The sequence below is a fragment of the Nicotiana sylvestris genome, chromosome 6 (genome assembly GCF_000393655.2).
Source record: "Nicotiana sylvestris chromosome 6, ASM39365v2, whole genome shotgun sequence".
NCBI classification, from domain to species: domain Eukaryota; kingdom Viridiplantae; phylum Streptophyta; class Magnoliopsida; order Solanales; family Solanaceae; genus Nicotiana; species Nicotiana sylvestris.
The window spans coordinates 50,542,478-50,614,566 of record NC_091062.1 but is presented as its reverse complement, the minus strand read 5'-3'; the positions used below and the strand labels follow the sequence as shown (position 1 = coordinate 50,614,566).

General features: G+C 38.3%; 2 protein-coding genes and 1 long non-coding RNA gene across 3 annotated transcripts; 2 read left to right on the top strand and 1 right to left on the bottom strand.

Moving 5' to 3' along the window:
• Positions 1 to 15,733: 15,733 nt before the first annotated feature.
• On the top strand, positions 15,734 to 17,523 carry LOC138870591 (uncharacterized). The gene is made up of 4 exons (XM_070148412.1): positions 15,734 to 15,975; positions 16,447 to 16,944; positions 17,028 to 17,088; positions 17,275 to 17,523. Exons 1-4 carry the CDS (start codon positions 15,734 to 15,736, stop codon positions 17,521 to 17,523), a joined length of 1,050 nt encoding a protein of 349 aa, XP_070004513.1.
• A 9,030-nt stretch (positions 17,524 to 26,553) lies between these two features.
• On the top strand, positions 26,554 to 30,012 carry LOC104225301 (uncharacterized). Its single transcript, XR_710559.2, has 2 exons — positions 26,554 to 27,042; positions 29,696 to 30,012. It is a non-coding gene; the product is annotated as an uncharacterized lncRNA (long non-coding RNA).
• A 1,657-nt stretch (positions 30,013 to 31,669) lies between these two features.
• Positions 31,670 to 33,281, bottom strand: LOC138870590 (uncharacterized). The gene is made up of 2 exons (XM_070148411.1): positions 32,659 to 33,281; positions 31,670 to 32,573 (listed from the first exon to the last, which is right to left on the bottom strand). The coding sequence occupies exons 1-2, from the start codon at positions 33,279 to 33,281 to the stop codon at positions 31,670 to 31,672; spliced, it is 1,527 nt and encodes a 508-aa protein (XP_070004512.1).
• Positions 33,282 to 72,089: the final 38,808 nt, after the last annotated feature.

Sequence of the window (72,089 nt, the reverse complement as noted above, 5' to 3'; positions counted from 1 at the left end):
ATTGCGCTTGGGTCCGGAGTCTGTACACACCCCTAGTGAGCGCCGTCGACGATAAATAAATATGGATAGCTCGGGTTGCACGCCACAGTGGGTACCAGAGGGTACCGTCATATGCATTGTATTGCACTCATGCATTTATTCCTCGTCTGCATTATCTGCCATAATAATTATGTGCTCTTATTTTATTGACTGGTTGCTTCATACTGTTCTAAGCCTAAGGGGCTGATACTGTTCTGAGATACTGAGCCCGAGGGGCTGATACTTTTCTGAGATACTGAGCCCGAGGGGCTGATACTGTTCTGAGATACTGAGCCCGAGGGGCTAATACTGTTCTGAGATACTGAGCCCGAGGGGCAGATTTCTACTTATTATTTTTATACTGAGCCCGAGGGGCAGATTTCTACTCGTTGTTTTGATATTGAGCCCGAGAGGTAGATTTCTACTCGTCATTTTACTGCCAAATTACCTGTTTTTACTGGTTTTAAAGAAATTTCACATGATGTTTCACTGAATTGTTATTTTAAATGATTTCACTACTTCTGTATAGAGTGTTGTGTGCCTTAACGTGTTTTCTTACCCTCAGTTATTATTTATATTTATTACTCACTGGTTCGGAGTACTCACATTACTCCCTGCACCATGTGTGCAGGTACAGGTATTCCTGAGGCATAGAGTGAGTTTTCTGCTGTTCAGTTTTCATCGGAGTTATCGAGGTAGCTGCATGGCGTTCGCAGACCCATTTTCTCCCTTATCTTTTGTATTTATGATATCTTCAGATGTCGTTCCTAATTCCATACCTTGTAGAATTTTAGTAAACTTTGTAGTAGCTCATGACTTGTGACACCTCCGGTTAGGGTTGAGTTGGGTTGGATTTCCGTATTTTATCTATACCTTCCGCTATTGGATATTATTAAACCATGTTTATACTATAATTGTGTTAATTAACTATCTTAAAAGGATGAATTGGGTTGAATGGTTGGCCTTGTCTTCATGAGAGGCGCCATCACAACCAGGTTCGGGAATTGGGTCGTGACAAGTTGGTATCAGAGTCTAGGTTACATAGGTCTCACGAGTCATGAGCAGGTTTAGTAGAGTCTCGCGAATCGGTACAGAGACGTCTCTATTTATCCTCGAGAGGCTGCAGAACCTTTAGGAAAACTTCACATTCTTGAATTCTTATCGTGCATTCTTGATTCAGCTTGAAAAGTAACTCTTGAAATTCCTTCCACGCATTCGCATGCGCGCATGAGCGCTCAGTATCAGATGTGCCTTGATGGCTTCTGATTCCCTGATTGAGGGGCGAGACGTGATCTCTATGAGTTGATATTGGGCCAGTCTAAAGGACTTGAGGCCGGATCTTTTCCTACGGCTTAAGCACCAAGGTGCTGATTGTGTGAGCAATTGTTTTGAACTTATATGTTCGGTATTGCCCCTATTAGCGGGAATGACGGCTGGGTAGCAATGTGATGGGTATGTTAGTACTGCGAGATGTTTCTATATGACTTGGAAGTGTCGAGGAAGATTTGCTGGATGATAGGTGAACTATTAAGTGTATGATTTCCATTGTGATTAGAGGTGTAGCTCCAAGTTATGGGCGTGAAGAATCTTTTCAAGTCTCCTGTTTGGAGTGAAGTGAATTTCATGTTATAGTATGAGTTTAGACCCAGGAAGACTAAGTGATTGTGTAATGTGTATGACGGTGGGCGGTATACAAAAATGTCAATTGGAGGCAAAGTAGGTGGGTTATCTCATGCGGAATAATCTACGTAGGTGTGTTCCTTATAATGTTGAGTAGAGAGTTTCTTTTCTACTAACAGGGTGTATGTGTTGAGATTTGAATTTGACTCTAATTGAGAAATTTGAGTTGATTGTCACGAGAATGAAGGTGATCTTAGTAGTGGAATTGAGGTATTTTACGGTCTGTGTTACCTAAGCTTGTGAAGAATTTTTGTTGAACTAGCTGTAGTAATATGGCAATATTTCTGAGTTTGATGACCTGCGTGGCCTGGTTGAATTAGAGGAATTTAGTTCTGATAGCTTGATTAGGAGAAAATGGATTTCCAAGTGTTCTTGATGGTTTCTACCATGGTTTAAAATAGATACTTTCTACAGGTATGGGGAACGTGTTGTGTATTGTGAGTTCCTGTATATTTCTTCATTATTGATGGGGTACGAAGGTTTTGGAGCGAGGTTCTGTTTAATGTGGGGTTTCCTATTGGTACTTGGTTGGTTTGAGTGGTTATGGTGATCGAGAATGGTGTTGCGAGTATACGAGTTGTGTAGTATGTTATGCGATTATATCTAGGGTTATTGTTATGGCTTGACACAGTTTGTTCGGACTGATACAGTGTGTGTATGTGAGATTCAGGTCTTGAAAAGAAGTCTGGATGTTAGAAATTGGGCTCCAAGGATTTGGGTAAGGTTAAAGTGATGTTTATTATTCACTACAATAGGTTTAATGTGTTTCGGAATAATTGGTTCCAACTTTTTTTATGAATTATATGCCCTACCGGTATGAGGGTTCGTTATGTGCTATGAAAAAAAAATGTTTACGAAATTTATTGAGAAGAAGAAAGAAAGGAAATTGAAAACTGCAGTTGGCACAATATGAAATATTTAAACCGGGCTGCAAGCCGCGGTGGAGGTTATGTAAGGACAAGGTCCTTGTGGTAAATAATTATGAGTTTAAAGTTTTCCTTTGTAAAGTTTAATTCGTACGATAATATTAAAGGGAGTCATGCCAGTTAGGTTGATTTGATAATTTTTGTATATTTTATGTTCATATTCAGCCATTTTCGTACTGTAAACATTGAGTTTTAGCTTATGAGATGAGTTCCCAGGTGGCGTTAAATGTGACTCATTAATCCAAGTAAGTAATAATGAGGTCTTCATGCCTCACATTCTGTTGTCAGTATTGTGAAAATTTGAAATGAGGTGGTGGTTAATATAAGATTTATTGATAATGATGGAATTATTTGTGAACATTAAGACCAGAAATGTGGTTATGATCATACAAATGATGCGTTTCATGTCAAAATATCATTGTGATAATGTCGGTCTTGTAATGCGGAGATTAGTGTTATTGATATAATTGTGGTACTTGTTGGGTTGTGGACATGCTGTTAGGAGTTATTTTGGTGTTGCTCTGATAGGTGGATAGGCCCAATTACAAGGGAGACTCTGCCGAAATATTTGAAAAATCTGGGAGTTAGTCAAATTTTGGGGACTTAAGAAAGTTGAAATGTTGGAAGAATATCTAAGATCTATATGAAGTCGTTCGGTTCATTTGGTTGTGGATTGTGGGGTGTTGTCCCGGCTATGGTGGTAGTTCTTTCATGTTATGAGAAGAAATGACTTATTACGGTCCAGGAAAGGCTATCAGCCTAGTTCAGTGCGAGCAGAATCGACCTGAAGTGGGTGAATGGATTTAAATTGGGCTTCATGTGAGTCAGATGTGTTCATTTTAGTATAGCGCTCCTCAAGGAGGGGTGTTGGAATATCATATGTTGTTCCGTGTTCGTCAACTCATGTAATATTATGATTGTGCCATGTGTGCTGTGAAACAGCTTGATAAATTCCTATTCTCTGGGGAAAAGTCCATATTAGTTGTGTGAGTTGAGCAGTCCATTCCTGAATCATTTCCTTATGTATCTTGTTCGCATTATGGCCTATTGGCACATTTTTGCATCATATGAGACCGTTGGTCATTGTCTGTGGTGATTGGTTGTTTGAGCAGCTCGTACTAGGTGAGGCGAGACTATTGGTATCGGGGACCATTGCAGTGGGATTATGTGAGGTATATTACAGGGCAGTTACCAGTATTTGGGTAGTAATGAGGTGATGATTTTAGTCAAAAAGGAGAGAATTAATGTTTGGTTAACTCTGCAATTGATTAGAAATTTCTGCACATCTCCTCCGTTGTGGTTGTATCGTCATCATTATAATAAAATGTATAGGTATATCATTATATGCATTGGGAGCATCAGAGTCGTAAAATTTTGGCTATTAAGGTTCATGGAGTGTCATTGTGGTTAGATGGTGAATTATGCGATGCATGGTGCTAATTCAACAAAGGTACGTAGTCGTGTTCTGGTACCTCATGTGGTAGTTGATACAGTGTTTATATACAGGGAACAGGTCTGGCAGAGAATTTCAAGTGTTGGAATTGGGTTCTGAGCTTATTGTATGGATAAAAGAGGATATCTGCAGATTTGATCAAACTAATGTGTCCATATGAGTTGTGGTAGCACCGGCAGGTGCACGAGGTGTTAAACAGTGATTTCAGATAACTTAAGAGCAGTTCTTGGAACGTTCGAGGACGAACGTCTATTTAAGTGGGGGAGAATGTAACAACCCGACCGGTCGTTTTGAGCTCTAGCGCGTCGTTCAACAGTTGGAAGTCATGAACAGCTTCATTTCAGGTATATTGACTTGTACGTATGGTCAGAGTTGAATTTCGGGAAATTCGGAGTCAAATTGGAAAGAAACATTTCATTGCGGCAACCTTAAGTTGAAGAAAATGGCTAAGATTGGAATTTTGAGTAAACGACCTCGGAATTGGGATCTGAAAGTTCCAGCATGTTCGTATGATGATTTCGGACTTGGGAGTATGTCCGGATTTGGTTTTGGATAACCCGTGAGCATTTCAGCGTATATTGTGGAAGTTAGTATTTTAGAAGAATTTCATAAATTTGGGTTGGAAGGCATTTCAGAGTTATAAATGTCCGTTTGGGATTCCGAGTCTGGGAATAGCTCCGTATGGTGATTCTAGAGTTGAGAGCGCGATCGGAAGTGAATTTGGATGTCCGGAGGTCATTTTGAAGTCATTTGGCTAAATATAGAAATTTGAAGGTTTTTGAGAAAATTCGACCGGAAGTGAAAATTTTGATATCGGGGTCGGAATGTGATTCCGAAAGTTGGTGCAAGTCTGTAATGTCAAATGTGACTTGTGTGCAAAATTTGTAGTCATTCGGACTAGTTTTGGTAAGGTTTGAGACACTTAGTCTCTTTTAAGGAAGCTTAAGTTGGAAAAGTCAACCATATGTTGACTTATGTGTTAGAGGGATCGAAATGCGAATTTTATGGCTCGGATAGTTTCGTTAGGTGATTTGGGACTTAGGAGTGTGTCAGGAATATTTTTGTGATGACCGATGCAGAATTAAGCTTGAATTGGCAAACTTAGTATTTTGGCGAATTCCGGTTGATAGGTGAGATTTTGCTCCGAGGGTCGGAATGGAATTCCGAGAGTTGCTGTAGCTTCATTATGTCATTTTGGGCTTGTATGCAAAATTTGAGGTCATTCGGACGTGGTTTGGTTGGGTTTTTGAACAAAAATGGAATTTGGAAGTTCTTGAGATTCATAGGCTTGAATCCGATGATGATTTGATGTTTTGAAGTTATTTTGGGTGTTCCGAAGGTTGGGACAAGTTTTAATGATATTGTGGGACATGTTGATATAATTGGTTAAGGTCCCGAGGGCCTCGGGTGGATTTTGGAAGGTTAACGGAATGGAATTCGGACCCAAAAAGAAAAGAAAAAGCTGCTGCAATTTCTGTTGCAAAGCTGTCTTTGGACAGCAAATGTGTAGTAGTGGAGCGTACTTCGGAGGCCTATATCTTTTGATCTACAAGGAATTTTGAGATGATTCAAAAACAAAAGTTGTAGTCCTTCATGTCTAGCTTCCATAAAGCTAAGGAAATCGTAATTTGGACATCTGTATAGAAAGTTATGATCGATTGAAGATGACTGGTGGAGCAGTTTCTTCAGAATTTTCGGATTTCATGGAGCCGACTTTAGAAGCTCATATCTCGGGATATATAAAGAGTTATATGGTGTACAACCTATCAAATTAAAGATCTTCGAGTCTAGTTTCTAAATATTCAAACCGTTTGTAATTTGGATATTTATACAAGACGTTATGGGTGTTTAAATAGAAGATGTCCGATAAGGGAAAATTTTAATAGGATGTACAATTTGTATAGCACAAGTGCAAGTTACAACTCGACGAAGCACGGGCAGATTCTTTAAACACGGATTTGGCTTATTTCTTTCATTTCTTTCATTTGGCTTGGATGATTTTGGAGAGAATTTCAAGGGGGATTTTATCAAGCATCAAAGGTGAGTTGTTTCTATTTATTTCTAAATTAAATACAAAATTATATGTGAATTAGAACATGAAAATCAGTAGAAAAGTGGGGTTTTAGGGCTTGTGCTTTTGAGATTTTCTAGGGTCGATTTGAAGGGACAAACGAGCTCTGTTTTTTGTGTTCTTTATATGTACGAACTCGTGAGAGGACGAAGAACATCTTGTTATAAAAATTTCTGAGTTTTGAGACGTGGGCTCAGGACTCGGGTTTTGTCAAATTCGTGAATTTTGATATTTTTCGATTGCTTTCGATTGAGTATTGTCCCTTTAGTATAATGCGATGTATTCGTTGTGATTTTGGGCAGATTCGACACACGTGGAGGCCAATTTGAGGGGCAAAGGCGTCGCGAGATAAAGAAGTAGCCGGTTTGAGGTGAGTAATTGATGTAAATGATGTCCTGAGGGTTTGAAACCCCGGAATTTCACATCGTAACGCTATATTGAGGTGACTTGCATGCCGAATAACGGGCGTGAGGTAGAGCACCATTGAGGATTGTGACTTAGTCCGTCCCGAGAGATGTTTTTACCGTGTTTTCTACTTGGATTTAATTGTTACATTTGGGCTTCTTGCCAATTATTTGAATCCTTCAGGGATTGACATCACTATTTTCGCATACATGCATATCATTTGATCTCAGTCCAAGGTTTTAAATACTGTTTTGCAAACTCAGCCATCTTTCTTAGATTTGAAAACTTAAATGATATTTCTAAATAATATTTCGGGCTGAGAACTACTATTTTACAAATGCCCAAGGGGCTTATTATGATTTCTGGACTGAGCATGGATCGGGCTGCACGCCGCATCAGTGATTTGAAATAATAATAACAATGACACTGCATGATGTGACTTGAAACAGTGGTAACAATGGCACTGTGTGATATAAATTGGTCAGGTAACAATGAATGACCAGGACTTGATTGATGCCACGAGATGGCTTGTTATTGCGCTTGGGCTGTAGGAGCCTCCGGAGTCTGTACACACCCCCAGTGAGCGCCGTCGACGATAAATAAATATGGATGGCTCGGGCTGCAAGCCGCAGTGGGTACCAGAGGGTACCGTCATATGCATTGCATTGCACTCATGCATTTATTCATCATCATCTGCATTATCCGCCATAATAATTATGTGCTCTTATTTCATTGACTGGTTGCTTCATACTGTTCTGAGCCTGAGGGGCTGATACTATTCTGAGATACTGAGCTTGAGGGGCTGATACTTTTCTGAGATATTGAGCCCGAGGGGCTGATACTCTTCTGAGATATTGAGCCCGAGGGGCTGATACTGTTCTGAGATACTGAGCCCGAGGGGCAGATTTATACTTATTATTTTGATACTGAGCTCGAGGGGCAGATTTCTACTTATTATTTTGATACTGATCCCAAGGGGCAGATTTCTACTCGTTGTTTTGATATTGAGCCCGAGAGGTAGATTTCTACTCGTCATTTTACTGCCAAATTACCTATTTTTACTGATTTTAAAGAAATTTCACATGATGTTTCATTGAATTGTTATTTTAAATGATTTCACTGCTTCTGTATAGAGTTTTGTGTGCCTTAACGTATTTTCTTACCCTCAGTTATTATTTATATTTATTACTCACTGGGTCGGAGTACTCACATTACTCCCTGCACCATGTGTGCAGGTACAGGTATTCCTGAGGCATATAGCGAGTTTTCTGCTGTTCAGTTCTCATCAGAGTTATCGAGGTAGCTGCATGGTGTTCGCAGACCCGTTTTCTCCCTTATCTTTTGTATTTATGATATCTTCAGATGTCGTTCCTAATTCCATACCTTGTAGAATTTTAGTAAACTTTGTAGTAGCTCATGACTTGTGACACTCCCGGTTAGGGCTGAGTTGGGTTGGATTTCCGTATTTTATCTATACCTTCCGCTATTAGATATTATTAAACCATATTTATACTATAATTGTGTTAATTAACTATCTTAAAAGGATGAATTGGGTTGAATGGCTGGCCTTGTCTTCATGAGAGGCGCCATCACGACCAAGTTCGGGAATTGGGTCGTGACATTATTATATGACATGTGGATTTGTGGATCCTACATTTCAAAAAATTAATCTTTAAAATTTAGTTTTTTTTTTACTCTTTTTCTCTACCAACAACACCAAGCCTCAGCCATTTTTAACCACTATAATCTTATTCCTCCCATAATCAGCTACAACCGAATCACCCCCCCTTCACCCACCCTTTTCAAGTAAAAATATATTGTTGTTACACCAACCAAAATCAATCAAAAAGCTTAACAAACATTTATTTTAAAAGTATTTTCACTAAATGCCATCAGCGAATATCATTGAAGACAAAAAGTTACACTTCATTTTTTTGTTCTTATATATATCAAAGCAACCTAATTTTTCCTCAATTCACACTTGCAATCTATCAATTACAATCTACTAACTAGTGTGGAATAAAGAAGAGAAATGAAAAAAGAAGAAGAAGAGGGGGGGGGGGGCCTAATGGGAACGAATAATGGGTGAAGATACTGGTTATAGCGGAATTGAGGGAGGTTGGGACGAGAAAGGCAGGTGGAGTTCAATTAACAAATAAAAGAAAAGATTATTGAAGGGGGAAGAGGAAAGGAAAAAGAACAGGGAAAGGGGAGAGGGAAGGAAAGTAGGATAGAAAATGAATTGATTTTTCACAGAAAAGGGGTGGGAGCGGAGGGGAAAAGAGAAGAGAGAGGGAAATGTCTTTTTTTTCTTTTTTTCTTTCTCATTTATGTTTTATTCTGATGCTAATATTTTTTTTAATAAAACAAAACTATTCAAGTGCCTTGGCAGCGTGATTTGCACACAATTTAGCCATGTCAATTGTGTCACTTTCACATAGACATGGTCAACGGTCAAATATATCTATTAGTATTCATTCCGTCAAGTTGGAGTGTTCAAATAGGAACAATATAAGTTTATGTCGGGTTTAAAAACTGATACAAGTTTAAGTATCCACGAGGCCGATTGACCTTCTATTTAAGTAGTTGTATCTCCAGCACTCTTGGCTATAACCGATACAATTGAAAATGGGTACTACTTCTTTTTTTTGAGAAACTGGAGATTTTATTAAAAATATACTAAAGTTGCTCCATACTATTACATGCCACACTGATGCCTTCTAAGGCATTACAATTGCCATGTTTGGCTAACATCCTACAAGCATCGTCTACAAGAAATTTTAAAGAAGAGTCTCCGTCTTTTTCTGCCAACACCTTAGTCTCAACAAGAGAAGGAGGAGGAACTGCCAAATAAACTAGATGATTCATGTTAGACTGATTGATTGCCTTATTAGTCAGTAGGTGGGATACTTTATTTCCTTCCTTGTAGTTATGCATAATCTTTGGCTTCCCCATTCCGGATAGTAATAATTTACAGTCATAAATTAAGGCATCGTAAGTAGGACATCCATTCTTCAAGTATTTTATTACCTCAGTTGAGTCAATTTTCACTTCCAGTAGTGGGAGATTCATTTGCATAGCCACTTGGAGACCTTGTCTGAGTGCCAGAAATTCTGTATGCAAAGGAGAAATAACTTTGGAATAATCTTGGTAGCCAACTACCCAGTCACCTTTACAATTCCTTACTACACCTCCCATTCCACAACACAATTTATTGACATTAAAGGAAGCATCGGTATTTAACTTGTACCACCCAGCAGGTGATTTATGCCATCGAATATGTATGGGAATTTTCTTAGTTGAATTATTTCTCTGTCAGTCATGAGCTTATATTCTACAACATGATTAATAGCAGTCATAGAGCTCATGACACTGTTTATGTTATTTTGATTGTTACGGCTTCTGTTTATCCAAAGATACCAGATAACAAATGGAAAGAGATCTCTCCAAGTCAAAAGTTTATTAACATTAGTCGTGGGGGTCATGTCTCTAAGTGTAATAAGCCGATGCTTAGATATTTGGTGATTTACTGCAATTCCTAACTTGTTCCAGACATTACCTGCCGTATAACAATGTAGAAATATATGAGTAATGGTTTCTTCAGCTTCTCTACATACTAGACATACTACATCTATGTTCATTCTGAGGTAGTTTAGATAAGAACGACAAGGGAGCCTATCGTGGTAATATAGCCATAAAAGGAGCTTAACTTTGTTCGGGGAATGATGTTTCCAAATCCATGTAAAATATTTTTCTGTATTACTAAAGTCATCGATAAGTTTGTAGCAGGAGTTGGTAGTAAACACACCACTACTGGTAATATCCCAAACTGGAATGTCATAGGCTTTGGGATAGAGTGGATGAATAACTCGGTTGTGTTGTCAATAATATTGGGGGGTAAAACAAATGAAATATTCGAGAGGTCCCAGTCATTGTTCGTGCACAAGCCTTTAATATTCAAATTGAGGTCCGAGATGTTTAGAGGCCCCTCTATAGTGCTTCTAAGGCTATGAATATTTGGGATCCATCTGGCATTCCACATATTGCTTGTAGAATTTTTATGAGTGATCCAAAATATTTCCAAATTACAGTAGTATCACCCTTTTATTACGCCTCGCCATATAAATGAAGGACTAGACTTAGGTTTACCAGATTCATAGCTACTAATAAGAAGTTGAGACCAAGCTATGTGCACAAATAGCCATTAACAACACCTATCTTTATTTTAAAGTCAGTGTTTTAAATGTCTTTAGTCTTTAGCCACTGCTTTAATAAACTTATACCTGACTGGACGAAAATACTCTTCTACTATAACTTATACCTACGCTTTTATTAACGATTAGCAGCAGCAACAACAACACTAAATTACTTCACTGTGATCGTCGAAATTGCAGAAGATTCTCTTCCGATTTCAAACTATAGAATTCAACATTCTCATCTAAAAATCGACATAGATTTACAGTAAGTTATACTTTTATGTGTTTCTATTGATTTTTATTTCGACATAGTTATACTTTTTCCGATTTCTATTGATTTTTATACAGTAAGTAGAAATTTGATTTTTTTTTTGAATTTCTGGATTGATAAAGTTAAGGACATCGTGTCCTGTAATAATTCTATAAAAATTGAGCACATATTTTTAAGGACATAGTGTCCTGATTTTGCAAATTGAATTGAAAAAGTTAAAGACACAATGTCCTTAACTTTGTTGCTGTTCTTCTGTATATTAAGCACATACTGTCATAGTTTTGCAAATTATTTTGAAAAAGTTAAGGACACTTGGTCATGAACTTTGAGTTTCAAGTTGAAAAGCTCAGGACACTTGGTCCTGAACTTTGACTTACATGTTCAATATTTAACGACAGTTGATCCTTAACTTACAATTATTAATTAAAAAGTTAAGGACATGTAGTCCTTAACTTCAAGTTTCAAGTTCAAAAGTTAAGGATAGGAGTCCTTAAGTTTGACTTACATGTTCAAAAGTTAAGGACAGACAGTCCTTAAGTTTGAATTATAGGTTCAAAAGTTAAGGACATGCAGTCCTTAAGTTTGAATTCCAAGTTCAAATGTTAAGGACACTTGGTCCTTAACTTGGTCTTGAACTTACAGTACATGTTCTTAATTATACAAGTATTGCATTATAAAATATGTCATGAGTTTCCCATTCTCTTGACTTGCAGGATGGAAACAATATGCATTATAGTTGCTTTTAATGGTAGATGGACTGAAGACTATAAATGTGACGACCCGACCCGTCGTCTCATGAGTTACTGTCTCGTTCGTCCCATTATCTGCTTCCTCATGTTTCGTTATCGGTATTGGGTGCATTAGAATTTATTTGGAGCGATTTTGATAAGAAATGAGACATTTAGTCTCTTTTAAGAAGGTTTAAGTTGGAAAAGTCAAACGGACGTTGACTTATGAGTTAGAGGGCTCAGATGTGAATTTCGACGGTTCGGTTAGTTCCGGGAGGTGATTTGTGACTTAGGAGCAGGACCGGAAGTAATTTTGGAGGTCCGGTGTTGAATTAGGCTTGAATTGGCGAAGTTAGTATTTTGGCGAATTCCGGTTGATAGGTGAGATTTTGATCCGGGTGTCGGAATGAAATTCCGAGAGTTGCTGTAGCTTCATTGTGTCATTTGGGATATGTGTGCAAAATTTCAGGTCATTCGGACATCGTTTGGTCGGGTTTTTGATCGAATGTGTGTTTTAAAAGTTTTAAAAGAACTTAGGCTTGAATTCGATATAATTTGATGATTTTGGCGTTAGTTGAGGTGTTTTGATGATTGGAGCATGTTTGGATAATGTTTTAAGACATGTTGGTGCTTTTAGTTGAGGTCTCGGGTGCCTCGGGCCCCGTAACAGTATCCGTGAACAGTACCCCGTAACAGTATCCGTGAACAGTGTCGTGAATAGTACCCCGTAACAATATCCGTGAATAGTGCCATGAACAGTACCCGTAACAGTATCCGTGAATAGTGCCATGAACAGTACCCGTAACAGTATCCGTGAACAGTAACACGGGTGAACAGTACACGGGGTGAACAGTAATTCCGAAAAATTCGGGGAGAATGTTTACATTTCATTCGCGAAAAACACCCCATTTCTCCACCATTTTTAGTCATTTTGAGAGCTTTTGGATGGGGATTGAAGGGAGTTTCAACTAAGATCGATTGGAGGTAAGTTTTATGAGTTAAATACATGATTTTATTGAAGAATCATCCTAGAAATCCATGAAAACATAGCCAAATTAAAAGAAATTAAGGCTTGAGATTGAAATTCTAAATTTGGGATTTGAGGGGTCAAATAGACTCTGATTCTTGTGAATTTGGTATGTATAGACTCGTGGTGAGATAAGGAACATTTTGATGTAAAAATTTCTGGATTTCAAGATGTGGGCCCGGGGCTCGGGTTTTGCAAATTTCGTGATTTTTGATATTTTTCGAGTCTTTTCGATTGGGTTATATTCCCTTAGCCTATTGTGATGTATTCGTTGTGGTTTTGGTCAGATTCGACGCGCGAGGAGGTCGATACGAAAGGAAAGGGAATCGCGGAGTAGTATTTAGCCGGCTAGAGGTGAGTAATAGATGTAAATGATGTCCTGAGGGTTTGAAACCCCGGAATTTCACATCGTAACGCTATATTGAGGTGACTTGCACGCCGGATAACGGTCGTGGGGTAGAGCACCGTTGGGGATTGTGACTTGGTCCGTCCCGAGAGATATTTTACTACATTTTTGGTTGAGACGTATACTTTATTATTGTGAATTGGGCTTGTTGCCATGCTTGGGGCCTTGTGCCGACCTGTAGAACCCTTAGGGGATTTTTGACTGGTTTTCCTCACTTATTTTGTTAAAGAATTTATATCCTCAGTCATGTTTCCAATTGTAGGCTTCTTGCCAATTATTTGAATCCTTCAGGGATTGATATCACTGCTTTCGCATATTTTGCATATCATTTGACCTCAGTCCAAGGTTTTAAATACTGTTTTGCAAACTCAGCCATCTTTCTAAGATTTGAAAACTTAAATGATATTTCTAAATGATATTTCGGGCTGAGAATTACTGTTTTACAAATGCCCAAGGGGCTTATGATGATTTCTGGACTGAGCATAGATCGGGCTGCGCGCCGCAGCAGTGTTATATTGATATTGAGGCCGAGAGCCTGGTTGATTACATTGATATTGAGGCCGAGATCCTGGTTGATTACATTGATATTGAGGTTGAGAGCTTGGGTGATTATACTGAGATTGATATGAGGCCGAGGGCCTAGATTTGATGCCACGAGATGACTTGATATTGCGCTTGGGCTGTAGGAGCCCCTCCGGAGTCTGTACACACCCCCAGTGAGCGCCGTCAAAGATAAATAAATATGGATGGCTCGGGCTGCACGCTGCAGTGGGTACCAGAGGGTACCGTCATATGCATTGCATTGCACTCATGCATTTATTCTTTATCTGCATTATCTGCCATAATAATTATGTGCTCTTATTTCATTGACTGGTTGCTTTATACTGTTCTGAGCCTGAGGGGCTGATACTGTTCTGAGATACTGAGCCCGAGGGGCAGATTTCTACTTATTATTTTGATACTGAGCCCGAGGGGCAGATTTCTACTTATTATTTTGATACTGAGCCCGAGGGGCAGATTTCTACTTATTATTTTGATACTGAGCTCGAGGGGCAGATTTCTAGTTATTATTTTGATACTGAGCCCGAGGGGCAGATTTCTACTTGTTGTTTTGATATTGAGCCCGAGGGGCAGATTTCTACTCGTCATTTTACTGCCAAATTACCTGTTTTACTGGTTTAAAAGAAATTTCACATGATGTTTCACTGAATTGTTATTTTAAATGATTTCACTGCTTCTGTATAGAATGTTGTGTGCCTTAACGTGTTTTCTTACCTTCAGTCATTATTTATATTTATTACTCACTGGGTCGGAGTACTCACATTACTCCCTGCACCATGTGTGCAGGTACAGGTATTCTTGAGGCATAGAGCGAGTTTTCTGCTGTTCAGTTTTCATCGGAGTTATCAAGGTAGCTGCATGGCGTTCGCAGACCCGTTTTCTCCCTTATCTTCTGTTATTTATGATATCTTCAGACTTTGTTCCTAATTCCATACTTTGTAGAATTTTAGTAAACTCTGTAGTAGCTCATGACTTGTGACACCCCAGTTAGGGCTGAGTTGGGTTGGATTTCCGTATTTTATCTATACTTTCCGCTATTGGATATTATTAAACCATATTTATACTATAATTGTGTTAATTAATTGTCTTAAAAGGATGAATTGAGTTGAATGGCTAGCCTTGTCTTCATGAGAGGTGCCATAATGACCAGGTTCGGGAATTGGGTCGTGACAATAAATATCTTGATCATCAAACAAAGCTTGTTCTTGTACCTGGGGCAATTCGGTTTGAAGATTTCATTAAACAGATCTTTGAAGTTATTGAATTGGATAGACACAAGTTTGAAGCAGTGATATGGGTTGATATCAACCTTGGAATAAGCAAGGGAATGCTTGTATCCAAAGATTTAGATCTTCACACATGTATAGAGTTACTAAAAACTCATTCACTCTTCAAGGGTTGTCGTTTCATTGTTGATATTTCAGAAAGAGTTTTTGGATCAACAAGCAACGAACATGTCAACACAGAAACTCAACATGACAATCTAAACAAATGCCAACAAATAATGGAAATAGATATGGTTGAAGCTCAAGCAATAACTGAAGAGGTGCTTCAAACACATGTCAACAGAGAAACTCAACATTACAATCAAAACAAATGCCAACAGATAATGGAAATAGATATGGTTGAAGCTCAACCAATAACTGAAGAGGTTCTTCAAACATTTGATTCTATTCAAGTAGAAGGACAAAGCATTATAGAGACTGACAACGAACAAGCTTTGGGTATTCAAGTCTTAGAGAGTGCGCCGGTAATCGAAGAGGTTGCTGAAAAAACCTCTACTCAACTAACTAGATGAAGATCAAATTTGAAACAAAAAGAATCCCCAACTACGATATTAAGAGAAAATGCTTCGTTGGATGAAATAAAAGTGGGATCAGTATTTGACAAAAAGAAGAGTTTAATTAACTGTTTTTCAAATGTAGCAATTAAAGGACATTTTGAATTCAAGGTTGTTAGATCAAGCTCAACAAGATATTCGTTGAAATACAATGATGATAGGTGTGGGTTGGTGTGTGCGTGCTTTCAGAATTAAAGATTCAACACTTTTTAAGATAGTAAAGATTGAGAAAAAGCATGACTACTCTGTTGACACTATGAAAGCTGATCAAAGGCATGCAACTTCAAAGTTGATTAGCGGTTACATTATCGACAATCTTCGAGACCCAAGATTTGAAGTTACACAAGCTTTTGTCATGGCAGAGATGCAAAAATTGCATGGATTAGATATTGGGTATCACAAGGCGTGACGTGCTATTCAACTTGCTTCCGCCTTAATAAGAGGAACTCTCGAAGAGAATTATGAATTATTATCTTCATACTTGTATATGATGACAAGTAAAAACCCGGGAACTTATACTAACATAAAGATAGACGACAACAACAGGTGAATAATCAAAAAAAAGTTTATTAGTACGTTTTATAAAATTTGGGACATGCTGTCTTTAACCAGTTAAATTTTGAGTTGTAATCAGAAGTTTAGGAATGGTTGTCCTTAACTTTTAAACTTATAATTCAAACTTAAGGACTGTTTGTCCTTAAGTTTTGAACTTTGAACTCAAAGTTAAGGACTGCATGTCCTTAACTTTATAACTTGAAACTCTAAGTTAAGGACTGACTGTCCTTGACTTTTAACCTTGTAATCTGAAGTTCAGGACTACCTGTCCTTAACTTCTATTAACCTTGTTTTATATTGTATTTTCAGGTTTCTTTATATGTTTTATGCATATGGATCATCAATATCTAGTTGGAATCATTGTAGACCAGTGATTGTTGTTGATGCAACTTTTTTGAAGTCAAAATTTCGTGGTGTTTTAATAATTTTAGTTTCAGAGGATGCAAATAACCAAATTTTCCCACTAGCCTTTGGAAGAGTAGAATCTGAAAATAACAGTTCCTATGAGTGGTACTTTAGTAAGCTTCGCAATGCAATTGGGAGCCGTGAGAATTTAATATTTTTATCAGACAAGCATCAAGCTATTGCATATGGCATTGCAAAGGTATATCCTGAAAGCCATCATGGGATTTGTATCTATCATTTGGAGCAGAACCTAAAGCGAAGGAAGGTGAAAAGTGAGGTCATAAAACTTTTTCAAAGTGCTGCAAGAGTATACAGGCGCAAAGAATTTGATCTATACATGTCAGATATAGCAAAAGTAGATAAGAAGACTTATGACTACTTGATGGAAGAACCACCGGAAAGGTAGGCACGTTCTTGTAGTCCACGACGAAGATATGACATGCTCACAACAAACATAGTTGAGTCAATGAATTCTATCCTATTAGAAGCAAGGTAGCCGCCTATATTAAGAATGATGGATTTCATTCAAGTGAAGCTACAACGTTGGTTTTATGATTGAAGAAATGAAGCAGAAGGAACTTTTTATGATGTTTCTTGTTGGGTAGAGGAGGAATTGAAGAAAAAAATAGATTTAGCATTTACTTTGAATGCAAGTATTATGTTCTATGTTTAGCTTATGATTTTAACATAATTTAACATAATGTACTAACTTATAATTTTTCAACATTGAAGGTCTTCCCTGTTGGTTCATGGCGTTCTAGAGTTGAAGAAGAAGGAATAACTTTCTTGGTGGACTTAAACAAAAGAACATGTGATTGTTTTCAGTTTCAATTTGATGAATTACCATGCATACATGCAATTGCAGCTATCGAGAAGAGAAACATCAAGAAGTCCAACTTTTGTTCGCACTGGTACTTAAAGGAATCTTTGCGGAAAACATATGAAAGACAAATACATCCTGTAGGACATACTGATTCTTAGATTGTACCAGAGAGTGTTAAGTCACAAATTGTTAAACCTCCAGATTTCAAAGTGCCACCAGGTAGAAGGCAGAAGAAAAGGCATATTCCAACTACCGATTCATCAAAAATAACATTCAAATGTGGTCGTTGCAGAAGAATTGATCATAATAGAACAGTTTGTATATATATTCTCCGGCAGTCCATCCATTTTCAAGAAAGCATAGAGAATAGTAGATATATCCACTTATGTTTATCGACTCTTTTAAGTTTTTGCTATAAATTGGATTCATTTAGATTATTCTTATTTGAGCAGATGTCTGAATTTTCAAATTTCTTTCTGCTTACCTTCTTTTTGTTTCTTTTGAGTTCAAAGATTAAAAGTTAAGGACATGAGTCCTTAACTTTGAGTTTCAAGTTCAAAAGTTAAGGATAGTCAGTCCTTAACTTTGAGTTACAAGTTCAAAAGTTAAAGACAAGCAGTCCTTAACTTATAGTTCAAAGTTCAAAACTTAAGGACTGTATGTCCTTAACTTTGAGTTTCAAGTTCACAGTCCTTAAGTTTGAATTACACGTTCAAAAGTTAAGGACATGCAATCCTTAACTTTGAGTTCAAAGTTCAAAGGTTAAGGACTATCTGTCCTTAACTTTACAAAAGTTAAGGACAGGGGTCCTTAAGTTTGACATACAAGTTCAAAAGTTAAGGACAGACTATCCTTAAGTTTGAATTACATGTTCAAAAGTTAAGGACATGCAGTCCTTAACTTTGTGTTCAAAGTTCAAAAGTTAAGGACAAGTAGTCCTTAACTTATAGTTCAAAGTTCAAAACTTAAGGACTGTCTGTCCTTAACTTTGAGTTTCAAGTTCAAAAGTTAAGGACATGCAGTCCTTAACTTATAGTTCAAAGTTCAAAACTTAAGGATTGTCTGTCCTTAACTTTGTGTTTCAAGTTCAAAAGTTAAGGACAAGAGTCCTTAAGTTTGACTTGCAGGTTAAAAAGTTATGGACAGACAGTCCTTAAGTTTGAATTACACGTTCAAAAGTTAAGGACAGACCGTCCTTAACTTTGAGTTCAAAGTTCAAAGGTTAAGGACTGTTTATCCTTAACTTTACAAAAGTTAAGGACAGGAGTCCTTAAGTTTGACATGCAGGTTCAAAAGTTAAGGACAGGCAGTCCTTAAGTTTGAATTACACGTTCAAAAGTTCAGGACAGGCAGTCCTTAACTTTGTGTTCCAAGTTCAAAAGTTAAGGACACTTGGTCCTTAACTTTGAATTTGAAGTTCAATTACACTTAGTCATGAACTAATACTAACAAACTCAATGGACAAATCAACACTTGAGAGAAACAAAGAATTTAATAACATAATGCCTTGATATTACTTCTGAAATTATAATTTTGCGTAGTTGTGACAAAAAATTATGCTACGCAAACAAAATATAAGTGCCTTTTGAGGAATTTATAGAATATTTCAGAAGTTTTCTGAACATGCAGAATTCATATGGATTCTTTATAGAAATTTTATACAAAAGATCAACCACAACTAACTTTCTTTACAACTAAACTATAACTCCTTTGGACAGCAAGTTTCATTTTCACTCTCATAATCATCGCCAACATTTTCTGGTGGTGTATCATAACCAGAATTTATTTTTCACTCACCATGTGTCCAAAGATTTGCGGCAAGTTCTTTTCTAAAGTCTTTTATGTCTTCAGGTTGGAATTTCTCCACATCATTTCCAATCATCAACAACTCCACATATTTGATCAGGAATGCACCATAATCAGTCCTAAGAAAAATGTAAGATATACAGTGAATTAAACAATAAATCTAAAATATATATAAATAATATAACAAATAACAACACGTACGGTCCAGTTTGTTGTGGTGTTCTTTGCCACTGAATATCAAATTTGTTGAAGGCATTTCCAAAAGACTTGTGATGTTTGTCAAACTGAGAGAACTTTAGCAAGTGGGGGATCATGCGTGCATACATTTCCATGTGATTCATTCCTGCCTCATATGGCTCACTATATATGGAATCGTATACATCAATCTTTTTCTAATTCAAGTCCAATATCCCAAAAAGAAAGTGTGTCATAACATTATTATCTTCTGAAGGAAGCCCACATGGAAAAAAGATTTTGTCAACCTCTGTCCAAACAATTCCACATCTACCACTGTCCCCCCACACATATGGTGTCAGAAATAACTGATTTTCACCAGCACACCAAAAGTCATCAGTAACATCTTCACTAATTTTTTTATACACAAGCACCATATAGTTATCAAAAAGAATATCAGTAGTTATGCAACGAAAAGGATGGTCGCGAGGGTGGTAGCACTCCTTCTTTCTCAGATAATATAGGGCAATGTCAATATGCTTCATAAAAAGGCAAAAAATAAAACAAATCCATCAGTCATAAAATAATTAAAAAATAATAAATTAAGAATAAAGAAAATAAATGTCTTGCGAATTATCTAACCTTATTATCAAGTACAAAGCTACTATCTGAAAGCTCATGGAAGAACATTTTGCTACTGAATTTTTGATGATACAATTTGTATGGATTCTTTCTCACACCATTATCATCAGCATATATATCAGTTTGTCCCCTGAAAATGTTGAAAATATCAAAGTTAGAAGTTAGTCCTGAACTTAGACTTTCAAGTTGAAAAATTAAAGACATGCAGTCCTTAAATTTGAATTACAGGTTCAAAATCTAAGGACACTCGGTCCTGAAGTTTGAGTTTCAAGTTCAAAAGTTAAGAACACATGGTCCTGAACTTAGACTTATAAGTTTAAAAGTTCAGGACACTTTGTCCTTAACTTTGAGTTAAAAGTTCAAAAGTTAAGGACTGTCTGTCCTTAACTTTGAGTATCAAGTTCAAAAGTTAAGGACACGCAATCCTTAACTTGAATTACAGGTTCGAAAGTTAAGTACACATGGTCCTGAACTTTGACTTACAAGTTCAAAAGATCAGGACATTTAGTCTTAAACATTGATTTCCAAGTTGAAAAGTTAAGGACATTTGCTCCTTAACTTTGATTTTCAAATTCAAAAGTTAAGGACACTTGGTCCTAAATTTAGGCTTACAATCACAGAAGTTAAGGACACTTAACTTTAGCAATTTCAATATCAATATTGAAATACATTAAGGGACTTACTCTTTTTTGCGACCTCTCCTTTTCTCCTTGCCCAACCACACAATGAATTTGTCCAATAATTTTGCATCATCTGTGGCATAATGAAAAATACACCTACGCGTATATGTTGATTTTATCCAGCCTGAACTCTTGGGAGTATTTTGATTGTCTGCCATTGATGTTCCTGTTTTTCTTTCCTGATCAAAAGGAGATTTCAACTGCCAACTAAGCTTCTTGTTCCTTTTACCTCGATCAAGCTCTTCTTCAACATTTCCTTCAACATCTATAGACAAACCCCCATCAATGCTCATTTGTGTACTTGGAGGAGTATGAGTAAGAATAGAAAATGACGGACCATCATAACCAATACTATCTCTCTTTCTTTCCCTCGTATATTGGTTAAGAGCTTCATCATTGTTTTCCTCTGCAAGTAACACTATATATATATATATATATATATATATATATATATATATATATATATATATAAATTTCCTGCAAGTCGTCAAATAAAGAGACAACATTTCAATTATGAGTATAATATTTAGGACACAATCAATACCTATCTTCTTCACACTGCCTTCTTGTATTTTTTCAACAGACAATTCAGCTAACATATTGCTTGCATCATTTTCTTTATCTTCCAAGTGCACATTTTCTTTATCTTGCAATTGTTCTCCATGTTCTTCAGTTGCAAGTTCACAATTTCTACAAAATATTTACAAGAGCTAACACAATTAGTACTTGTTACTAATCTTTGATTAAAACAAACATGTATAAAATTAAAAAAAACACTATCTAACTGTTTGCAATAGTCAAGATCATCCCAATTAAATCATTATATTCACTAGCATTTTCTTGGGTTCCAATATTGTCGGTAAGAGAGGGAGGTGTAGAGAGATCACATGTTCCATCTATGCATTTGGAAACAATCTCACTTCTGCTTGTTCCTTCGGTATTTTCTACGTCTTGAGATTGTACTCCACTTTTCTCTTGATACTCCACTCTAGCTTCTTCCCTTGCAGCTTCAAAAGATTCTGTAACATTTGCAATTAATACCCATTCTAATAATTCACTAAAACTAACATTCAATATATAATGAAAATTTCATCTAACCTTGATTGGCACAAGTTTGAACTCCAAATTTCTCTTTATATGACAGAGGTGTAGACAGATCATATGTTCCTTCTAAGCATTTACATACAATCTCACTGACACTTGTTCCCAATGGACTTTCTAAATCCTCCTGAGATTGCAATCCACATTTACAAATTTTTCCTGTTACTCCTGTCTTTTTTGGATTTTCCTGGTCTTGACATTCTACTACATCTTCAACTTCCACTCCATCAATAGATTCTATAAATATTTGTAATTACAAAAAAGTTTATATGTATTGCGCTATTGAATATAAATTTTAATGAAAAAAATTCAAAATCTATATCTAACCTTTACCAATATCAGTGACGTTCTCAGTTTCATCATCTAGATGTGCATCTCTAAAATCGCTTTCATACTGAACTTCTGCATGCACATCCATATCATCACGTTCATCACCACCTGCATCTTTGTTGATTGTAACAGTAGGCTCTGTACCACGACAATGATCATCAACTCCATCTTTAGTAATTGGAACACTAGATTCTCTCTCTATGTTCCTTTCATCAGGTTTCACATAAATCTTCAACAAAGTATAAAGCTTTGATCCTAGACTTTTCTTTAAATTCTGAGAAAGAAACTAAGTTAGAAAGTTAGGAACAGGTAGTCCTAAACTTCAAGTTACAAGTAAAGAAGTTAAGGACAAGCAATCCTTAACTTAGAGTAACAAGTTCAAAAATTAAGGACACTTGGTCCTAAACTTCAAGTTGTAAGTTCAAAAGTTAAGGACACTTGGTCCTAAACTTCAAGTTTTAAGTTCAAAAGTTAAGGAAACTTGGTCCTAAACTTCAAGTATTAAGTTCAAAAGTTAAGGACAGACAGTCCTTAACTTATAGTTTTAAGTTAAAATGTTAAGGACACAAAGTCTTGAACTTAGACTAACTGAAATTAATGATATTACCAAGATTTCATTCTCAATCTTTTTTTCTGATACAACTATTTTCTGATTTATTCTAGTAACTTTAGCTTGCAGATCCTTCTTAAAACTCTCTGATAATCTCTGAATCAAAAAACATAAAAACAAAAAAGTCTCGTAAGCAAAAATAATCAAATAAAAAACTAATGCTATTCAAAGGCAGAAAACCTACTTTAACAATTTCCTTAAGCATGACTTCATCAAATTGTGTGGAAGAAGGCATTGAGCTTTGATCTTGAGAAATTGGCTCTTCCACACTAATATGATCTATATCTTCTTCAACAGGAATAAATGGTGACACCTCGATCAACTTATACAACTATAATATAACAAAAAATAAACATAAGTTTTCAGAACTAAAACAAATAAACAAAAAAAAAAGCTAGTAATTAGATTAACTTACATTTTTATTATGGAAGTATTTTTACACAGAGAATCATATTATGGAGATTTCATTTCCGAATAACATAACATTCGAGGATAACCAGATTCTTGGAAGTTCACAAATTGTTTTTCCTGGAAAGTAGGAATTACTTCCATAATCCAAACACAAAAGGCAAAAGGAAAGCCAAGTATAGTGTAGCTATCCTTGTCTTTATCTTTGTTTTTATTTTTGTCTTTCTCTTTTTCATTCTCATTCTCATTCGGCTTCAAACAACTCTTCAATGATTTTAATAAAGTTTCATAAGAAAGAGAGCCCTAGTTGAAAGAAGAGCAGAGTTCATCATCGTCTACAATTTTCATTATCTGCTCGAACACATTCCTATTCTTCCGCTTGCCCATCAAAACAGATTCAACAAAATAAATTATTGCCAACTTCATAACATCATCATCGCTGCCTACAAATGATGCAGCTGTACAATGTGGGTGACTAGTAGTAAAATTAAACAAATCACCCAACTCAACTCTATCCTTTCCGGGAAAATAAACTTTCGAAAGCCTATTCTCTTTTTCATGTAAACCTTTGATGTCTGGTGAGGAATAACACTTCAAACCAGTAATTATATGAAATGCATCATGTGTAAATTTAATTTCACGGTCAAAAATCTTGAATGTCATTGAATCAGGGTCATTATTTCCAATTTCTGAAAGCAATACACAGTGAATAAGTTTACCACAGAACTTCACACTTTGTAATCGAAAAAAGTTTCCGAAAATACCATCCATCAACTTCTTCCACTGCCTGTTTGACAAAAAACTTTTGATTGTTTCCTTATACTGTAAATCTCCTTTCCAATAGATCATAAAATTACGCCAAACATCAAAATCGAACACACGATCTCCTTCCATTATCACACTACAAAGAAGGAAAAAGAAAATAAAGATTAGGACTTACAGTAAATTGGAGGGACTTGGTCCTTAACTTCAAGTTTCAAGTAAAAAAGTTAAGGACAAGCAGTCCTTAACTTAGTTTCAAGTTGAAAAGTTAAGGACAATAGGTCCTGAACTTCAAATTTGGAGTTCAAAAGTTAAGGACACTTGGTCCTTAACTTCAAGTTTCATGTTGAAAAGTTAAGGACAAGCAGTCCTTAACTTATAGTTTCATGTTGAAAAGTTAAGGACACTTGGTCCTGAACTTCAAGTTTCAAGTTCAAAACTAAAAGACATATGGTCCTTAACTTTGAATTACAAGTTCAAAAGTTAAGGACACTTGGTCCTTGACTTAGAGTTACAAGTTAAAGAGATAAGAATATGCAGTCCTTAACTTATAGTTTCAAGTTTAAAAGCTAAGGATACTTGGTCCTTAACTTAGAGTTACAAGTTAAAAAGGTAAGAAGAGGTAGTCCTTAACTTATAGTTTCAAGTTGAAAAGTTGAGGACACTTGGTCCTGAACTTCAACTTCCAAGTTCCAAAGTTAAGGACACTTGGTCCTTAACTTCAAGTTTCAAGTTAATGTCGTTTGGTCCTTATCTTTTATGAACACAGTTAACTAAAAATTCATAAACACAGTTAGCTTATGAATTCCTACGACTAGTTTTATGAAATGTCCTTACATAATCAAATATATTGATTGAATCACAAACACATTTCACATTTCAATACCAAAAAGTTCTGAATAACAACATCACAAAAATACACTACTTCTCCGACACTGAATCAACTTATAATGATCGTTTTTGAAATTTCACACATACTTGACACAACATTGATCGTGATTACACATATACAAAAACAAAAATACATAAAAGAAAAAAAATTACCAGTTCGATCGTTCGATGCAGAGAAGATGACAGAGAAAATGAAGAAGGAGAAAGATTAACTGCAGCTCGTTTGCATGCGAGGATGATACTGATGCTGAGAACACAAGAAACTTGCCTTGAAATATTTGCTCTCAAATTTTCCCTTCTGAATGAATAAAACAAGGGTTTGGGAATATAAGAATTGAAGAAAGGGTAAAACTATCTTTTTCCTATTAGTAGTGGCTATTTTTGCTGAGCATTATAATCAGTGGATAAAAATTAAAGACCCTCTTAATTAGTGGCTATTACACGCCATTTTTACGATATTTGGAGAATTAAGTAGTCTCCAAGAAAGCCCAGTCAAAAGTGATAGATTTTTTGATTTAGCTTTCTTTATTCCTAATCCACCGTTGGTTTTATTAGTAGTAATAGTACTCCAATTTAGAAGATGGAGCTTTTTCTTTTGGTCTACTGTACCCCAAATAAAATTTCTTTAAATTTTATCAATTTATTTCAATATTTTTTCGGGTAGTAAAGTAAATTGCATCACATGATTAAGGATAGAGGCTAGGGTATAGGATGTTAATGTAGTCCTACTGTAGACATGTAATTTTTGACCTTCCCCAAAATTTTACACATTTTAGCGTAAATATTTAATTTAGGTTTAGTATCGCTATTCTAAATAGTGTTGACTCTTTTACTTTACTTTTATCACGAAAAAATAAAAATTACAAAAAATATTTTTCATCTTTAGGTTAAAGTCAATTAGTATATTTTGTTATAAATATATTATATTATGAATGTTCATTTAGTATTCCGTTGTAAATAAGCTTCCTGAAGAAGCTTATCCATATGGGACTCCACCGTAAATATGTTTATCTATTTAAGTACTCTATTGGAAATAAGCTTATCACTTCGATACCCGGTTATGGATAAGCATTACCCCCGGTAGAAGATTATCCATACCGGGTATAATAAGCTTTTCCTTTCAGTACCCAGTTATGGATAAATACTATCCCGGTAGAAGATTATCCATACCGGGTATAATAAGCTTATCCTTTCAGTACCCAGTTATGGATAAACATTACCCCCGATAGAAGATTATCCATATGAGGTATAATAAGCTTATCCTTTCAGTACTCCGTTATGGATAAATATTGCTCTCAGTAGAAGATTATCCATATCTGGTATAGTTGCAGCTTACACATCAGCTTCCTTTCTTCTATAAATAGAAGAGATTTCAGTTCATTATGTACATCAGTTTGAATTCGAATAATATATCAGTTTCTCTCTATACTTGTGTTTACTTTATAGTCTTTATTTTATAATATATTTATATTTATAGTATTATAATATTTGAAAATACAAAAAAAATTAGTTTCACTCGTAATATTTAGTTTTATATTAATTTATTTTAATTTAAAGTGATTTTTACATTTTTATAGATACATTGTATTATTTGATCTTTTTAGCTTGAGTTCAAACCCAAAAGATATGGTCCAACCCAATTACCCTTAGCTCATTCTTTCCAACCCATTAATCCACTTAACTACAAGATTTAATCCTAACCATCTATTTGCTTCTAATCCAATGATTATCGTCCCTTTGACGCCTAGGCATCAAAGATCCGCCGCAGGGACTAAACCCCCCCCGCCCCAAAATCAGATTTGGTCTTCTTCTCCGTTCAAACAAGAGACCTAAGGGATACAGCAAAAAATCAAAAAGAAAAAAGAGACCCCTGTTCTTCAGCGCAAAAAGATCGAAAGGGACCCCCTTCTACACTGAAAAAATTGCATCAGCTGCTCCTTCTTCTTCACCTCACACCAACCAACCAACCAACTCCCTCACCACCGAACCCGCCGGAAACCAGATCCAAAAGACACATAGATATGGAAGCGGAGATTAAGGTTGCTTCTCCTTCGAAGCATCTTCTATTCTTTTTTTTTTTTTTCAATATAATAGCTGCGGATGGACTGCCACAGTTTCCTCTTGTCCTTCTGAACTTTCCAAAGAGTCCAGCTGCTGAAGGTTTCATTCATTCCATGTTGTGACCAACTGCAAGCCAAAAGGGTTCAGGAACATATTCCAAGTTTCTTTTGTTACGTTGCAAAAAGCTCTCGCACTTACACATTCTGACGGAGGTAACATCTATTGCTTAGTTTGAATCCTCCATTCATTAGATTGTCCTTGGTAAAAAACGCTTGACGCATCCGAATCCATGTGATGCAATTTGCCTTTATGGGGGCCTTTGTTCTCAGGAGGATTTTCCAAGGCCAATTATATTTTTAGTAGCATATATATTTGCTGAAATATTACCACTGCTGGCCCATATATTTCCATGGGCCTATTCCAAGTGGCAGAGTAAATATTCTTGTCCTCCATCGAGATTGCATTCCATGCTTGGCACAATTACTTTTCTCCACTAGATCTCTTATTGACAAATATATCAATTTATCGACTTTTAAATTATGTCTCAATTCCAACTTTTAAATCTCTTAAGCGCTTAAAGTGTTATTGTAATATCAAATCTGTTGGAGTATTATCGTGAATGAATCACGTTGAGATTGCTTTCTTTTCTTTTGAACTATCTAGTTAAAATCTAGTATTTGATATGTTGATTTGGCAAAATGTTTAAAGTCTTTTCTTGCTGGTTTTCGTTTGTTTCAACGTGAATTTCCCTTTAAGTCTTCGCACCCCAGCTCCTACTAGCCGGGAATGAGACCTGTTTCATTTCTTTATAAAGTTCCTTTTGATTAAGGTTAGATAACGTGAGTTTCTATAACCAATGGTCTTGTTCACAATGCAAGGTTATAAAATTGTAGATTTGGTGATGTACTAAATTATTTTTAATCATTTGTAGCATGTCTTTCCAGTTAGCTTTTCTTGAGAACCTTTTCATGTGATCAAGCTTTTGGATAATCGTAGTTTGCTTTAGGCGCGATTAGTAAATAAATCATCGTGACTATGGGTACGGCTCCCCTGACATGGTCACGATACGTAATCCCCAATTCGGGTGTGCATTTCATGCGACTCGACCATAACAACTTTGAACTTTAATAAAATAAACATGTCGCGAATCGCGGGTCCATTTCATGTAGCGTGATTTGCGGTGTGTTCCAAAACGACAAGTGTACGACAATCGTAACTTGTTCAAGAAATAATTCCATAAATCCTAAAAAGCGGTTAAATAAATAAAAGCGGTTATAAAACTAAAAATGCACAATAGGTTTGAAACATGTAGTAAATCATATAATTAGGCCAATTTTAATAGTTTAAGCGATCGTGCTCGAACCACGGAACCCCTTACCCAAAACCCTAATGCCGCCCTGAAATCCCACCGCCTCAGGCCGGCGGCGCCGGTCCCAATCAACACCAGATCAACACCCCAGACTCCCCTTCACCTCCCCTTTCCGAATCCTCACTTCTTTTCTTTCAAATCTATTCGAAACCCCTCGAATTTCAAATCAAAGGAGAAACCCTAGCGCCGCCTTGTTCTCTCCGGTGGCGGCGCCACCTCTGTTCAACCCCAAATCTACACTACAAAACCTCCTTCACCTCCTCTGCCCCAATCCCTAATCCTTTTCCCTCAAATCACCCAGAACTCTTCGAATTTTAGATCAAAGTCGAACCCTAGAACCCCAATCGAGATTCTGCAGATGATTCGTGTTTAATATGATTTTATTCGTCTGTTCTCTACGAGAACATGCGATTAATATCATATTTGACTGGAAACTCGAAGATTTGAAGATTCACGCTTATCGCTTCTTGGTCCGAACTGTAATAGGTATCTTTCATTTTGTTTTTTGGTTTAATCTTTCCTTCAGTGTTCTTTTCCCATGCTCTGTTCTCTTCATCTCTTCTTTTCATTTTGTCCCAGAATTTCTTTGAGACATGCATGAGCAAATGATGTCGTTTTCTTAATAAGCAGTAAGCTATGTAACCTAAAATGGTTAGTTTGGGTTAATGATAGATTAGTAAGTCATTTAGGCTAACTTCTCGCAAATTGTCAGTATGTGCTCTTGTGGGTTGTAATTCGATAGTAGGGCAAATGCCAATTGAGGCTGTTTGGGCTCTTGATCTTGTGAGGTTGGGCTTGGGTCAGAGTCCGACTCACTTTGGTTTAAAAATTGGGTCAAATTAGACCCATGACCCATTTGAGTCCAAAGGTAATTTTCAGAGGTTTAGAGGGTAATTTGGGGAAATTGGGGTAGAGAATCTAGGTGTAACTGACCAGGGAAGCTTCTAGAAAGTTGGGGTTGGAGTTATTCTGAATTTCTAGATTGTACATTGAGGACTCCTAAGCACAAATGAAAATTTCAGAAGGTTTTAAGTGCAATTTTGAACTCTTTAAGGCTGCCCTAGTAGCTTGCCTATAAAGGTATTGTTACTTAGAGCTCAAGTCAGATCTTTAAGAGCTAAGAGACCCAAGAGCTAGCCAAGAGCTGAAAATCCAAAAATATAGAAAACGACACAAATTTACTGTTTCATAGAGGAGTGAATAGAAAAAATCAGAAAAATACAAAAAAAGTGACTGAAAACTTTAGCGAGACACTGTTCCATTGAATTTTATTTGGTGATTTTGAAGTTTTCCAAGTTCTGAATCAAATCTCTGGCTTATTTGAGTTGAAAATGGTTTTAGCATTCCTGCGATTAGCGTATGAGGTTTTTTTAAGCTCCTGGGGTTGTTTTGAGTTTTAAACTTGGGCATTCAAGCTTGGTTTGAGCTGATTTCTACTGCTTGACACTGTTTTACTGTTGTTGATTCCCTGCTTTCCTCTTATTTTGTTTTCCCAGGTATTTCCTCATACCATTTGCTAACAAATGAGGTGCTACAAGTTAGAACCAGATTGAACCTGTACATAAAGTTGGAGATCTAAGCTGGAATTTGAATAGAAATCCTGTTTAAATGTTAAAATTCTATTAGCTTTTGCGTTTTACACCTTTAATTTCCCTGTTATGAAGTAGATCATCATCTTTTCTTTCGAATATGTTAAGTCGTTCATCCATGCTCAATGACTTAAGTTTGTTTTTTGGCCATTTAGAAAAAACATTTGGATTTTGGCTATGTAAATGGATTGTTAAACATTTTACAAGGACTGACTGCTTGAATATCTTAGTTTGTTTGTTTTTCTGTAGTTTGGAATTAGGATCTGGGTATGAAGAAGTTTTGGTACTGAATATGGTATAGCATGTTTTGAATCTGGATTTTCGAAATTGTGATGTTAGAGGGTTTAATTAATTCATGCATGTTTATATTTGTTTCAGTCAAACTTGAAGTTAGTTTGTGCTTTGGTATTCATTACTGTTAAGCTTACTGAAATAACAAGTATAGAGTGAGGTACCATCTTTCAATTGGAATTCGTGTTAGAGATTGTTTCGTTTATGCCTGAAATCCAAACCATGCAATAATGTTTGTTTAAAAGTTAAGGGAGAGTATTAATTTTTGGGTAACAAGGTGATAATGAATAAGTCATCATAGGATAATACCCTCATTACAAATTTGTTTTGACATCAAAATGCATTTTGATCATGCTTAAGGATAATCAATTCTAGTTTAGTATTTTTGGAATATTTTGAAGCATTGTGGTTATGATTGTGATGGGAATAATTTGGATCACGAAATTGGACTATAGCGTGTGGCTCAATAACTCTAAGGGGTACAGTGATGCGTCTGTTCTTTTGGGCTTCAGGCAAGCCTATTTTTCCTTTCGCGTGTATGGGCGTTTGGTTCTATGATTTGGGCCTCTTTGTGGATTTTGGACCATAAGTCCACTTGAGTTGAAATTGCTAGCTTCATCAGTTGGGCCAGTGTAAGTGGCCTCAAGAATTTAAGCCGGGATAGCCCTATCACGCTGTTGGGCTCGCACTGGGCCCAAACGAGGCAACTTTTGTTCTTTAAAACATTAGTTCGCTTAAGAGCTGAATTTAACCCCACTTGCTTTAAAATTAACATAAGCCATGTAGGGAATTTCTAATTAGTTTAGAGACCTTCCAAGTAGAATAATTTGGGGCGCGCCAAGCCAAACAAATCTCAAATGCCTGGCCCTCGTTTGGTTTCTTCTTTTAAATTTTAGAAATTCAAGGTGTGCCATTTAGTAAATTTGCATGGCCCTCGCAAAGTTAAAAACATGTAATTGCTTTAGGCGCGTTAGTTTAGTAATATTACCTTCTTAAATTCGGGTGCGCATTTATGTGACCCAAATTCAAATCTCAACAATGTTAAAATATGTCGAAAGCCACGGGTGCATTTATGTGACGTGGTTCGAGGCGTGTTTTAATAACGTTGCAATTTTCTTTTAAAAATGAATAAAAGCGGTTAACAAGTTAAAATTGAACCATAGGCTAAAACATGTATTAAAAGCATATAATTAAGCGAATATAACAGTTGAGCGACCGTGCTAGAACCACGGAACTCGGGAATGCCTAACACCTTCTCCCGGGTTAACAGAATTCCTTACTCAGATTTCTGGTTCGCGGACTGTAATACAAAGTCAACCTTTTCCTTGACTCGGGATTTGAACCGGTGACTTGGGACACCCTAAATTATCCCAAGTGGCGACTCTAAATCTTTTAACAATAAATCCCGTTTCGATTGTCCTTTAATTGGAAAAACTCCCTTATATACTACCCTTTACCGGGGTGTAGGTAAAAAGGAGGTGTGACAGTACTATGACTTCGTTTGGGCTTGAAAATTCTACCCTCAACTCCCTGATTGGTGGTGATATCCCTTCTCCTCTCTCTACTACTTTTTCTCTTTGTTCTGGAGCATTATGATAGGGATTGACATTCGTTGGTGCATGATTCTTTTAGGCTTGGTTTCTTTGTTGCCTCAGAATTTGTATGAGCTAGTGTCTCATCCGTAGGAAAATTAGTATTATCAGTATTGCACAGAGTATTGAAATTTATAATGTAAGGATCACTTGAGGAAGTGGGCATTGTAGAAGGGGAAAGAGGCAAATCAATTATTATAGAGCCTAATGGCACACGCTTCTCCACTTGTACAACTTCATTAGCTAGTTGGCTATTTAGAAACTCTGCTGAGAACAAGTGATCTTGATTATTAGTGTCGATAGCGGTCTTGGCAGAATTATTGGAAGGATTGAAGCTTTGAGAAATTAAGGATTGATTAGAAGTGGTAGTAATAGTAAGAGTAGTGTAAGAGTTCGTTGTATTTGTGCAACTAGGATTATTATCCATATCATTTCCTATTTCTATATTTCTCTCTAATGGATGTATGCCAGTGATATTACAATCTTGTGGAGGCTCCACGTTTAGCTCCATAGGGTCTAACGTGTCCTGTTGCATGCATTGGGTAGTTAAATTATTTTTACAATTCTTTTTATTCATTTTAGAAGTGGTATTTTCTAAAACCATAGGCTGATTAAAGTGATCAGGAAATTTGTTTTTGGCTTGAGAAAGATTTGAGCCAGGAGTAATAGCCTTATTTGATGAAATATGAGATTGCTTCTTGTCTGTGTCAGGAGCTAATAAAGACTCTTTATTCACGTATTTGAGTTTCTGGGTATTAAGATACTTACTAGTTGTAGCATAAAAAATCCGAACATTTATACCTGGTGACGGTGAAGCATTATTTGGAGCCGACTTTGGATGTGTGAAAGATTGCTTCTTTCTCGGGAAAGGATACACTTTGCCACTCATCACTATTTGTTGTCTGAGTAATTGATTGCATATCAGCTTGTACTGTATTCCTCTGCGTAGATACTGGTTTTGAGACATAATAGATTGTGTGTCCTAACCTTCCACAGTTCTTACATAAGAATCTTTCCCCTTCATATAGTATATTTTGCTTATGAGACTCAATGTAAATGAATGATTTAACTGGATGCTCCATGGGTATTTCAACACATAGTCTTGCATATCGACCTCTAAGAGTCGATGATGTGCAAGCATCAATTTTAAGAAGACGACCAATTTTATTCCGGATCTTCTCTAGGATAATGCCGTCATAGAACTCAGTAGGAAGTTGTGGTAGTCGAACCCAAACGACTGAGAATATTGGGTTCGATTCATTAGCTACAAAATTGGGTTCCCATCTTTGAACAGGTAGAAAATGGTCATTCACAAACCAAGGGCCTTGATGCAGATCTTTTACCATATTTTCTTCTTTATTGAACTTTACAATATAGTAATCTGCACTAAGGTCAATTATTGGGAAATTTTCAATGGGTTTCCATAATTCTTGAATTTTCCTTTTTAGGTACTGATGTAGGATTCTCTTGCCAAGGAGTTTAATGATGACTGAAAATTTCGAAGGGTGACAGATCCTCTGCAGATCTTCAGTTGATAGGGTAACATGGTATTCCTCATCTACTTTCTCTTTTCCACGCAAAGATAGTTGAGTAGACTGTAGTAGATCCATTTGTGTGGGAAAGATTCCTGCAGTTTGTATACTTATGAGACTGGATTGCTTATCTGCCAGTAAGACCGCTTTAAAGCTAGATGATGGATTTTGTAGAGATAAGGATTGGACTTGATTCATCTCATAAAAAACTTCTTATCCCTTGGTAATTGTGGCAAGTGGGTCGGTCCGGGTCTGGAAATCGGCGGGCCAATGGGCTAGGACTGGTAGAACCAGTATTCGTGGGCCTGGTTCGGGCTTTTGGGCCAGTTCAATAGCTTGGGATCGCTAGGATCGAGACCATGTGGGATCGGGACCGGATCAGTCCCTGGCAGGCCAAAAGGTCAAATTTCAAAAAAAACTGGTCGTTGTGGAATTTTAAAAACAGTCATTGGCAGTCACAAAATAGCCGTTGGCTATTTAGAAAATATCCATTTAACCCCACCTCCCCCCCCCCCCCCAAACTTAATTTTAACCCCAAAGTTTTTATAATTACACTTTTTCCCTATTTTCAACTATAAATACCCCCTCATTCTTTCATTTTTCTTACAAAATTCACAATCTCTCTCTAATTTTCTTCTATAATTGCTACTATTGCTTACTTTATTGTTATAATTTGTAAAAAATTGTGAAGTTGGTGAATTGACGAATTTAAGTTTTAATATTATAGTTTTGTTTGTTTTATTTATTTTCTATTTCTTGATTAATTATGATGACTTCCTTAAAAAAAATTTGGTAAAAATAAGAGAAAATCCAAGAGTGGCGAATCTAGTGGTCACTCTGTTTCTCCTCCACTGTCCTCGGCTCCCCCAACAAATCTCATATTCTCCCTACACCTGCTATTCTTGATAGCGATAATAGTTTATTACAATTTACTGAGAGTCAATTTTGCCATAATATTGTAGCTGGTGAACAATTAGACCATGAATTAATGAATGCTCTTTATTCCAATCCAACTATTGATGAAAATGATGATGGAGAAATTAATTTTGATGAAACTTAACGGGATGATGATACACCCACTAGTCCTGCTCCTGATGTTAACCCAACTGGTGATAACCCTGCTAATCCAACTGATGTCCCATCTGATACTCCTGTTACTGCCCCTACTTTTTCTAGACAACCTACCAAATAGACGGAAACATCTCCTGTTTGGCCATTTTTTACTCAATTAATTTCAAAAAATAAGGCTAAATGTAAAACTTGTGGCACAGAGTTATCTTTTAAATATTTTGGATCGTGGGGTGGGGGTGGGGTGGGGGATTACAGGAACTTTGGCTAGACACATATTGAAGCACCTTCAAGATAGAGTCAGATATCCGCGTCTCAAAGCTTTGACCGAGGAGAAAAGTGTACCTATTCCTAGTCAGGCTAACCCTAGTACCAGTTCAAATCAATTTCAACCGGGAATTAACACTGTTACCAGTGGTATTTTATATTATGATCCAAAAACAGATAGGGAAGAATTGACAAAAATGGTAACTGTTATGTGCTTATCTTATAGTTTTCCTTTTGACCCTAACTTTGTTCATTATATTAGAAATTTTTTTAATCCTACTTATAAAGGTTTTCCTCGCACAACCGTAAAGAGCGATATTTGTCAATACAAACATGAATATGAATAATTTTTGAGCTATTTATTTCTCATATAAATTGCTGTGTTGCTATTATAACTGATATTGGTAGAAGCGACAATGACTGTGATTACCTTACTGTTACCAATCATTGGATTGATGAGGATTGTATAATGCAAAAACGTATTATTGCTTATAGAATAATTAATTCACGTCACACAGGGCAGTTTATTGCTAGTACAACTATGGATATTTACAGATATTTTTGCATTAGTGATAAAATAATGTCAGTTTCAATGGATAATGCTACTAGTAACACAAATGTTATAGGATTGCTTACCGCTACGCTAAGTCCTGCATTTAGTAACATTTTTCATGGTAGATGTATTTGTCATATTTACCATTTAATTATGGGTGATGATATGAGGATTTTAGATATTGAAATTAAAAAGGTTAAAATGGCTCTTAACTGACTTTTTTATTCAAACCGTAGAAGTAGACTTAGAGAATATTTTAAAAGATGTGATGAATGTGGCCTAAGAGAAAGAAAGGTTCCTAAACCTTGTCTAACTAGATGGAATTACATATATGAAAGTTTGGTCGTTGCATATGAATATAGAAACCTCATAAACTCAACGTTTAATGAACATATAAGTGATGATGATGAGCACCATACGAATGAGGATTGAGCTAATATTAAAATGCTTGTTGACTTTTTAGAAAAAATTTATATTGTTACAAATGAATTTTCTAGATAATATTATCCTACTATTTCTAACTGTTTAGTTTATATTGTAGAACTTGCTAATTTGTTTACTCATTTTTCAAAGGGTGGGAAAACTTATAAACTTGTTATTGATCCTATGAGAAAAAAGTTTAAAAAATACTTTTTTCCTATTTCCCCTATTTATGGTGTTGTTGCTTTGTTAAATACTTGTATAAAATTAGGAGGTCCTCAATTTTGGTATGAAACTGTTTATAATGGTTTAGCACTTGAAGATGATAAGTTGTCTCAACTTTCGGAAGCAATAACCTCAATTAGAATAAATGCTCAAACTACTTATAATGCTTATCAAGTTGCATTAAATAAAGCTAGACCAAATGTTTCAACTCCTTCTTCTTCTGATTCTCAATCATCTAAAAGAATTGCGGGAGTAAGAGTACTTAATGCTTGGGCAGGGGTTTAGGGGTTCTCAAGGTTCTAGTAGTAGTAATATTTCACAACTAAATGAGCTTGAAGTTTATTTGTCGCAGGGAATTGAGGAAGTTAATCCCGACAGCTCATTTAATCTTTTGAAATGGTAGAAAGACAAAGAAAAATACTTTTCGATTCTTTCAAGGATAGCCCGAGACATTTTAACTATTCAAGTTTCAACAGTGGTATCGGAGAGCGCTTTCAGTCAAGCAAGGCTTCAACTCTTTGATTATAGAGCGTCTATGAGGGAGAGCTTGGTAAAATTAGTATGTTTCAAAGATTGGATCCGTTCGGAAAGAAGAAATTGTGGCCTTGCTGAATCACAACCAGAGGAAGACGAAGCTTACGAAGAAATGCTAGCTGAACTTGCGGAGGATGCTACTATGCCCGGAAGTGGCGATGACCAAGCAACTTTTCCGCCACCACTAACAAAAATTCCTCCGGACCTTGAAGGATTTATGAAGTTTGTAAGATATACCATGTAAGTTGTATGAACAAAAATTAGTATGTATTTTTAATAACTTGTATTTTGGCACATCTTGATTAGTTTCTTTTTCTTCTCAATGGTGGTATTAACACTTTGTTGTGCTCATTCCATAGGGGGGAGGAAGACTAAGAAAGATATTGCAATATTATTTTAATGCTATAATAAAATTACAAGGCATTGCTTTGAAAATCTCTTTACATGTTACGACCCGACCGGTCATTTTAAGCTCTAGCACGTCGTTCAGCAGTTTGAGGCCATGAGCGGCTTCACTTCAGATATTATGATTTGTACGCATGGTCGGAATTGAATTTCGGGAAGTTCGGAGTTGATTTGGAAAGAGAATTCTCATTTCGGGAGTTTTAAGTTGAAAGAATTAACTAAGAGTGGATTTTTGAGTAAACAACCTCGGAATCGGGATTCGAAGGTTCTAGCAGGTTCGTATGATGATTACGGACTTGGACGTACGTTCGGATCAGGGTTTGGAAGACCCGGGAACATTTCGACACCTATTTAGAAGTTAGGATTTTTGGAAGAATTTCATAAGTTTGGGTTGAAGTGTATTTCAGTGTTATCAATGTCTGTTTGGGATTCCGAGTCTGGGAATAGCTCCGTATGATGATTCTGGTGTTGGGAGCGTGATCAGAAGTGAATTCAGAGGTCCGTGGGTCATTTTGGAGTCATTTGGCTATAGATAGAAATTTGAAGGTTTTTGAGAAGTTTGATCGGAAGTGGACTTTTTGATATCGGGGTCAGAATCCGATTCTAGAAGTTGGAGTAGGTCCGTAATATGAAATATGACGTGTGCGCAAAATTTGAGGTCAATCAGACGTGATTTGGTAGGTTTCGACATCGAATGTAGAAGTTTGAAATTCTAGAGTTCATTAAGCTTGAATTGGAGGGTGATTCATGATTTCGATGTTGTTTGATGTGATTTGAGGCCTCGAGCAGGTCCGTGTTAATTTATGGGACTGGTTGGTAGGTTTGGTTGAGGTTCCGGGGGCCTCGGGTGTGTTTCGGATGCTCAACGGGCATTTTTAGCCTTGTGGGTGATTGCTGGGTTTCTGGTGTTAGTGCAGCAGATTTTTGCTCTATGCGATCGCATGGAGAGGAGTGCGATCGCATAGTGAAAATTTGGAGGTTGGTAGGTTTGGTTGAGGTCCCGGGGGCCTCGGGTGTGTTTCGGATGCTCAACGGGCATTTTTAGCCTTGTGGGTAATTGGTGTAGCAGATTTTTACTCTATGCGATCACATGGAGAGAAGTGCGATCGCATAGTGCATTTTAGGGGCTGCTGGATTTTTGGCTTATGCGATCGCGGGGAAGAGTGTGCTACACATAGTGCATCTTGGAGGCCGCTGGGATTTGGCTTATACGATCGCGGTCAGGGAAATGTGATCTCATAGAAGGGTCGCCTGAGCAATGAAGTGTTTTAAAAGGGGTTTTGGCTCATTTTTATCTCAAATCTTTCATGGGGGTCGATTTTTTGAGAGCTTCAAGTGGAGATTTTCGCCATCTATGTCAAGGTAAGTTGTTCCTATTCATTACAAGCTAAATACAAGGTTTGATGTGGATTTGCCAAGGAAATTTGTAGAAATTTGGGATTTTTGAAGAAAGACCTAGAATTTGTAGTTTAGGGCCCAAAAACATGCTTACTTGTAATACTTGCAACCTTGTTGACAAACTTAAAAATGCTTAAAACATATCGAACGTTTAAATGAATTTCTGAAAGGCTCGATATCATTTCTTGACTTTTAAAAGAGAAACATGTCTTTTTCCTGAATATTTACTCCTTGATGAATTATTGATTTAACTGTTTGAATGTGTTTATCTATTGTGGAACGGGCCGAACACCTTGGTAGATTAAATAGATGCATCTATGGTTCGCGCCATTCGACCCTCTGGCAATGCACAATTTAAATATTGTTGGATCGGGCCGTACGACCTCGACATGATTTGTGCATGCTTGTATTGCTTGCCTTAGGATTTATAGATATTGACATTTGCTCTCCCTGACTTGAGATAAATTGATAATTAATAGATCATGAATTCATAGACTTTTTAATATAAAAAGGAACATTTACATGTTTTGTGACTTATTTGAATTTACTGCCGTTCTTAATAAATCCATGATTATTCGTATTAATAACATATTACTATTGGACCACTAGTAAGTGTCGAAGTCGACCTCTCGTCTCTACTTCTTCGAGATTATACGGGATATTCACTGGGTACACGTTGTTTTCGTGCTCATACTACACTTGCTGTGCATTTTTGTTGCACAGGTTCATGTGTGGCTAGTGGCTTAGTGGCACAACGACATGGTTGATATGGAGACTTAGGTGAGTTCCATTTGTCGAGACGACCCGCAGCCAGCAGAGTCTCCTTCAGAGTATTGTACTGTATTTTCATCTCTGTCCTCTTTGTATTCCGGACATACTGTATTTTATTTCATTCCCTAGTAAATGCTCATGCATTTGTGACACCGAGTTCTAGGATGATTATGGGGTATCTTGTATTAACTTCTTAACATTTATATTTAATTTGAAATGATTACCCTTTTTCTATTAAAATTGAAGGAAACTCATAGTTTTCAAAATTTTTAAAACGAGAATTTAATTGAGTATTTTGGTTGGCTTGCCTGACAGCGGTGTCCCGCGCCATCACGAACCTTAGTGAATTTTGGGTCGTGACATTACAATATTTTTGTCTTTAGACTTTAAATTTGAATTAAAAATTTAGGTCACAATTCTATAATAAAATTTACAAGGCATTGCCTTAGATATTTTTTTTAACATCTTTTTGTCTCTAATTTCTATTTAAGTTTTTTTTTTAAAAACAAATTATCCATTGAGCCCACTTAGCCCGCGAGCCCGGACCATTTAGCCCGGGAACATGAGTTCGTGGGCCCGGTCCCGGATCGGTTCCTACAAAAAGACCGTTTGGCCCCGGCTCGGAAACGAGATTGGATCCATTTGTTCCGGCCCACTTGGCCCGCCCGGACCGGCCCACTTGTCACCGTTATCCCTCGTAAAAAAGGAGGTGTGACATGGTACATAGTTGTTTAGCTTTTACTGTTTTAGAACACGCATAGAGTAAAAATACTCTCTCCTTTTTGTGCCTGAAATTGGCGAAAAGGACAGTCCTTTTCTCCTTTTTGGATAGATTTTGTTAGATTAGTTAGTGTTTGATTGCTGGAAGTAATTGTGAAGAGGTTGTTTTGTCCCTCGTTGAAAAAGAAAGAAAGGAAAAGGTGTTTAAAAACACCTCTTTGTCTTATATAGTTTGAATATTTTTTAGGGTGTTTTGGAGGGAAATTGGAATTTGACTATATTATTAATAGTCAAAATTGGGCACTTGGGACAATTGGTCTTTGGGCCAATTAAGTAGTCCGGAATTAATATTTTAGTCACCTATTATTTAATTAATTAAATATATTTTGCCTTTTAATTTCAGAAAACGTTTTTAACAGCTTTCTTTTAAATTCAAAAGAAGGTGACTATTGGTTTTAAAAGGTGCCTGTTATGAAGAGATGAGTCTGTTAATTCCAACAGACTCCTAGAGGTATTATAAATACCTATATCACCTCCAAAACGAAATCACCTGACACTTTCATCGCTTTCTCTTCTACTTATTTTCTACAACTCACAAATATTCTGTTCTTGTGAGAAATTCGAGTTAATTGCTGAAACTCAAATTTTAGAAGTTTTGTAGAATTATGGAGGAATTCTGCCATAATCCCTGCAGCAACGAAATTGGGACGCTTAAATTCCTTAAGGACAGTGACTATACTATCAAAGCCTAATTATTTCGTCCAATATTCTGCTAATTTTTCTAACAGATTTTTGGTGAAGTAAAACCTAACCTAAAGGACCTTCGACTACTACAAAAGAGAGAGGTCTCTCTTCAGTCTTCAGTTTTGAGGGCACTTGAAAGACACATCTCCCACACTCTGAAAATTTTAGTGTAAAAAAAATGCTCTTGAACTTCTTTCGCCAACGTAACTGGTACTTACAAATTTATTTCTGGTGGATTTTGTTTAATTAATTAAGAACTTTGTTTGGTCAAAAGGAAATACTTATATTACGTTTAGGACACGTTCTGTTTTTATTTTAACGCAGCATGTAGGAAGTATATTGCCTATAATGACTTCAAAAATGCAATAAAGTAAAAGTATGCTGTAGAATGACGATCCACAGAACTGTTGACAAATATATATTTGATTTCATTCTTCTCAATATATATATATATTTTTTGTAAGTCGATTGCAGCAAAAATAGATAGCACTCACAATTTAGCCCAAAACATAGATGGAGGAGATAGTAGCAGCGTCGAAGATCTGCATGAACAGAGAAGATCACACATGTTGTGCTAGCTTTGTCTTATAGGTATTATTGCCTTATAGGTATTATTTTCGAAGGGCTAACTTGATATAAGAAAATGTCAAGTTCCGCTGTCTCAAATACAAACTACAAAGTTACAGCGAATATATTCAGGACAATATAACTCCTTGCTTCACTCACCACTGTTAGAATAACAGATCCTGAAAATCTCGTCATTCAATTAAATTTTGGTTAGGGTTGAGCAATTAATGCCTTTTCTATAAGCTTTTCACTGATGTGTGAAGGGGTATTATGCAATGTATGAGCAATTAATGCCTTTTCTATAAGCCACACTCGAGAGGGAAAAAAAACTTAGAAGGGTTGAGAAAAATGATTACAAAATTTGCTGTTTTTTTGCAAAAAGATGCTTCTATATACCTCATAGGGTGAAGCAGTACCACTGTAAATGGTATTGGCAATTACAAAAACACTACTCCAAATTTGTGTAGCAATGTACGTAACAATCCCAAAGAATATTGTGGGTATAGGTATTCTCAACATCGTATTGTAGTAAGCCACTGTGAATTAGATGACGTTTTTTTAGACTATTTCCTTATTAGTTTTCCTCACACACAAAAAAATGATACCGAATAAAGGAGCATTTCGCTATTTACAATCCTTAGCATGAAATTAAAAGAAAGGCATTAAAGGAAGGGTCTACATGCAGAGGTATCGATTTTAAACCAATTTCTTTTGTGTCGGTGTGTACGGGTAAAATCGGGGCAATGGTTACCCCGATTCCTCGATGAAAGAACGAAGGGGAGCACGGATTCACGAGATTATAATCGGGGCCAGAGATCCATCGTATCGAGACCCGGAAAGGGTGAACGATATATCCAACATCGGACACGGTAAAGAAACGCACCTCGGATCGAGTATAACTTCTAGACCTAGGGAGACGCGGTGGACGATTGTGCACGACTGATAGGGAACCCGACATCACGACGTGAAGCTTGTTCAGAATCAATTGTGGATCAATAATAACTGGGAAAAGAAGATTTTTACCTCTTTTAGACTTTTACTAAGACTGAAATTCTCCTACTATATAAAGGGAAAGCTTTTTTTTTGATCATATACATTGTAACACACAATTCAAGGAAATAAAAGTTTATTTTCACCTTTTAGCTACTGTTAAGAACTTTGCTCACTTGCACGACTGGGCTCGAACCGAGGGTCCAATAGAGACAGAGGTCATTGTTCAATCTTAGATCAGGCTTGATCATAACATTGCAATTCGTTTGATCGTTTATTTCGACTTTAGTTCATTTATCTGCTAATCTTAATTATTCGTATTGAATTAAACCACACATCCTTTAAATCGCGTACAAATTTAATTATTGCCTAATTTTGGGGTAAACAGTTGGAGCCCACTGTAAGGCTAAGAATAATAGTGGTGATTTGATACGAATCTCCATAACACACCATATTTTACGCCTGTTCTCTGAAATCTTAATTTCAGGTCAGCCTAAAAATGTCAATCTCTCAGTCTGCTCATTTGAATGTTGCGCTAAATTTGGTGCCCATCAATGATGTTCTTCCCGCTGATCCCAACGGTGTCTCAACTGCCGACCCGGTCTATACTAACTTGCAAGTGGCCATCAATATTAATATGCCAACTGATTCCGAAAACAGTGTTCGCGGGGGACCCCGACCAACATCTCGAGAAGCGCCCGAAAGCAAAGGTGATGAAGGTGAGCCTACGACTGATTTTCGAAATGTTACAAGCGGCAATATTACAGCTGCAGAATCAAAGCCACGCCCCCAGCAAGGTCGAATCCGATCTATCTCGGGAAAGTACCTAAAGAGACGAACAAATTACAGAAAGACCGGGTGAAGCCGATCCCGGGGTAAGTCCCGAGGTAATGAAAATGCTCGAAGCATTGATGAAACGGGTGAAGTCGAGTGAGAAAAAATTGAGGCTAATGACAAGAAGGTGGAAACATACAACTCCAGGGTCGATCAGATCCTGGGAGCACCCCCGATATTGAAGGGACCAGACTCACAAATATTTATCTAGAAGCCTTTTCATCCGAGGGCGGCACCAAAGCCGATCCCAAAGAGGTTTCGTATGCTTGACATCCCCAAATGTAATGGGATCACGGATCCAAATTAGTATGTGACCTCATATACATGCACAATCAAGGGGAACAATTTGGAAGATGATGAGATCGAGTCGGTGTTACTGAAGAAGCTTGGGGAGACTTTGTCAAAGGGGGCAATGCTATGGTATCATAACTTGCCCCCAAATTCCATTAACTCATTTGCTATGCTTGCAAATGCTTTCATAAAAGCCCATGCCGGGGTCATCAAGGTCGAGACCAGAAAGTCAGATCTTTTCAAATTCAAACAAAGAGATAACGAGATGCTCAGGGAGTTCGTGTCAAGATTCCAGATAGAATGGATGGACATACCACTGGTTGCAAATGATTGGTCCGTTCAGGCATTCACTCAGGGGTGCAACCTCCGAAGTTCCTTGGCACCTCAACAGCTAAAACAAAATTTGGTGGAGTACTCGGCGGTAACCTGGGCTGACGTCCACAATAGGTTCCTATCAAATATCAGGGTTGAGGACGACCAACTCAGGGCCCCTTCTAGATCTGTTTACCCTATTAGGTCCGATGATAGATCTAAGAGAGCCGTTGATCAAGAGATAAGACTGGTCTGAGATCGCTATCAACCATACACCGCAGAGGGGAAATAGATATGGGCGTCACCCCATAAGGAACGAGAAGAGAAGCGATCGAGGGCCCAGTGGCCGAAGTCTAATAGATATGGACAACCCGCTCAAGATTAGGGAAGCACCGAGATTATCGGAGTACAAATTCAATATGCATGCTGCCACTATCGTGTCAGCCATATAGCGCATCAAAGCAACCAAGTGGCTCTGACCATTACAGTCCGATCCTACCTAGAGAGATCCTAATTTGATGTGTAAGTATCGCGACACTCATAGTCACAGGACCGAAGATTGCCTATAGTTAAGAGAAAAAGTTGCCCGGTTATTCAAAATGGGAACCTCCGAGAATTTCTAAGTGAGCGAGGCAAAAACCACTTCAGGAACAGGGAAGTCAACAAAAAGGTCAAACAAGAGGAGCCTCAACACGTGATCAATATGATTATCGAAGGAGTCGATGTTCCCCAAGGACCAATGATAAAATGCACTTAAGTATCTATCACAAGGGAAAAATGCACCCGTGATTATATTCCAGAGGGAGCCATTTCGTTTAGCGATGAAGATCACGAGGGCATAGTACAACCTCACAATGATGCATTGGTAAAATCTGTACTTATCAATAAATTGTGAGTTAAACGTGTGCGGATTGATCCAGGTAGCTCAGCCAACATCATCAGATTAAGGGTCGTAGAGCAATTGGGGTTACACGACCAAATCATACCAACAGTCCGGGTATTGAACATATTTAACATGGCGTGTGAGACTACTAAAGAAGAGATAACCTTGCCAGTAAACATTGCCGGGACAATCCAAGAAATGAAGTTCTACGTGATCGAATGGTACATGAGGTACAACACTCTATTCAGAAGCCCATGGGTCCACAACATAAGGGCGGTACCCTCGACCTTGCACCAAGCGTTGAAATTTCTCCGGGGGGGGGGATATGGGAGGAGTCAAAACGATCTATGGAGAAGAGTCGGCCGCAAGGGAGATATTTGTTGTCGATGAGGTAATTCCGATGCCCGCGATTTCGACATCAAGGAATAGGAAACTAATCAAAAGGGAAGAGATTAAATAGAAATCACTGATACCAACCTCGACCGAACCAGAGAAATGAGAAGAACGAGGAATATATGAGGAGGACGATTATGGCATCCTGAGATCATTCATAACTCCTGATGACACCGACGCCACTAAATCAATGGTTGAAGAGTTGGAGCAAGTCATATTAATCAAGCATCTACTGGATCGAAAGGTATCCCACCTGAGGTAACCACTCACAAGCTGAGTTTGGACCTGAAGTTCCATCCGATTAAGCAGAAGAGGAGACTGTTGTCCGAGATCAAACATGCGTTCACCAAGGATGAGGTATCCAAATTTCTAAAACTAGGATCTATCCGGGAAGTTAAATACCCGGATTGGTTAGCTAACATAGTGGTAGTACCTAAAAAGGAAATAAACTAAGGATGTGTGTGGATTATAAAGACCTAAACAAAGCATTCCCTAAGGATTCTTTTCCTTTGCCTTACATCGATCGAATAATCGACACGATGGTAGGGCACGAGATACTCAGTTTTCTCGACACCTACTCCTAGTATAACCAAATTCGGATGGACCCAGATGACCAAGAAAAGACTTCTTTCAAAACCAAATTTGGCACATACTGCTGCAACATAATTCCATTTGGATTAAAGAATGTAGGTGCTACCTACCAACGCATAGTAAACCGGATGTTCGAAGAAAAAACAGGGAAATAAATGGAAGTTTATATTGACGATATGTTGGTCAAGTCCCTGCGAGCAGAGGACTATTTGAAACATTTGCAGGAAACCTTAGGCATACTAAGGAAATACAACATGAAGCTAAACCAGGAAAAGTGCGCATTCAGGGTCGATTCGGGTAAATTCCTCGGGTTCATGGTATCCAAGCAGGGGATAGAGATCAACCCCGACAAAATAAAGGCCATAGAGGACATCAACGTAGTGGACAATGTCAAGGCAGTTCAAAGATTGACCAGGCGTATAGCCACATTGGGCCGGTTCATCTCGAGGTCCTCGGACAAGTGCCACTGATTCTTCTCACTATTGTAGAAAAAGAATAATTTTTCTTGGACTTCGGAATGCCAGCAAGCTTTGGAAGAACTCAAATAGTACCTATCGAGCCCCCCTCTACTACACACTCCGAAAGTAGATGAATAATTGTACCTCTACTTGGCAGTTTCTGAGGTGGCGGTAAGTGATGTCTTAGTCCGGGAGGAAGAAGGTCTAGAACTGGCTGAGAGCCTTGGGACCGAAGTGATCGAAGCCAAATTCAACTACCTACTCGTTGTAAATCAAGTCAACGGAACTTTTGAAGTAAAAAAAGAACGGATGCTGAGATATTTGGATAAATTGCAGGTGACTCTACAGCATGTTCCCCGAGATCAAAACAGCGAGGCTGATACACTGGCCAACTTGGGGTCGACTATTGACTCTGATAAATTCATCTCGGAGGCAGTAGTACAATTGATGAACTCGGTGGTAGAAAATTTTTTCAAAGTAAACTCGACAAGTTTGACTTGGGGTTGGAGAAACAAATACATAAACTACCTGAAGACGGAAAAATTGCCTTCAGATCCCAAGGAATCAAGAGTGTTGCATACCAAGGTTGCCAGATTTTGATTAGTCGAAGGGGAATTGTTCAGGAGGTCCTTCTTCAGCCCACTGGCCAGATTCTTAGGGCCGGGAGAGACCGAGTATGCCATGAGAGAAGTTCACGAGAGCACCTACGAGAACCATTCGGAATCCTTAGTTCGAAAGCTAATCGGAGCCAGCTACTACTGGACTGAAATAGAGAAGGACGCAAAAAACTTCGTACGAAAATGCGAAGATTGCCAAAGACATGCCCTGATGATTCATCAACTAGGAAAGATGCTCAACTCGGTCTTGTCTCCATGGCCATTTATGTAGTGGGAATGGACATCGTCGGTAACGCCCGATAAAGTTCAATTTATACTATTCATAACCAATTACTTTTCCAAATGGGTTGACGCTCAGGAGTTTGAGAAACTCTGAGATAAAGAAGTCATTAACTTCATCTAGGACCACATAATATGTCAATTTGGGATACCAGTCAAGATCGTTTGCGACAGCGGGAAATAATTCATCGACATCAAGGTGAGTAAGTTTCTCGAAGATCACAAGATCAAGAAGATATTATCAATGCCATATCACCCTAGTGGGAACGGGCAAGCAGAATCAACGTACAAAACTATACTCCAAAACCTGAAAAAAGAGGTTGAATAGTTCAAAAGTAAAGTGGAAGGAAATCTTGCCCGAAGTCCCATGGGCCTACCGTACGATTTGAAGTCGGGCACCGGGGAGACCCTATTTTCTCTGGTTGACGGAGCTGAAGCCTTAATATCAGTCGAGGTAGGGGAACCGGGAGCTCAGGTTCCAGTATTGTCATGACCTAAGTTCGCCCTCCGTGAATTGTCGTGACGGCACCTAGTCTCTACGACTATGTAAGCCTAACAATTGCGGAAAAAGAACCAAAATGCAGAAAAACAAACTAACAAAAACTGAAGATAAACAAATATAGAAGTGTTTTAGATGTCACTCGGCATATACCAATACAAGATCTCAAAAACTGAACAATCCCAAAACCCGGAATCTCATGAAATCACAAGCTATGAATACTACATTGTGCTCTAACTCCAGAATATCTAAATCAAGATAAATAAAGAAGGGCTAAAACTATAAGAGAGAGTGGAAAGAGACTCTTCGGTCTACGGACGCGACAAATATATCTTGAAGTCTCTGGAGAATCGCCTCACCTCAAGGGTAGTAGGGTTGAGTCGAAGTACCTGGATCTGCACATGAAAAACATGCGCAGAAAGGGCATGAGTACACCACAACGGTACTCAGTAAGTGCCAAGCCTAACCTCGATCGAGTAGTGATGAGGAAGGCCAGGGCCCTACTGATTATAGCTAAAAAATGAGGTAAAATAGTATAGAATACGACAATATAATTAAATGCTAACAGTATGAAGTAACACAGGATAATAAGAATAACAACAAATATAACCGAGACAAAATAATCACAAAAGGAATACAGCTCAACACAGAGATAAAAATTGGGGATCTCCCACGATACCGTCCTGTAGTCCCAAATATAAATACTCAGGGATCTCTCAGTATCCCGAGGATCTCTTAGTATCCTCAATATATGTGCCGGGGATCTCTCGGTATCCCGAGGATCTCTTAGTATACTCAATATATGTACTGGGGATCTCTCGGTATCCCGAGGATTTCCTAGTATCCTCAATATATGTGCTGGGGATCTCTTGGTATCCCGAGGATCTCTTCGTGTCCTCAATATATATGTTGGGGATCTCTTGGTATCCCGAGGATCTCTTAGTATCCTAAATATATGTGCTGGGGATATCTTGGTATCCCGCACTACAGTTCAAATCAATATATGTGTAGGGGGATCTACCAAAATACAAATCCGTAGTCCCAAAGTAAACATGCAGGGGGATCTCCCGGGATACCGTCCCGTAGTCCCAAAGTAACCACACAGTAGAAACACGAAGAATATTCAATTCAATCAAATTTCATACCAAGGTAAAATAGGTATTTCTAACCTAGCATGCTGCACATAATCCAAATAAGGCAGTTTGAGCAAGTACAACAATTAATTCAATTAAACATGCTTCCCTAAACTAATAACAGGCTTAAATTGCAAGTAGTATAAACAGTAAAGGAAACACAGTTAAAGTTACTTATTGAAAAAGGATTTTTCAACAATTAGCAAAAGTATGCACTCGTCACCTCACGTACAAGGCATTTCAAATATCAACAATACCAAATCCTAAGGGGAGTTTCCCCACACAAGGTTAGGCAAGCCACTTACCTCGAACCGGCTCAAAATCAACCTGAAACCACGTTCTGCCATGAGTACTCGACTTCAAATGGCTCAAATCTATTCAATTCAATTGCATAATATAAATATATCTTCAAGTAACTGATTCCACAAATAAATTCTAAGCTAATACGCAAAATAAGGTAAAATTACGAAAATTCCCCCTGGGCCCATGTCTCGGAATCGGGTAAAAGTTACGGATTATGAACCCCCATTCACTCACGAGTCTAACCATACCAAAATTATCCAAATCCGATGTCAAATCCCCAATCAAAACTCGAAAATTAGGTCTAAGAACTTTTCCAAATTCTTTCCCAATTTCTCACCCCAAATCCGAAATTAGATGATGAATTCATGTTTAGATTAATGGGTTATAAGCAAAAAGGAGCTAAGAATCATTACCCGTAAACTCCCTCCGAAAATCTCTCCAAAATTTGTCTCCTACCGAGCTCCCAATTCAATTTTGTGATATGAACTAAAAACCCTCGATTTTGAACTTTATGTTCTGCCCAGACGCGACCTTAATCGCGATCGCGGAAACTCCCATGCGATCGTGAAGAGCAACATCACTGATCCCCAAAATTAACCCTACACTAATGCGATAATCCCTACACGATCGCGATGTTGCACTGCTCAACTCTATGCGATCGCGGTTGACCTCACACGATTGCGAAGAGCAACTTCCACTCCTAACCTGCCTCACTTCTTCCTCTTTGCAAATGCGGCGTAGCCCACACGTTCGCGATTCAACTTCTGCAAATACTACGTGTTTGCGATTCAACTTATTCCAATACTACGCGTTCACACTCTCCTTCCCGTGATCGCGTAGAACAAAATCCCCTCTGCCTCATCTAAGACTTCGCGATCGCGAGCCTTCTCACGCGATCGCGATGAAGAAAATTCAGCAACAGAACACTAGCAAAAATCTGATCCTCTCCAAGTCCAAAATGGTCCGTTGAGCATCTGAAACACACTCGAGGCCCCCGGGACCTAAACCAAACATGCCAACCAATCTTAAAACATCACTCAAACTTGTTCCAACCTTCAGAACGCTCAAAACAACATCAAAACACCAATTTAACATTGAATTCAAGCCTAAGAACTCCAAAAACTCTCAATTTACACTTTCGATCAAAAAGTCTATCAAACCTCATTCGAATGACCTGAAATTTTGCAAGCACGTCACATTCAACACTACAGAGCTAGTCCAACTTCCGAAATTCTATTCCGACCCCGATGTCAAAATCTCATTATCGAACCAAAAACTTCAAAAATTCCACTTTCGGCATTTCAAGCCTATATAATCTACGGACCTCCAAAACACAATCCGAATACGCCCCTAAGCCTGAAATCACCCAACGGAGCTAACGGAACAAACGGAACTCCATTCTGAGGCCATTTTCACACTGCTCCTACTACGGTCCAAATTCTAAAGCTTAAGCTCTCTTTTAGGGACTAAGTGTCCCAAAACACTCCGAAACTCAAAACAAATCATCTCGGCAATCAAAATAGTAGAAACAAACATGGGAAAAGTAGTTAATAGGGGACCAGGGCATTTATTTTTAAAATGACCGGCCGGGTCGTTACATCCTCCTACACTTAAACATTCGTTCATCCTCAAACGAGCATAGAGACATACTTGAAGTAGTGAAAAGATGAGAGTAATGGCTGCGCATATCCTGCCCGGTCTCCCAGGTCGCCTCCTTGACCGGCTGACCCCGCCACTGAACCTTCACTAATGCAATGTTCTTTGACCTCAGCTTTCGAACCTGCCAGTCCAATATCGCCACTGGCTCCTCAACATAAGATAGATCCTTGTCCAATTGGACTGAACTGAAATCCAACACGTGCGAAAGATCACCGTGATACCTCCGGAGCATCGAAACATGAAATACCGGGTGAACTCCTGCCAAGCTGGGAGGTAAGGCAAGCTCATAAGCAACCTCCCTAACATGCCGCAATATCTTAAAAGGACCAATAAACCTCGGACTCAACTTCGATTTCTTCCCAAATCTCATAACGCCCTCCATAGGCAAAACCTGAAGCAGAACCTGCTCTCCAACCATATAGGAAACATCACGAACCTTCCGGTCCGCGTAACTTTTCTGTCTGGACTGGGCTATACGGAGTCTATCCTAAATCACCTTAACCTTCTCCAAAGAATCTTGAACCAAGTCTATGCCCAATAATCTATCCTCACCCGGCTCAAACCAACCCACGGGGGATCTACACCGCCTACCATAGAAGGCCTCATATGGTGCCATCAGAATGCTGGACTGATAGCTGTTGTTGTAGGCAAACTCCGCCAGTGGCAAGAACTGATCCCAAGAAAATCCAAACTCCATCACACACGCGCGGAGCATTCCTTAAGAATCTGAATAGTGCACTCGTATTGTCCGTCCTTCTGAGGATGAAATGTTGTACTCAACTGCACCCGAGTACCAACTCATGTTGTATGGCCCTCCAGAACCGTGATGTGAACTGAGTACCTCTATCTAAAATGATGGAAACTGGAATACCATGCAAAAGAACAATCTTCCGTATATAAACCTCCGCCAAATGCTCCGAAGAATAGGTAATACACACAGGAATGAAGTGTGCGAACTTGGTCAGTCGATCCACAATCACCCAAATGGCATCAAACTTCCTCAAGGTCCGTGGGAGCCCAACTACGAAGTCCATGGTGATCCTCTCCCACTTCCACTCCAGAATCTCTATCTGCTGAAGCAACCCACCCGGTCCCTAGTGCTCATACTTCACCTGCTAACAATTGAGACACCGAGCTACAAACCCAACTATATCTTTCTTCATCCACCTCCACCAATAGTGCTGCCTCAGATCCTGGTACATCTTCGCGGTACCCAAATGAATGGAATACCGCAAACTATGGGCCTCCTCTAGAATCAACTCCAGAAGCCTATCAACATTGGGTAAACATACCCGATCCTACATCATCAATACCCCGTCATCACCAATAGTCACATCTCTGGCATCACCGTGTAGAACCTTGTCCTTGAGGACAAGCAAATGAGGGTAATCAAACTGATGCTCTCTGATACGATCAAATAAGGAAAACTAAGAAATCACACAAGCTAGAACTCGACTAGGCTCCGAAAGATCCAATCTCACAAACTGGCTGGCTAAGGCCTGAACATCCATCGCCATGGGCCTCTTCGCTGCTGGTAAATAAGCTAAACTCCCCAAACTCTCCGCCCGGTGGCTCAAAGCATCGGCCACCACATTGGCCTTGTCCGGGTGATACAAAATAGTGAAATCATAGTCCTTCAGCAGCTCTAACCACCTTATCTGGCAGAAATTAAGGTCCTTCTACTTGAATAGATGCTGCAAACTCCGATGATCAGTATAAATCTCACAAGGCACACCGTACAGATAATGATGCCAGATCCTCAAGGCTTGAACAATAGCAGCTAACTCGAGATCATGGATAAGATAATTCTTCTCATGTACCTTCAATTGTCTGGACGCGTAGGCAATCACCCTACCATCCTGAATCAATACTGCTTTAAGGCCAATCCTCGAGGCATCATAATAGACAGTATAAGACCCCGAACTTGTAGGCAATTTCAAAATCGGGGCTATAGTCAAAGCTGTCTTAAGCTTCTGAAAGCTCGCCTCACACTCTTCCGTCCACTGGAACAGAGCACCCTTCTGGGTCAGCCTGGTCATAAGGGTTGTAATAGATGAAAACCCCTCAATATATTGACGGTAATAACCCGCCAAGCCAAGAAAACTACGGATCTCTGTAGCTGAGGATGGTCTGGGCCAACTCTGCATTGCTTCCACTTTCTTCGGATCCACCTTAATACCCTCACTCGATACCACGTGGCCCAAGAATGCCACAGAATCCAACCAAAACTCACATTTTGAGAACTTTACATATAGGTTCTTTTCTCTCAAAGTTTGAAGCACTGTCCTTAGGTGCTACTCATGATCTTCCCGACTCTGGAAATACACCAGAATATCATCAATATAGACAATGACGAACGAGTCAAGATATGGCCGGAACACACTGTGCATCAAATGCATAAAGGCTGCTGGGGCATTGGTCATCCCAAATGACCTAATAAGGAACTCGTAATAACCATAACGAGCCCTGAAAGCAGTCTTTGGGATATCTGACTCCCGAATCTTCAACTAATGATAACCTGAACGCAAGTCAATCTTTGAAAACACTCGTGCACCATGAAGCTAGTCAAACAAATCATCAATATGAGGCAAAGGATACTGGTTCTTCACTGTAACTTTGTTCAACTGGCGATAATCAATGCACATACATATAGTGATAGGTTACAAGTACCTTGGGCACAAGTACTTTACTTTATGTTTTGATGATCTAACAAACTTATCATCCATAACCAGATAAGGAACCTGTTACACATTTACAAAAGCCTGAGATCACAAAGTTCCAGGTTGTGATCTAGCCCTTGGGAAAGTAAGGTGACTGCTATTTGCTGAATCAAAGGACTTGCAGGAGCTGACCATAGAAGAGCTGGTTAGAAATCTGAAGACCTACGAGACGAAGAGGAATATAGATAGAGAAAGAAGAGAACCAAAGAAAGAAAAGAACCTGGTACTCAAAGCTGATAGCAATGACTCAAGTGAGGAAGAGTGGAAAGAACATCTGAGGAAACATGACCCTACCAGTTCCTGAGGAGACTGTATGAAGTCAACTCTCCAGTAGGAAAGTTGTTGCATGCATACGCTATTGTACAAGAACAGTGCAGCAGTCAACTTTCTGTGGAAGGTTTTTTACCTTCCTTGCTTACATCATTTTAAGTGATGTCACACATGTATAAATACCATCAAGGAAGGTATAACAACTTACTTCATGAGAGAACCAGATAAAGGACCTGAAGCATGCATGGTACAATCATTCAAGTTAATCGACTCAAGATAATCTGGGCAGTGTGTTTTAGATTCACAGGAACCAGATTAGGGACCTAATACCTTGGTGTTTTCCTGACAGAAGTATATGTCAAGTGTACAGCTGGAAAGCAACTGCAGAAAGTGACTTCCTATAACTGTGCAGCAGATAGTGCAACAGTCACTTCCCATTGGGTAAAGGCATGTACTAACCAAGATTTGACATCACCATTGTCTTTTTGCAATATAAACCTGGTGCAAGACGCAAGGAATCTTCCTCTCAACACTTGTAAAAATCAAAAAAGAAAATATCCTCTCAAGTGCTTGCTACAACCTCTTTCAAGAACAAAGCTGCTGTAACCTCAAGTACCAGATCCAAGATTGAAGATATATTAAGTCCTTAGGTTTGTTGAGTCTTTGTTATTTGTTCTTCAATTGTAACTCCTATCTTGCTTTCTTAGAAGCTGATTTTAGGAAACCTAAAATCACAAACCCTCTAAGTTTGTGTCTTGGCTAGAGTTAGTCGAGTTGTGTCTTTGAAACTAGAGAGTTATAAAGTGGCTTGTAATAGTGTTATTACAAGTTAGAGTAAAAGCCTTTGTATCTGTAGAGTGACAAAGTGGCTTGTGGTCAGAGCATCATAAGTTAGTTAAATTCTTTGTAACTAGGGATTCACAAAGTGGCTTGTGGTAAGAGTACCACAAGTTAGTTGAATTCTTTGTAATAGAGTCATTACAAAGTGGCCTGTAATAGGTATTTACAAGTTTGTGAAGTTGAAAGCCTACAAGTGTAGGTCGTGGTTTTTGTCCCCTTGAGTTAGGATTTTTCCACGTAACAATCCTCTGTGTTCTTTACTTACTGCCGAGCTATTGTGGTAACAATTAGAGAACCTGATTCCCTATACTGGTTGGTTGCATAGTCTGTTGCTTATAGTAGGAATTGCTAGAGAATCTGGTTCACTATACAGTGGGAACTTATCTTGTGTCTCATCTACATACTGGTTCCGCAGTTAGCAATGTACCAAACTGATACATGACCAGATCACTATACAGTTTGGTTCATCAGTATTTACAGTGGAAACTCATAGAGAACCCGGTTCTCTATACAGTCTGGTGGACACTATATTTCTAATAGTTGGTATCCGAGCGGGTTCTTTCTAAAAAGTTAACACCTATAAAAGATCTACATGGCTGCTCCACCAAACTTTGAGGAAAGTTAATCAACCAATAGACCACAAAGATTTCAGAAGATGGGTCGCAAAAATGGTGGGATCCCTAAGAAAGGAAGTTCCAGTTTGCTGGAACTCCAAAGGAAATGATTGTTGTCATAAGTGTGGAAAGCCTGGACACTTCATCAAAGACTGCCCATTTCTGAAACAAGAGCATCACAAACACAACTCTGACAAAGTAGCAAAAAGTGGTTCCTGACAAACGATTCAGCCGAAAAAGTGCAGTTGACAATATTGTGAAGCAAGCTCTTGCTGCATGGGGAGACACCTCTAGTGAATCAGAAGTGGAACTAGATGCAGGAAGCAGCTCCATGATGGCAATCCAAAATGAAGATGATTCATTGTTTGCATTGATGGCTCAGTCCGATGAGGATGAAGAGGATTTCAATGATGAGGTGAATTTCAGGGATGTTCAGAGAAATCTGAAGTCCTACTCTTCGAAGAAATTAATGTCATTAGCAAATGTTCTAATTGATACATATTATAGTTTTGTTAATGATAATGATGCCCTAATCATAGAGCTAGGAGATGCTGAACAATCTAGAGATGATTTGATGGTAGTCGTTGTTGACTTGAAGAAAACCATAGAGAACCTTAGCAAAGAGAAGAATACTCTAGTAGAGAAAATTGCTGCTAACGGAGCAAGAAAGTGATGATATGGTAGTTTCCTTTGAAGATTTAAGAGAACAAATGGAAGAAGTAACTAGAGAACATAACTTGTTGAAAAAACAAACAAAAAGTACTGATAATAGGTTGTGCACTCACTGTGGTCAAACTGGTCATTGCAAGGACTCATGTAAAGTTAAAACTCAGTCTTTGCAGAAAAACAAAATCTTGTTGAAAAGAGGCGTACTGATAAGGAAACTAGTTCCCTGAAAAGAAAATATGTGTTGCCTGCATGCGCAAAAAGAAGTTTGATCCGCTCGTTCTATCATTATAAGTGACCCAGTGACTGCTCGAAGCTCATAACTGGAAGAACAAATGATTTCCTTTCACTGAAGGCCCTGCAAGGAGGGAGTGCATCCGTTGAAAATAACAAAAAAGGATACATTCTGGGAGTTGGAAGGATCGGGAAGCCTCTTTACCACTCTATTGAAAATGCGTACTTCGTGAAGAGGTTGAAGTATAGCTTGCTGGGTATTTCCTGGGATCTTAGCTGTCTGAGTGCGGTTAATGGTAATGCTGAGCTGTGGCACAAAAGGCTGGGTCATGCAAGTTTCACGTTGCTGAATAAATTAGTCAAGAAGGACCTGGTTCGTGTTCTGCCAAATTCAAATTTGAAGGAACACAGAGTGTGTGCTAAGGGAAATATCTGATAATTCAAATGGGAAGGTTGATATGATGAGTCAGATGAAGAAGACAGGTGAATACAATGCAACATCCTCTTCCACTTCTCAAGAGGAACCCGGTACTTCAATTACTACCACTGAAGCTAAAGAAAGAGTTGGAGATGTAGTGAAAGGCACTCCACAAGTAGCAAAACAAGGAGTGCAGGGAAATCCATTGCAATGTAAGAGGAACTACATCAATCTGAAAGAAACAAGGTGCGACACCTGATACCTAGACCCTCAGACAGAACCATCATAGGGACCAGGTGGGTATTTAGGAATAAGCTGGATGGACATGGAAATACTATAAGGAACAAAGAAAGGCATGCTGTCCAAGGATACAATAAGGAGGAAGGGATCGATTATGATAAGACTTTTGCCCCTGTAGCTCGCATGGAAGCTACTAGGATCCTCATTGCCTTTGTTTCACATATTGAATTCACCCTATTCCAAATGGATGTGAAGAGTGCCTTCCTGAATGGTTTTTTCAAGAAAGGAGTCTATATCAAGCTACCTCCAGATTTTGAATGTCATGTACATCCTGAACATGTATTCAAATGATAAGACAATAGAAGTACATCAAGAAGCTGTTGAAGAGATTTGACATGAAGACATCAAAAAATCATTGACAGTCCTATCACCATAGCTACTTGTCTAGACATGGATGAACCTGGTTCCCCTATAAATCAGACCATGTATAGAGGTATCATAGGGTCACTTATATAGCAGACCAAATATTGTTTTTAGTGTAGGTCTTTGTGCTGAGTTTCAAACCAATCCAAAGGAATCTCATCTGAAAGATGCCAAGAGAATCCTAAGATATCTAAGAGGGATGCAGGACCTAGTTCTCTACTATCCCTTGGGAGATAACATTGAATTGGTTGGATATACTAATGGTGATTATGTTGGATATCTGGTGGACCGAAAGACCGCTTCTGGAACGACACATTTTATGGGGTCATGCTTGATCTAATGGGGTACAAAGAGACGAACTGTGTGGCTCTTCCTACTGCTAAACCTGAATAAGTGGTTGTTGCTTCTTGTTGGGCTCAAATAGTACAGATCAAGAAACACCTTGAAGATTTTGGTGTATACATTGATTGTGTACCACTTCTATGTGAAAACACCAATGCTCTCAACATGGCAAAGAATCCGGTTCAACACAAGAGAACTAAGCACATTGATGTCAGACACCATTTTCTCAGGGACAATGTTGAAAAGGTTCTGATTTGTATGAAGTTCTGGAAGACGAAGGATCAGGTAGCAGACATCTTCACCAAGGAACTGAGCAAGGAACATTTTGAAAGAAATCGTCTGGAGTTGGAGTTGATCAAGCTCAACGAAGGACCTGGTCCCTCGATGATTGGCTATGTTAAGAAGGAAAGGTACAATGCTAAAAGTGTTTTTCAGTGACATCTAACTCAAATCTCTACTATTACAGGTATACATATATGGCAGTTGCAGGACAAAAACAAGTAATAGTGACTTTGCACTTCTAGGAGTCTTTGCTCAAAATTTTCAAAAACCGTCAAGGAACCCAGTTCCTGCGACTCAGGTTAGTAGTCTCTTCATTACTTATATGCCTTTTTAGCTGCTGAAGTGTCATGCCATTAATTTGTTTCTGCCTTTCTCCTACCTCTCCTCCTACCTTTTGAAGTCCAAAATGTTAAACCTTTTCTAAACTGACCCGCTACCCCAAAAAGGAACCTCTCTATCTTACACCCAAATAAAACCTATTCTTTTCTTCAAAACCAAAATCAACCTTGTCTCAAAATAATCCTTCTTTCCAAATATGACAGAAGTGAACCCAACTCTCTTACTTTCCAAAAACCTAACTCCATCAAAATCAAAACCCCAAGAAGTCTTTGGTAGATTTTGATGGAAGTTTAACTGAAAGGGAACATGGTAAATCTAATATTCTAGAGCGTGAGGCTGAAATTGTGGTTGGATTTGTGGAAGTCTTGAAGGATGGAGAAATTGTTAAATATGAGGACTGAATGAGGAACCTGATCCCTCAAGTCCTTCTCATGAGGTCAATTTTAATGATGATCTTTTTCTCTTTGAAGTTTTGTGTTTAAATGAACTTCCGATCCAGTAAAGAAGATTGAGAAAAGTAGGCTGATTGATGAGGAAGAGAGAATGAAGTGGAAAAATCTCTATTTGTGAGAAAGAATTTTAAAAAAAGGAGAAAATAAAGTTGGCTGAGAAAGATGCAGCAGATGATAAGGGTAAACAGATTGAGAAGAAGAAGAGGGAGACATGGCTGCTTAGGGATAGAAAGGGTAGTGTAAGTGAGAAACCTGGTTCCTTACAGAAGCAAAAGGTTGAGCCATTAGGTTTGGAGGGAGAAGATGTTGAAGTCTCAAAAAATGCTGTAAGGCAGAGTGTTGACTCTAATATTGCTGAAAAATGGAGGAACTTCTTGACATTGTTGAGTTCCAAGAATAGAATCACCTCTTTGTTCCTCCAAGTCCCAATGTTTCTGAATAAGAAGTAAAAAACTTCTATGTTTTTCGTGATACTATGATGCTATATGTGCATGGGACTGATTCTGTTCTTGATGAGACGATGCTTGGGGAGATTTTTGGTGATCTGATTGATGGTTCAACCTACTCAGATAGGTTGAGAACCTGGTCCTCGAGGACCCTTGGCATAATAGAAAGCTAAGTTTAAGGGTGATAATGAAAGATTGAGGAAATAGGTGGAGGAACTGAGAGAGCCGATGATCATTGATCAAAGAAGAGTAAATGAATGAAGGGACAAGCTCATCAAGGCTTTAGCCCCTTACGTTTTCTCCTGCCCAGTGATCCATGTCTTTCACTCCTTCCAAATTCTCCTGAGTTCTTATCCTCTTTTGATCCCTATATTTGATGACATTGGTACTTTAGTGGTTTAAATTGTCATATATATATTGTTGAAGCTACTGTGCTTTTATTATAAATACTCCACTGTGGGAAATCACTCTATTTTGTGCACTGACATTCACTTGTTGTTCTTCTTATTATTTATGCTGTATTGCCTAGTGGCCTGAGTTAATGTTGCTGAACTTCTTTTTGGTGGTACTTCTTCTGTTATTCTTTTCGATGATACCAAAAGGGGGACGTTATATAGGTGTCAACATGGGGGAGGAACATAATCAAATTGATATGTTGTGTTGTGCATGAATGATGGCTCTGCTTCGCAGCGGGAACGTTGTTGATGGCTCTGCTTCACAGGGGAAGGATGCTGATAATATATTGATTATCGGTCTGATCCGCAGGAAACATGTGAGGAATTTGGTTCTTAAGAGGAATATCAATTTTGGGTTTGTCATCATCAAAAAGGGGAAATTGATAAGTTATGGTACTTTGAGTTTTGATGATTTGCCAAACAGTCTTGAGGAACCAGTTGTGATCAGCTCCTAAGGTTTGGTTCTCATGGGGAATATGGCTGATTCGTAGGAGGAACAATATGGAGATCTAGTTCTCTGGGGGAATATAAATTTTAAGTTTGTCGTCATCAAAAAGGGGAAAAATGATAGGTTACAAGTACCTTGGGCACAAGTACTTTACTTTATGTTTTGATGATCTAACAAACTTACCATCCAGAACCAGATAAGGAACCCGTTGCACATTTACAAGACCCTGAGATCACAAAGTTCCAGGTTGGGATCTAGCCCTTGGGAAAGCAAGGTGACTGCTATTTGCTTAATCAAAGGACTTGCACTAGCTGACCACAGAAGAGCTGGTTGGAAATCTGAAGACCTACGAGACGAAGAGGAAGATAGACATTGAAAGAAGAGAACCAAAGAAAGAAAAGAACCTGGTACTCAAACCTGATAGCAATGATTCAAGTGAGGAAGAATGGAAGGAACAGCTGAGGGAACAGGTCCCTACCAGTTCCCGAGGAGACTGTATGAAGTCAACTATCCAGCCGAAAAGTTGCTGCCTGCACACGCTATTGTACAGGAACAGTGCAGCAGTCAACTTTCTGTGGAAGGCTTTTTACCTACCTTGCTTACATCATTGTAAGTGATGTCACACACGTATAAATACCATCAAGGAAGGTAAAACAACTTACTTCATGAGAGAATCAGATAAAGGACCTGAAGCATGCCTGGTACTTCAAGTTAATCGACTCAAGATAATTTGGGTAGTGTGCTTTAGATTCACAGGAACCAGATTAGGGACCTAATACCTTGGTGTTTCCCTGACAGAAGTATATGTCAAGTGTACAGCTAGAAAGCAACTACAGAAAGTGTCTGCCTGCAACAGTGCAACAGACAGCACAACAGTCACTTCCCATTGGGAAAAGGCATGTACTAACCAAGATTTGACATCACTAGATCTAGATGGCCACCCTTTTCTTCCTCACCTTGGTACCCGGGAGCCCGAAGACTTCCTTTTCTTCTCCTTTGTGGCAGCCCCGGGCTGCCCTTGAAATAGAGAGTTCCGCGAGCGCGAACATATCTTCGCCCTCATCCAACGGCCTAAGCTCGATGGTCTTGGTCAAACTTGTGAGAAGGAAGAAAACTTAGAAAATATAAGTCAAGTGTATGAATGTAATCATTCTAAGAGAACTCCACTATGAGAACGGGTCTCCCACTTGCCCTTCGAGATCTTGCGCCATGCACGCTCGGAGTAGGGCATCTATGTTCATATGGCCTCGATCAATTCCTTAAAGCGAGGGACTATGTTAGGAACCTGAGCAACTGCTGTACAATAGCCAACACAAGCAATTAGAAAAAGAATAAAAGGGAATGCCAAATACACGAGAAGGAAAAGGCTTACGAGATGGATTCCACTTTTCGGGAAACGATAGAAATTCAGAGGAGATGAGGTCTTTGGTTTTCACCTGAACGAACCTCCCCTACTACCTTCGATCTCGGTCTACGTCAATGCTCGAGAATGGAGCCTTGCTCGCTCGGCAAACGAGCTTAATCAACACTACTGGAAAGATTCGGGGACTGTATGGACGAAGTAGATGGTCAAAGGCGAACCAAGATGCTTTGGTGTTGTTTACAAAGTGTCGAAAGAGGATTACATCCTCCAAAAAGGACAGGTGAATCAACCCAAGGCAGACCTCGAACCTTTTGCAGAAGTCAAGGACTATAGGGTCCACCAAGGCGAGCGTGAAGGGGTAAGTATAAACACTTAAATACCCCTCCACATGGGTGGTGATGTCTTCGTTGGGCCCGAACAACCACCTTATTGCCTTCCCAGTTACAGTCTACCCGGACTTTGGGTAACGTTTCCTCAATAACGGAGCATATGTACCTCCATGCTTCCTCGCCTTGTTCTTATTTACTGGAGGCCTTCTCGTTGTTGAAGTCACTCCTGATGGAGCATCCCCTGGGTATGAAGCTCTTCAAGGGAGGCTCATGGGCCACCTCAGGGATGGTCACCTCGGCATCTGTGGCCGGGTAGGAAGATGAGGGGGCAGTTTGTTGAGGCACGGATTTGGAAGTTTTTTTCCATTGGTATCTGGGAGATATGAAGGTTTGAAGAAAAGATATAAAGATTTGAAGATGGGATGAAGATATGATGGTCTGAGTTGAAGCTTCAAAGAGAATGTATGAAGACTGAGGAAGAAGATATAAAGGTCTAAGGAGCAATGTATGAAGATTTGAAGGAGTTAATGGTAACTAGAGAATCCGATTGTAAGTCGAAGAGTTATGGAATCAGAAAGTGGAGAAGTGAAAAAGGGTTGGAGTTTTTATAGGAGGAGAACAATCAATATGCGATATTTCAAATTCGAGGGCAATCAACAAGTTGCTGACACGTGTTTGAATTCAGAACGACGTGGTTGATAGGATGTTTCATTGACTCACTTGGTCATAATGTACGAAGGAAGGAATCGGGGTTCACTTTTCGCTTCCCGTTGCTTCGATAAATCTACCCTTCGGAAAACGAGGGGACTATCTATGTATAGGTAAAATAAGGGCAATGTTTACTCTGATTACCCGATGAAAGAATGAAGGGGGAGTAATAATCGCCTTTAACCAGAAAGGGTGAATGATATATCCAACATCGGATATTGTAAAGCGATGCACCCTAGACCTAATATAACTTCTTGACCAAGGGAGACGCGGTGGACGATTGTGAACGACTAATATGGGAATGTAATAATCTCCTTTAACCGAGAATCACGACATGAATCTCGTTCAAAATTCATTGTGGATCAATAATTACTGGAATTTTTTTTATCTCTTTTAGACTTGTACTAAGACTTAAATTCTCCTACTACATAAAGGAATTTTTTTTCTTCTGATTATATACATTGTAACACACAATTTAAGGAAATAAAAGTTTATTTTCACCTTCTAGATACTGTTAAGAACTTTACTCACTTGCAATATTCTTCATTCACGACTAGGCTCGAACCATGGGTTCAATCAAGGACGAGGTTGCTGTTCAGTCTAAGATCAGGTTTGGTCATAACATTGCGATTGGTTTGATCATTTATTTAGTCTTTAGTTCATTTATTTGCTATTCTTAACTATTCGTGTTGAATTAAATCACACATCCTTTAAACTGCATGTAAATTTAATTGTTACCTAATTTTGGGGTAAACAATTGGAATATTGGTGTATGTAACTAACAGAAGTATAGTTAGTTGTTAATTAGTGTAGTTAGAACTGTATTTAATTGTAACCAGGCTGTTAGAACTGTTAGATCTTGGTTTTAATAATGAAAAATAACTTACTCTTATTGCATGCAACCAAAATTCTGGAGAAGAATACTATATCTGAAAAGTGGACGTTGCGAAGCAAAAGGATCAAGAAAGGAAATCTGAATCAACATAGAATCCGGAAAGTTATCCAAAGAAGGAAGGTTAAGATAACATAATCAATCCAGATGGAAAAATTGTTATTGGTCATCAATCATGAACGCCAAGAAATATCATATCAAATAGGAATATGGGAGATTTGCAAGGCCAATCAGTTACGCCATTCAAGGGAAGCATGCCAATCATATTGAGCTTCAAGGATCAATTACAGTAAAGTTACAACCTTGTTCTTGGAAGGAATCAATTAAGGTTCACTCCAAGGATCAATTCATTCGGGTTGCCTATCTCTCAAAGATCTGCTCCGGCCAAGACCCATATTAACAGATCGTCCCTCAAGATATAGATAAGGGATATACTTTGATCAAGCCAACCTCAAGCTGTTTGTTCTACTACAACAAGTATCATAGTCTATTCTAGATTTACTGTGAAACTAGTGGAGAGAAGAAAGAGAAAAATATTATTGGTGAGGCATTGTATCAAAAAAATATAGAGAGTTACTTGTGTTCTAAGAAGCAATTGGTGTATGCTTGGCAACATCAACTCACTTGTACCGAGAAATTTCAAGGAACTTTGAAGAGAGAACCCTCTTGCAACTCAATAGGACTAGACTAGCAGTTACATTGAATCCAAACTAGTATAAAAATATCTGGTGTTATTTACTTTATGACTTTTACAATTTGTCTTTACTATTTACTTTGCATCAAATCTTAGTAGACAAATTGGTAAACCAGTCAACAACTTAGTCAAGAAAAAAAAGGACAATAATTTATCCCCCTTGTACTTTCAAGAAGTATAGCTAGGAGCTAAAGTCACTCAATATACTCCTTTGATTTTATACAGTCACAACTAGTGAGAGTACTTATGCATCTTCGGCCCAAAGTTCCTTCAACTTCATGAAATTAACTAAGACAAAGTTAGCAAGCTTGTGATATTGTAGAAATTTCTCAATGCAATTGAAAAATTTGTGCTCTGATTCACTTTGTTGAAACTCTCTCATAAGTCCTCCCAAAATGAGTGAGTGTCTGATGCATACATGATTCCACTAAGCAGGTTCTTTGACACTCTATTCATGATCCAAGAGTGAACAATTACATCGAAAATCTTCTAGTCTTCATGCAATTCCTTCTTAAATAAATCCTTTTTGCAAGTGCTGGTATAAAGTCTAACTTTTGCTTACCTTAGAGTGCAATTTGCATTGCTCCGTGCCTTAACCTATAGTTTTCAAATCCAATAAGTTGAATTGGAATCAAAATCGAACTAAGAGTATTGGAAGGATGCATGAACCAAGGATGAGTATGATCGATTTTGTTATCTGCCATTACTGAGCTATGAAAAGAATAAGAACGATAAATTTCATAGTGTAGTGATGAAAAAATTCCGATCACTACAGCTCTGATACCATGTGAATTATTGAATCTGAGCCAGGATTCAAGCTTGAGATTGACTTATCCGTAAAGTAGAAGATGATAGGAAAGTGATAAGCTATGTGTCTTTTGTTTTGATGACTTGACAAACTTCGTGAGAGAACCAGATAGGGAACCTGATACAATTGGGTTCCTCGGTGTTTAGAGCAACTAGTCAAATGTATGGTTCAATTCTCAATAAAATCAAACAAGGAAACAACAGAGGGAACATATAGGGATCAATTTCTCCGATCATAATATAAGTCTGCTTTACGCTTGTTAAAGTTGTTGCACTATACTCGCAACAGTACAACAGCACTGTTGAAGCGCGCTGTGTACCGGATACTCCCTTGCATCATCTTTGATGACCTCTCTCATATATTATCAACATAAGGTAAGGGATCTCAACACACACTTGAAAAACCTAAACATTAAATTCTCTCAAGTGTGCAGCCACCCTTATTCTCTCTGAGGCATTGAAGAACAAAGCAGCAATAGAACAAAGGACCAGATCCTAACTTACTGTTGTGTACTGTGGGAACTGATAGAGAACCAGGTTCTCTATATAGTTTGGTGGGCCCTTAGTTTACGTCGATTGGTATCACAGTAGGTTCTTTCTAAAAGGTTAACACCTAGAAAGGATCAACATGACTGCTCCATTAAATTTCGATTAAGGACAATCAACCTACAGACCACCAAGATTCAATGGCCAATACTATGACTGGCGGAAGATAATAATGCATGATTTTTATACACATTAGGTAACCTAAGGTCTTGGGGATAAAAGCTCATTTAGGTGGAATATGGGTTGCAGATAACGAATTATCAGTAATCCATTTGGTCAATTCATCTTTAATTGCCTTTTATAATTATGTTGTGCGAGTCCGGGGAGGCGAAGGGGCGTACGCCAGCACCACGATTGGTTTACATCATGATTTGGCTTATTAAAAAGGATTTAAAATGTTGTTATCAATGAATGCGGACACCTTTATACTTCCCCATTACCCTTTTAGATAATATCTAGTCATATTCAATATTTGTATCAAACTGACGAATATAATATACATAATTTATATACACATTTTTTATTAATTATGGTTAATATGTTTATTTAGAAATAAGCCGTGTGAATATTCTAACCACAAGGTGCAATTAAAATTGTGAAGAGTTGTACTGAATTTCTCTATCCTTAACCAGATGTTTCGGGTTCGATTATTGAATATAAATTTTTAATCGAATCCTTAATGGAGTTACCGAACATCAAGTAAAAAACAAAACAAAAAAGATACAATTAAGTACTATTGCTCTTTGACTCGAACTCAATATTTACCTAAATTAATCCCTAGGGCATACAACCAAAAACTTTAAGTCCTATGGATTCAACATTTAAAGATTTTAGTATTGATCACAATATATTTTTAAAGTTATGGGCTTATATCTATTATATTTATGATTTTAATAAATTTTAATTCTACGTCAAAAAGTTACAGGTTCAATTGAACCCGTAAATAATGCATTGCATCTACCCCTGCCAAGAAGTTGTTAAATTCCTCCAACTTCCGTCCATCCATCTTCAATTGGCATCATAAATTGCAACAAATAATGTCTTATCTAATGGGCTGGCACTGTTGTCATCATGCTTCTGTTTTTATGACATCAAACCATGACCCTCTCACCCCTCCTCCCTTGGGCAAATTCCATCTAAGTTTCCAAACTTTGCAAGTGAAATTGGGAGTTTAAATTAGCGACCCGTTTGGTCAGATTTTGCCAAAATAAATTTGGATTTTATTTGATAAAGATATATTTAGCCATAGATTTTACCTATATTTTGGCAAAATCTCAAATCCTAAATTCCAAAACCAGCTCAATAACTGATTTTGGGCCAAAAATTTTACAAACACTAATAATATACATATTTTTCCAAAATAAATTTGGGAAATATGTTTTGAAGATGTATGTCCAAACAAATTTTTATCTTTAAAAAAATTTACCCAAATTAAATTTTTTCAAAACAAATTTGAAAATTTATAGTCAAAAACAAACTAGGAAAGAGGGTAATGATCAGATATACATAAAAGGTTTTTTGGTCTCTTTGATTGGACCGCTTTGATTCCGTTGTCATTTCTTCCCACATCGCAAAACGTCTCACTTTATCCCCTCTCCCCACTTTCTCTTTTCTTTCTTTTAGAAGATTTTTGAAAAATTAATTTATTTCACACATCTCATTTATACTGTTACAGGCTCCTGAAGTCGATTCATTCGATGGTCACTCAACTTATAAAAATAATTTATTAAAGTTATTTGTTTGTCATGGAACAATAAAAGTCATCAAATTATTATTTTTTGATTTAGAAAACAAATAAAAACCAATTTAACATGCCATGTTATATTTAAGAATTCATTTAACCCAGGGGCGGATGTACATGCTAATTTTAGGTGCTCAAGCACCCATTAACCTTGACATAAACTATGTATAGCTATAATAAAAATATAAGAAATTTGTTTTGAAATACAAGCAATTTAGTAAAATATGAATAAGAAATAAAAGCAATTTAGTAAAACATGAACAAGAAATAGAGATAGAGAGAAGGAAGAGATTTTCTTCTTCAATTGTGTGTATTTTCCTATCTATTACAAGTCCTTTATATAGGCATAAAAAGTGAAGAAAATATGTCATTGAATATACAAAATATTTCATTGAATATGTCATTAAGCATTTGAGATGAAGATCATGGAAGAAGAGTAGACATCCACCATAATGTGATATTTATCATAACGCTCCCCCTTGGATGTCCATAGATAATGTGCCTCGTTAAAACCTTACTAGGAAAAAACTCCATGGGAAAAAATCCTAGTGAAGGAAAAAGAGTACACATGTTTAGAAATACGTTTTTTGGTTGCCTCGTTAAAAACCTTGCAAGGAAAAACCCAGTGGGACAAAACCTTGTAAGAGAAAAAGAGTACAACGCGTATTAACTCCCCCTGATGAGAGCATCAGTTCACATCCTTGATCATTCACATCCCAATCTTGTAAACTAGTTTCTTTAAGGTTGACGTCAGTAGAGATTTGGTGAACAATCAGCCATATTATCACTTGAACGAATCTGTTGCACATTGATATCACCATTCTTTTAAAAATTATTTATGAAAAATAACTTTGATGAAATGTGCTTTGTCCTAGCTCCTTTTTATGAATCCTCCCTTTAATTGGTCTATGCATGTTGTATTGTCTTCATACAAAATTGTGGGTAGTTTGTAACACTTCAAACTACATTTGTCTCGAATAATATGTATTATAGACCTCAACCATATACATTCTCGACTTTCTTCATGAATAGCAATAATCTCAGCATGATTAGATAAAGTAGCCACGGTTGATTGCTTAGTCGATTGCCAAGATATGGTAGTGCCTCCATATATAAACACATAACATGTTTGAGAAGCATTGTGTGTGTCTGTTACAACCCATATTCACATGTGTTAGTTCATGCCATATATTAGTTAACATAAATCTAAGAAGGAATTATCTTTGAGATGATAAGAAGTCAATCCTATTGGTCTTAAGTGATACCAGAGTGTATAAGGGTGATTAACAAGTATTAGAAGTTAAATGAATCAAGAATGTTGTAACTCGTATTTTCAAGTAATCTAGCAGTGCTTAATACACTCAAGAGTTCATTTATTAAGGTATTTTAATCATATAATATCCGTATCATAAGTCTTGAAGTCAAACGAGTTATGAAACAAAAGTCGACAAAAGTTGTCGCAACTTAGGTTCATAATTTTACTTAAATATTAGGTCAAATGTTTCTAATCTTTTCTCCTAATTTACAAGGAATTACGGGGTTATCTACCAACCAAATTAAAGATCTATGAGTCTAGTTTCCAACGCATTAAACCGTTCATCGATACGATCTCATGGTAGAGAGATATTCGCGTTTTCGCGAGACTGCGCCAAACACCTCTCTATGGGGCCCACTAAGGCGGTTTAAGATATTTGGACCTATATAGGATGCCTCCAACCCGTTTTAAGTCATTTATTCTCACTATTTTCAGACCTTATAACCCTAGGAACATCCTCTCAAGGTTCTCTCAAGATTCAAGACCCAAAAAAAGGGCAAACAACACAAATCAAGTGTCGGGAATTCCGTGGCGCTAGTAAGTCTCTTGTTCTTCTTGTTGTTGCTCATTTTTGTGTCGTTCCAGCTCGTGTGGGAGGTTGTTTTAAAGGGTTTATGTTCTGTAAATACTCCCTCATGTTCTTAATATCAATCCTAGGTGATTTCAAGCCTTCTAAAGTGATTCTAGTGCCGAAAAACACTAATTGATCGCTAGTTTCGCTTTTTTGTTGTTGTGGCAGCATTGGAGGGATATTTCATGGAAATTTAAGGTCAAATTGGAGTTGTTATTTCTGTATAAAGGTAAGGAACCTCTTACTCTATATGTATTTAAGATTATCCAAGTTGCGGCTAAGCCATTGAAGCTAGAACTTGTGAAATATATATCGAAAGGCTTGGTAGTAATGTTATTGTTTTGTGGACTGTTTTGCGTTGTTGTTGGGCTGCGTATTTTACTACTATCTTGTGGAGTTTTGGAGGAGGAAGGGTGTGGAGAAACACCATATATATGTAGGGTTATGGGCTGATAGTTATTCGTAACATTTCCAGGTTGTTTGACACGACTACGGTGGTCGTCGTATGTATGGAGTGATTAGGCTGTGTGTGGACTATTTTGGGAGGCTCAATATGTTTATTATTGATGTTGTTTGGGCTGTTTGGTGACTGTTTTGAATGGTGTGAGGTAATATATATAGGGGAGGTGCTGTCCGTTTCATCGTAAAATAGGTTGTGGTCGATACATAATAGTTATGACGCTTAAATGATAACGATAGTATCATTTCTCTTATTGTAGACTAAGGAGTTTTGACAATTGCATAGCTTGAGATTGGGGCAGTATATACAAGGTATGTGAGGCTATCCCTTTCCTTCTTTTGCACGACTCCGATTGTACATAATGTAATGAACGAGCTTCCAAGATACTCTACTCTTAGAAGCTAGCAGTACTTACATTGTTTTCCCTCTTATGGAACGATTGATGTTAATGTTGCTTCTCTTATTCTTATGTTATCAATGTTGTTGGTACTTCCTGATTCTTATAAGGTTCATAGTGAAGAGTTAGTCCTAATAACGTGTACAGAGGATACCGACCTTACGTCACTCCAAAAGGTTTAGAATGTGATTCCATGAGTCGAGCATGCATTATATATATGTATCTATTTTACTCTACCGAGCCACGCTATAGTTGGCCGGGTACGGCACCTATTGTGCAACCACTGATCAGTTGGGTTTTACCGAGCTCCACGTGGCCGGGTACGATTCTACCGAGCCTTATGATGGCCGGGTACGTTTTTTTTACCGAGCCTATTATGGCCGGGTACGATATGATGATGATGATGCCCACAGAGGCGAATGTTTTAAGGGTTTATGTATTTATACATATGTATCATGCATTTCATGTAAGTAGCCCTCAGAGGTACTAAGATGTTACAGGTTGTATATTCTCTATCCTTGCTTACATTACTGATCGTATTTATGGTTCCCTGCCTTACATACTCAGTACTTTATTCGTACTGACGTCCTTTTATTTGTGGACGCTGCATGTCGTGCTGCAGGTCCTGATAGACAGGCAGGTGCAGCTCCCCCACCACAGTAGGCTGTCCAGTTCAGCGGTGATTGGCGAGATCCCTTCTCCGGACTTGCCTTGGTCTTGGTATGCATTTTTGTTATAGACATTATGGGTATGTCGGGGCCCTGTTCCGGCTATGTTGCAGCACTTATGTTCCTTTAGAGGCTCATAGACAGGTGTCGACTCATGTATAGTTTGGTATGCCTTGTCGGCTAGTTTTTGTTGTATAGTCTTTCATAGTAGCGTGGTAGCTCATACCTTATATGTAGTTTCTTGATTGTCTGGTCATCCCCTGCTATGTATGTTCATGCCGTCATATTTTATTGCTGGTTGTCCATGATCCAGGTCTACCATTTATATTGATCTCGTCAGCCCTAAAAGATAATAATGAAGGTTAGATGAAATGTACGTTGGTGCTCGGCAAGTGTGGTCGGGTGCTAGTCATGGCCCTCCAGTTTGGGTCGTGACAAACTTGGTATCAGAGCAAGTCTGTCCTAGGGGTTGTCTATGAGCCGTGTCTAGTAGATTCTTGATTATGGATGTGTAGCGCGCCACATTTATAATCAGGAGGCTACATGACATCTAGGGTTGTTACCTTCTTCCTGAATCTAGATCGTGCGTAGAGTTGAGTCGTAAGTGTTCGTCTCTAATATTCACCTTGTTTTTTTCAGTGATGCCTTCGACTAGGAAGCAAACGATTAGTAGACGGCTTGATACAGCAGCGGGAGAGGGTACCAGTCAGGTGCCCCAAGTTGGAGCAGGACAAAGTGAGGCTCAGAGTGAGATGCCCTCTCATACCTCATCTACTCCATCTCCTCCAGAGGATATTAGAAGGCACCCAGCGCCTCCAGTTCCTCCGTCTGGCACTCCAGACCAGGATATGCGGAGTGCTTTGCAGTTATTGACTAGCTTGGTAGCTGCTCAGGCTCAGAGGCAGAATACAGGTGCTGCTGAGAAACCAGTTAGTACAAGAGTTCGTGATTTTATTAATTTAGACCCTCCAGTGTTTACCGGATCAGACCCCAAGGAGGACCCACAGACTTTTATTGACCAGGTTCATCGTACACTTTGGGTTATGCATGTTAGTGATACAGAGGAAGTAGAGTTGGCTTCTTATCGGCTACGGGATTTAGTGGTTCTCTGGTATGATAGTTGGGAGAGATCCAGGGGTCCGAACCCTCCTCCAGCTGTGTGGAAGGAATTTTCTGAGGCCTTTCTTCGTCACTACTTTCCAGTTGAGATACGACGAGCTAGAGCTGATAAGTTCTTGAACCTTAGACAAGGTAATATGAGTGTGCGAGAGTACAGTATGCAGTTTGATTCTTTGGCAAGGTATTCTCCCCATATGGTGGCCGAGATGAGTGATAGGGTGCATATGTTCGTGAATGGGTTGGCACCACATCTGATAAATGAGTGTACGACAGCCTCCTTGGTGGAGGGCATGGATATTTCCTGTATTCAAGCTTATGTCCAGACCCTAGAGGATCGTAAGCGCCAGCAGAGGGCAGTTAGGGAGCAGGATAGGGGCCAACATAAGAGGGCGAGATTTGCAAGGTATTCTGATGACTTCAGAGGCAGCATCATGCCATAGTTTTCGAGGAGTTCGGCGCCACCTGTAGCTAGTGCTCCTCCACAGTTTCAGAGGCCTCGATATGATCGATCCTATTCTGGTCCAGGTCAGAGTTCGCGGGCATCTGGCTCACAACATCACAGGGATACTAGTCAGATGAGACCCCCAACACCACATTGTGATCAGTGCGGCAAGGCCCACTTTGGACTGTGTCGTCGAGGTTCTGATGCATGCTATTCGTGCGGACAGCCTGGCCATATGATGCGGGATTGTCCTAATAGAGGAGGTGATGGTATGGCTCAGCCGACTGGATCTGTGTCTGGTTCTTCCTCATCAGTTCGACCTCTAGCACGGGGTTTTCAGCAGTCGACAGGTCGTGGTAAGGGTAGAGGTGCAGTGCCGAGTTCGAGTGGTGCTCAAAATCGAACCTATGCTCTAGTAGGTCGACAGGATCTCGAGTCATCTCCAGATGTTGTTACAGGTATTATATCTGTGTTTTCTTATGATGTATATGCGCTGATTGATCCGGGATCTACATTATCATATGTTACACCCTTTGTGGCTAATAAGTTTGGCATTGAACCTGAATTGATAAGTAAACCCCTTGCGGTATCTACTCCGATAGGAGATTCTGTGATTGCTAGAAGGGTATATAGAGGTTGCACTGTGATGATTTGTAGTCGTCAAACCTCGGCAAATTTATTTGAGTTAGAAATGGTTGATTTTGATGTGATAATGGGAATGGACTGGTTGG

What these genes read in the sequence shown, in the direction of transcription:
- LOC138870591 (XM_070148412.1), top strand. Translation starts at nt 15,734, where the DNA reads ATGATGATAGGTGTGGGTTGGTGTGTGCGTGCTTTCAGAATTAAAGAT. An exon ending in TTGCATGGATTAGATATTGG is followed by an intron (nt 15,976 to 16,446) that starts GTATCACAAGGC and finishes TTGTATTTTCAG; the next exon opens with GTTTCTTTATATGTTTTATG. An exon ending in CAAGTGAAGCTACAACGTTG is followed by an intron (nt 17,089 to 17,274) that starts GTTTTATGATTG and finishes TCAACATTGAAG; the next exon opens with GTCTTCCCTGTTGGTTCATG.
- LOC138870590 (XM_070148411.1), bottom strand. Translation starts at nt 33,281, where the DNA reads ATGGATCTACTACAGTCTACTCAACTATCTTTGCGTGGAAAAGAGAAA. An exon ending in TTATGTAAGAACTGTGGAAG is followed by an intron (nt 32,574 to 32,658) that starts GTTAGGACACAC and finishes TCAATTACTCAG; the next exon opens with ACAACAAATAGTGATGAGTG.